This window comes from Lygodium microphyllum, chromosome 25, assembly GCF_053477565.2.
Source record: "Lygodium microphyllum isolate KBCC chromosome 25, Lygodium_microphyllum_v1.1.10, whole genome shotgun sequence".
Taxonomy (NCBI): domain Eukaryota; kingdom Viridiplantae; phylum Streptophyta; class Polypodiopsida; order Schizaeales; family Lygodiaceae; genus Lygodium; species Lygodium microphyllum.
In genome coordinates, this window is record NC_141159.1 from 67,136,564 (window position 1) to 67,208,652 (window position 72,089).

Here is a 72,089-nt window from a genome sequence, read left to right on the forward strand (position 1 = left end):
AAGATGCCTATAGTTTCATGGATAGCTTCTCTGGATACAATCAAGTGCAAGTGCATCTGGATGATAGGCATAAGATCGCATTTGCTACTGAGTAGGGGACATGCTTAGGTGAGAGTTAGAGGTATTTTTTGGCGATTTATGTGTCCACTCTAATTGGAAGGAACACCTAGACAAGCTCCGAGTAGTCTTTGAAAGATGTAGACTTTATCCCCTTGAAGTGCCAGTTCTGGATAAAGCATGGATGCATACTAGGGAACATGGTATCAAAGAATGGCATTGCCACTAACTTCTTGAAAGTTAGAGTTATCGTCATCGACCTTCCACCACCAACTGACTACAAGGGAGTTCAGCGCTTCCTCAACCATACAGGGTACTATCAACGATATGTTAAACTATGCATTAATTGCTAGGCCTCTATACAAATTGCTGGTGAGATTTGAATGGATTGAGGAATGCCAATGCATATACGAAGAGTTGAAGAAGGCTCTAACCACATTACCAATCCTATGAGCCCCAAATTGAACCATAACCTTCCATATTCACATTGACGCCTCAAAGTTTGCCATGGGAGTTGTATTGTGCCAGCCAAGCGGACACAATTTAGATTATCCAATGAGCTTTGCTAGCAGACAACTCACAAATACTAAGATGAACTACTCCATAGAAAGGGAAGGGCTAGCCATGGTGTTTGCTGTAAGGAAATTTTGGCATTACCTTTTGGTCACACCTTTTATCTTCTTTGTTGACCATCAAGCCTTGCTTTATCTTATTAATAAACTCTACGTTACAAGACACATTGCTCGATGGTTGCTTCTGCTTCTCGAGTTCAACTTCTCTATGATTGTACGCAAAGGGAAGCAACACTACATGGTTGACCATATGTCTCGCATACCCACAAGAGAAGCCATTGGGCGGGGCATCACAGACGACTTGCATGATGCGCACCTGTTTAACTTGTCTAGTGAAAGGGATTTGTTTAGTGCTGACTTGACGCCATATTGGGTAGACAATATAGTCCAAGTGCTTGAGCACGGACTACCTGAAAGACCTATTAAGAAGACCTGACTTGGAAAACTCATCCTTAAAATACAACCCTATCAGTTGATAGCAGGACAACTCTATAGGTTAGGGCACAACAGCTTACTGTGTAGATGCATATGTGAACATGAGATGCATGCACTTGCACAAGCACATGACAAAATTGTAGGAGGGCACTTTAGTGGAGACACGATGGCCCGTAAGAAGGTGTTGCAGTCTCAATTGTGGTGGCCTACTCTTTTTCGAGATGCATCACGATTTGTAAAGCATGCAACAAGTGCCAACTAATCAAGGTACCCGTTTGCAAGGACAAAATGGAGCTAAGTCCAATCATTGCAAGACAACCATTTGAAAAGTAGAAATTTGACTTGATTGGGTTGATTAGTCTTGCAACGGCATAGTACTTGCAAGCCAAGTACATCATCGTTGCTACAGATTATCTCACAAAGTGGGTAGAAGCGTGAGCCGTAAGGAAAAATGATGCTAGAACCACTGCTAAGTTCCTTTGGGAGCAGGTGATCTCACAATTCGGCTGCCCCATTGAACTAGTTAGTGATCAAGGCATGCACTCATTAATGAAGTGATAGCTCACCTCCTGTCGACTTTTTTTTATCATCCATCGAAAATCCTCACCCTACTACCCTCAAGCGAATGGCCAGGAGGTTGAGTCTACTAATAAGATCTTAGTGAACATACTAACCAAAGTAGTCTTTGCCTCGCGCAGTGTGACTGAGACAACAAATTGATGGCAACCTTATGGCCCTATCGAACAGCCTATAAAACAGCAACAGTAGGATAGACTCCCTTCAAGTTAACCTACAGGATTGAAGACATTCTACCTATAGAGTTTCTTGTCCCGAGCTTGAGAATATCTATCCAAGAGAGATGGGACGGAAATGAGGCATGGATAGAGTGCCTAATCGAGCTAGAACACTTATTAGAGACTCGACTTCTAGCCAACTATGCGTTGATTATTGCGAAAAGGCATGCCGCAAGAGTTGGTTTGACAAGCACGTCAAGTAGCGAGAATTTAAACAGGGTTAGTGTTGTTGTACTCAATAAAAGGCCATAAATAGAAGATGAAGTTTAGGGGATTAGGGCCTTTTCAAGTCTACACTATTAGCTGAGAACCGGCAATGTAGAGCTCGAGACCTTAGATGGAGAGGGCATAGGCTTCTTCAATGGTAGCCGCATAAAGAAGTACTACCCTCCCACACATCCACTGCACAAATCTCCCATGCTAGAGTCCCCTGTGAAAGTCCGAGTTGCCACAATAGCGAAAATTGAGGAGCAAGATGAAGAGGCAGTACATATGCTTACCTGTGCGTAATGGTCACTACCCAACAAACACATACCTTCAATGCATTGATTCAATGAGGGAACTGATTTTAATATCTTAACTCACGATCACTGGATTCAAATCAGCTGCCCATAACTACAACCTACCAATGTCAAACTTAGCCCATTTGGGGGACCAATTGTATGCCCTTTTAGGAAATGCAAAGCTGCAGCCTCTATCGAGTCTGAAAGCATACCCCTAATCTTTTATGTATTGTCGAATACTGAAGATGCTGGTAAGGAATCATTGTTAGGATGCTCATTTAAAAAGCAGGCACATTGTAGTATTGATTTTTTTATGAGTCTCAGTGTATTCACCTTGCTATAAATAATGTACGAATAGTTAGGGCTTTTAGCAAGGGTAGCGCGGCTCCATCAAGGCTTGTGAGGCCATCGATAGAGAAACCCACCACCAAGTCTAAGGAGGGAGGTTGAGACTTGTCACAACCCACCACGCCACACCGTCAGCACATCGCTAAGATCAAAGTTCAGGGCCTCAAACCACAATTCAAGTGGGTGCTTAAACATCAAGGATTGCTTTGCCTAGGAGCCTACAACCACGACCTTGCAAACCTAGAAACTCATGCTCGAAACCTAGGAGGCAAAGAAGAAAATATAGACACCGCCAAACGATCAAGCCGAGATGGGTCTCCAAAACCTTATTGCAAGCGCAAGGCTATCATGAGAGCAATGCCTAGATATGGGTGCCTAAGACCAAAAGGACCAGCTGCTCTATTCAAACACCACCCTCGAGCCCTACTATGCAAAGCCACACGACCTCAAAAAGCTCAAGCTGTGTAGCCCCTAAAGCCCAACACCATTGACCTTGTAGAATCTCAATGAGTCTATTGACTGAAACCATAGCTTGCTGACTCCAAACCAACCCAACCCAGCATTGCTAGTGCTACTCAAGCCTCACAAACATCTGGCAGTGCAAAGTTAGAATCCCAAACCAAGCTTGGTGCACGAGAGGCCAAACTGCACACTTCATTCACACTGTGGACGTCAACCCGCCGTTGAGCTATCGTGTTCTTAGTCAAATCCCAGCCCCCAACAGGCCTTAAACCCTTTTATGAAAGACGATCATTAGCTACCATAGATTTAGTTGAAAATACATAGGATGACTTGGTTCATTGCCTTCGGTATTTGGATGCCACATTTACCACACTTGCTAAAAGCTATGGTCGATTAGGCCTAGGTCTTTTAGACAAGCCTTTAGCAATAGAGGTACGCATGTTGCCTTGCTCATGGAAAGAATCAGAATTTGTATTCATTAAGGCCCCCTAGGAAGCCGAGGAACTCATTACCACTGAGATTTCCCATGACCAAGCATGCAAGCAATGCCTCATTACGCTTACGCCAAGGGCACAATCCTCGCCATCAACCAAGAAATTGCACAGCTGAAGTAGCTGGCTATGAAAATGACTCCTTCTTTGCGACAATGGTATGCTCTTAGACTTCAATGGGAGCAAGAGGGCTACCAAATCATGTCCAACACTAAGAAGAGACGTGCAATCAAGATCTCAGAATATGACCAAACTTATGTAACCCCAACCTCTTATAAGGTATTGACCACCATTCACAGCCAGCCCCTCAAAGAGTATATCATGACTCACTCCTACCTAGATCGCCTTTTGACAGAGGAGAAGTTACACATTGCTAGCCGAATAGGCTCCAATGGTTTCCTAATGGATGTCCTCACCTACCTCACCCACGTAAGCGTACGACTTGTCAACATGGACCATTATGCTCAAATGGAGTACAACCCAAAATTCTACTCTTGGCTCATGCAAATGTGAAACACCATCAGCACGCACCGAATAGCCTCCACCCTTCAACCTCTAATCCTAGGAAGGATTCTTCTTATCTCTAAGGGGAGGGCGTAGAATGGGAAACATAATGGAACATAAAAGGTGGGAACATAAAAACAAACCCTAAAACCTCAATCAATGTTCAAAAATGGAATTTAATATGTAAAAATCAACTCATGATTGAGTAAAAGTGTCAAAAAATTTTGTGGAATGCATGGACTGCTTAAAGGAAAAATCTCTTTCTATATTTAAGCATTTCAATTTCCATAAGCATTTTTTCCATCTCCTATGTGTCTTTTCGCAAAAATTATTTGAAGAATACTGATTGTGAGCTATGGCTTCATGACAAGCATCTACAATAGTAGGACATGAGAAAACTAGCAAGCTGCCATTCTTGAAGGAAGAGCAGGCAAAGTATGGCCTCTTAGTGGAGGCAAGGGCCTACAACCAATTCAAATTCAAGCACATCTTGAATTTGGAAGACATAGTCATGGAGGAGTTAGCCCCCATCAGGCAAATTGTGAAGCACTACAAGCTATAGAAGTATGTGGAGAAGGTGGGCCAAGTCGTGGACTATAAAAAGTGTGTTGAATTCCTCTAGACTTTCAACAAGAACTGTAGCACCATCATGGTGTGTCAAGAAAATGAAACATGCTAGGTAGAAATTGAGGTAGAGCTGCAAGTTGGTGTAGAGAGAATTGGGCCTACCCAACAAAGTTGAAAGACGGCAAAAAAAGGGCATGTATAACATGTTGGGAATGGAAAAAGTGATGGTGCACACCAACGATGGCATCAACTTAGCTAACATCCCCGATCCCAAAGTCCAACTATAGGCCAAAATGGTGCACGCCTTGTTCTCCAACTAAAGGTACAATGCATTGATGAGTAGAATCAATGTGCCAATGCTAGAAAGCATCGCTGCCAAGTCCTTTGATGAGGTGAACTTGAATTGCTTCATGCAAAAGATGATAGAAACATCAGCAAAAGCATTGGCCACAGGTGGAAGGCCTGTGGGGGGAGAATCCCCGGCCTCCAAATCTAGGAAGAAGTCATCATTGAAGGCCTCAACCATTGGGTTTGGAGGGGCCTTGACGGTCATCGTCAGAGAGGCTTTGGGGGAAGTGCAAGAAGACAAGGGAGTTGGCGAGACACCAAACATGTCCCCTCCTCGCCAAGAAAAGGAGTAATCTAGTGAGAGGACGGAGAGTGACAAGCAAGAGAGCAGGAAGAAGGAGAGAACAAACCTACAAAGAGCTCGAAGAGAGTAAAAAAATGCCAAGGACAGAAGGAAGAGAAAAGAAAAGGGGGAGATAAAAACAATGAAAGAGGAATCCAAGAAAGCTGAAGAGGAGAGGAGGAGGAAAGCATAGCAAGAAGCTAAGGAGTTAAGGAGGAAAGAAGAAGAAGACATAGCCCTGGCCATCCACCTCTCAATGGAGCAGCCCTCAAGGGAAGAAGAGCTGGCTACCATGAACTCTCATGAAGAAAAACGCCTAAGCACAAGCTCCCAAGCACCCAAAAGCATGCCACCCCTAGTAGTAGAGGGCAAGGGTCTAATTAACCCTATCCCACTTGTCCTATTGCCCACCACCCCAGCCTTTGCACCCACCCAAGGCTCTTCTACCACAATGGATGCCAGTAACCTTGTGGTCTGGGTGCAATTTTTGGTCAATAAAGAAATAGTTCAAGGTGGAAGTGGAGGGATCCTAGTGACAAGAGCAAAAATACTAGCAATTGCTGCAGATACGGAATCCAAACAGGACCCCAAAAGGTAAAAGATATAAACATCCACAACAACTACTCCTACAGAGCTGCCGTCATCTACAAACTACGATGACTACATTAAGGAACTTCTATCACAGCTGGAGAGAGCAAAAGAAGAAAAGAAAATAGCTATTGCTAAGCTTGAGGCTAAAAAGGATACTATGGCAACCTTTCAACCTTTGAACTAGAGAAAACTTGCCAAGTGGCCGTGTGTCAAAGAGAAATAAATGAGCTAAAGGAGGAGCTCAAGGCCAAGGGAGGAGAAGAAGAAAGGTGGCAAGCAAAGCTCACTGCTAAGACACAAAACCCCGTGAGTCTACAACGCCACTATGATGAGCTACTAGTGTTGTATGAAGACCTACAAAAGGAGAACGAAAAGATTCAGGACGCTAGTAGTAGCACAAGAAGAGAGAAACTGAAGGCACCAAAAGCACATACAAGATTTGGAAAAGAGGCTAGCCTCGAAGCTAGAATAACAGAAATGCTTGGAAACAGAAATTGAGGAACAGGAGAGGAGGCCAAGGGCATTAGCCCAAAGGCATAATGAGAGCTTGGAGGAAATGAAGAGAAGAGCAGATGAATGGGTGGACAGGAGCGAAGGAAGGGTTAGAGACTTGGCGCATCGGCTAGCCCTTGCAGAAGGAAACAAGGTGTTAGCAACAACTAGGTAGAGGCAATACAAATAGGTTTGGAAGCCCAACAACGCACCTTCCTCAACACTCTCTTAGACGCCACACAATTTGAAGAGGAGGAGGCCGTTGAATAAAAAATAGAAACCACCCATAGGGCCTTGAGACACAAACTGCACATCCAAGCACAGGTAGCAGGGCCCGAGGAAGCATGTCCATAAGAGCACAAAAGAGAGGAGATGTAAAGGCCAGCTAAAGAGATTGGGCTAAGCTTGGAAATGGGACAACAAGAGGAGGAGCTAGTCCCACAACCTAAAGAGCAATGGTAGGTGGACACCCCCTACTACCAAAAAAGCTAAGCTCAAAAAGAAGAGGAAGCAAATGCTTGAGTAAGCTTGAAGAAGGTTGAATGCTCAACCGGCAATAATGCTAGTAGCGCCCATCCCGTCGAGAGAAGACTACTTCCCAGTAAACTATAATGTTGAGCTCATATTCTAGGAGTAGAGAGAAAATGACCTTGAGCCATTCGACTTTGATTTCTAATTCCCCACTGCATTGAACATGGTATTATCAACTAAGGTGGTGGAAGAGTTAATTGACGTTGGAAAGAGGTTGGGAGATAGGTGGATCTCTGAGAGAGAGAGAAATTCTACTCAATGGGGAACAAAGGCTCCAAACTACAGGGAGAACAAAGTCTATGAAGTGCCTAAAACAATGAAGGGCTATGAGTGCTAATCAAAGTGGAGGAGGCACATCTGGGAAGGTAACGCTGACACTTGGATGTCATTTTGCAACACCCTATCGAAAGAAATAATCCCACTTTCATGCCATATCCAATAAGGGTAGGAGTGGATTAGAATCCCAACATCCACGATCGATATGACTTCCCTAGAGTATACGATGTCAATGCCACCAAGCCTGAGAAAGCCCTCACTTTCACGCTGTAAGATCTATATGACTCCATAGCCCACTTCCTCAATGAATTCACTTCATGCCTAGACCCAGCCTTCCTGACTACATATAATTATCTTAGATTACTTAGAGTACTATTAAAGCAAGAGCCTACATCACAAGAGTACTACCTACCGCTACTCTTTTATGATCCAAATGGCATAGATAGTTACGTTATGACTAGGTTAATGATGCAGGCTACCCTCCTCCCCTCTTTTCGCTTAACTCTCTTAGAATATATGAATGATAGCCGCTTTACTTGCCGTAATCATCCATTTCTTTCCACTACTCCTCTCCAGGTGCGAATGAACCTCAAAGGATACATGCAAATGCTTAACAAATCTCTTGAGCCCCAACTCCTCCCTCTCATGACTCTAATCATGAAGACTAGATTCAAAAAAAAAAACAGAAAGAGAAAGAAAGAAAGAAAAGAAAAGACAAAGAAAAGAGAAAGAATAAGAGATCATTAGAAGAAAATCACAAGGGAAAACAATCGAATCATCTCACTACATATAGGCCATAGTCATTGCACCTAGGGGTCCTCAAGTTAGGAGTGTCCAGTGACTTCGGTCAGTCAACTCCATCCCTAACCCCCTAGCCCATTTTGATTCCCCACATCATTCTTAGGGAACATCAAGGGCAAGACATACCTAAGGAGGTCACCCTCACCTATGGTTAGACATGTCTCCCTAAGCCACACTCACCACACCCCCTTAGGCAAAAAGAATTGGGTCCTCAAGTGTGGGACAATACCCAAGTCTATCGACCTAATTCCCAGTTCCACTAGCATGAGCATAATGCACCACACGGCAAGGTAGACACACCCTTAGGGAGTGCACTTTCTTTTCTTTATAGATAACTACAAACAATGTAAGCCACCAACTTCGGAGGCCCCATCATCCTCAACTCACACAACCGACTTTCGAATCACCGAATCCTCATCAACTTAGACCCGCAAGTGCCATGGGACTAGCACTTGTATAGGAGGGGGGTAATCTTATAGACATGTCACGGACATGGATCATGTCGCAAAAAAGAAGTAGAGGAAGACTAAGGAAGCCAAGTCAAAAAGTGAATGGAGAAGCTCATTCTACCCAGGTGAGAAAAGTGGAGGAGAAGGCAAGCTTAGAAACAACATGGGAGAGCACCGAAGATTCTAGCAAAGTGCTCTAGAAGAACAAAGGAGATCATTGAATATTCTAGCAAGGTGCTCAGAAAGAATGTGGGAAAGCACCAAACATTCTAGCAAGGTGCTTCGAAGGCTCTAGCAAGAAAAGTGTAGGGCACAATGTAATTCATTTTATAAGAGCATTGACCTCCCTCTTGTACAAGTTCTAAAGTCTAAATAGACATAGGTGAAGGGATAAGGCAACTAGAAGGGAATAAGGAAAGAGGACCTTGGCAAGATGTCCGGTCATGTGAAAAAGGGGATGGGCGCCCAAGGGATGTAGGGCTTGTATATAAACTCAAAAAGTGAATGAGGAGATTATTCTTTGGTGTGTGGCAAAAGTGGTTTCTTCTTCTTCTCTTCTTTTCTCCTTCTTGCTTGCTTGTGCGTGCTTGAGAGAGGGAGTGTGAGAGTGTGAGGGAGTGAGTGTGTGAGGGCAAGGGATCTTGGATAAGAAGCTCTCCATAATCTCCTATCTTTTTCTTATTATTATTATTCTTCTCCTCTCTTGTCTCACGCATGGCTATGGAGGATGGAGCTTGGAGGTAGAGGCTTGAGGTTGCTTGAGCTCACATTGCGAATCGTGAAGCTACCGATTTGCTTGTGGGAGGAGGCTATTCATTTGGGCATCAAGGTAAGCTCTCTACACCCTCGTAGGATCGAAGGTGCGTCGGATAGGTGAGAGATAGCCATTTGTGCTCACTTGAAATGCTTGAAGCAATAATCAGTCCGTGGGTATTGGCAGATGAGCGTAAGCTCCCACTACATTTGAAATCAAATCAAAAGCCATTGTAATGCTTAAAAATTTACTAAATGCAATGTATGTCATTGAGCCAAAGTCAAACAAATCCCAAATTGTATATATCCAAGATTACTAAAGTCATGAAATTTCTATCAAGCCAAAGCAATTTATCTTTGTATATCCGTGGTGCTAGAGTTTAGTGCTAAGGACATAACAATGTGAGGTTCAAAAGTGACAAATGCTATAACAACAGAGAGGGTTGTATCGCATAAACAAATAGGGAAGAGTGGCATAGTTGTAAAGCTATAAAACAATGTACTTGCTTCACTATCATATAAATCAAGTCCCCTTCATGCTATCATGGTCTCATTCTTATTCTTGTTCTTTCCCCCATAGCTAAATGCTCTCCTCTTACTCAACCATATTGTGTAACATATATTTATATAGAGTCATAATGCATCCACCTCATTATATAATATCTTCTAACCAAACTTGAAGTCAATGGAGAAAGTATACCAAGTGCAATGTAGAAGATGGGCACCTTTGGACTTTAAGAAAAGTGATGACTGGTCACTTTGCTATAGCTATCCATTTGGATATGATGAGGGTCCAAAGTATTTGTCACATTAAGTAGGAAATGGACATGAGTAGATGTAAGAGGAGCTCTTTAGATTTTATAAAAAACAATAGATACGAGATCATTTGACTTAAGGCTTATGTCTATACTATCTTAAATGTCTCTCTACAAGAAAGTCAAAGGAGGGTGCTATGCAAGTGGAGGATGTCAATGGGTAGGGGAAAAATACAAACAAAGAAAAATAGAAAGAGAAAGAGGCAAACTAGGTGGATCATGAGAGGATAAGGGAGGAGTAGAAAATGTTTAATCAACTTATGGAGATTGAGAAGAAATTCTCTTAGAGCCTTGTGCAAATTGCAAGACAAGTGGTAGTGAATGTTGGGATGGAGGATAAGCCACAGTATATGACCACATCCCCAAAAGATACCATAGTTTTGCATATAAAGAATAAGGATATCAATGGCACAAGGATCTTGGTCCTCTTGAGGTAGCTAATTCTCATATCCATTGCATTGTCATAATCTGAATGATCTTTATGTTATTTTGCTATTTTCTCTAGTTGTAGACTAGGGAGTATAAAAGCCCCTTTTAATTTGTTTAGAAGTGGCATTTGTGCATCATAGGATCCAATAACCAAAACTCCGGCATATAATTTCTCTTATGTTTTTTATACTTTTTAGGTCTTCTTTGAGTTGATTTTGCATAATCCCTTATGAAGGTATGTAATAAATACACTTCCAGTTGGAAAATAAAGTAGATTGTTTGTTTTGGATCCCTCATCTCAACCAAAGTAAATGCAAGCACTATGGACTTTGTTTTTCAAGAAATAAATTTGGAGGAGGTTTCTTATGTCATACTTCCTTACCCATCAGTTTTTTCAAACCTTAGCCCAAAAAGAAAGGCTCATCAAAGTAGAGTTGAAGAATACTAGAGAGGTAATATAATAGGATCCAACACATCTCTAGATAGAATAAATAAAGGAAAGACAGAAATATTAGAGAATATAATCCAAGATCTAGAATTAGCAACCAAGTGGTACATGCAAACACTTATGACGACACACTAGGATCACATTAGATAAATCTAGAAGGGCTACACATCATAGGGTTTGCTCTTATAATAGACCTTAAAAATCACATGCAATGGCAAGATTTGCTTCAAAGATTGATGCATATAGGCAAATAACTTGTAGGCCTAATTTTCTCTTGAAGATGGATAGCTTAGAGACCTTGTACAACCCAAGAACTTGAAGATCCTTTAAATTATGGAGAACTTGAAGGCACAAGGTGCAAATGAAGAATGAAAATATCAAATTTAACTACAAATGAAGAATGAAATATCAAGCTTAGCTTTTCTTTTATGCTTTTGATATCTATATGTGTGAGTATTATCCTGTTGCCACATGACACATCTACATTGGACATAGAGATTAAGGTGACATGTGGCATATGAGGACAAGTTGAACATAGTAGACACACCATAACTTCTTGTTGTTGAACGTGATATGTATACCATGAAAGTCAAGACATCATTAGGATATGTGGCATTAATGGTGACTTCATCCTTGGTTAACCATTAGGTATTATGTCATTCACCTCTCATCAAATACTTTAAACCTTGTACTCATTGAACAAATAAGTGTGTCCTCTCCCTTGTCTTTCGATGTATGTTTTATATCTTAGATTGTTTCATTTCTTTGATTTTCTTGCCTTGGATTAGTGTTTGGTGAATATGGCCCTTGCGGGGTCCTCTTTATATAAATAAATAAATAAGTGTGTGTGTGTGTAGAGAGAGAGAGAGAGAGAGAGAGAGAGAGAGAGAGAGAGAGAGAGAGAGAGAGAGAGAGAGAGAGAGAGAGAGAGAGAGAGAGAGAGAGAGAGAGAGAGATCACTTATATAAGAAATAGTATGAAGACAAGAGCTAAATCATGACAAAAAGATTTTGATTCAAGATTCTATTAAATGGTGCAATAGAATATTATTTTATTCCCATGCATCTTTGATCTTACTTGATTTTCATTCAAGTTTTGAATCTTTGATTTTGAATCAAGATTTTACTAAATGGTATAATATAAGATTATTTTCTTCCCATACATCTTTGCTCTTGTTTTCACTATAAGTTTGGTTTCATATGTGTTTGGGAACTTGGAGTCAATTTAATCACAATGTAAAGAGAGAGAGGATAGCCAAATGTACATTTTCTCTTTTATTTAGTAATTACTTTGGTTTCAAATGTGTTTGGATGCATGGATCCACTTTTAATGGACCTATAAGGAGAGGAAGGATGCATATGAATCCTTGGCTTATTGAAACTCTCTTAGGGGAAACTTGCATAGTTTATGCTCCAAGATAAATAATAATAATAATAATAATAATAACTTTATACAAGTAATTGATTTATGTGTTAAAAATTACATCAATGCTAACTTACACATCTCAAAATATCCTCAACATGGAGAAGACTAGTAAAAAAGCACCCAAATCCAATGCGCATACAAACATTCTAATCAAACTAGAACACTTGTATGAGCGTTGAAGGGTTTGGGCCAATATGAGCTCCAAATTTTCTTAGTACATCTCAAAGGATCCAAATATTAATGAGCAAATAATTGTTGATATAGCAGCCTTGAGAACCTTAACATTGGCCAAGAGAGTATTATAAGCACAAAAGCATTGAGTATAAGGATATTGTATAAGAAATTGGTATCAGTAGAGAGGAATCCCCAACTGAAAAGCTAAATTGGTTCCTTTATAAAATGAATAAACTCATTTAAACAATGCAAGAAAATATCCAATGCACTAGCATAAGGCTAGTGCTTTTGTTAAATATATCTTACTACTAAGATGAGTTCAAAGCTTTAAGCAAAGATTTAAAGACTAAGAAAGTGGTTGTAGAATCTACAACCTTTATTTACTATACATTTGAGGGAAGGGTCTACAATCAAAGGAGGATTGTAATGGAAAGTACATCAACTTCTTAGAGATTTCAAAGCCATTGTATTGTCCATCCCATGAGTAAAAGTATGACTTGTATGAGTTTTATTCTAGGTTTGTGTGCTTCTTAGCCTTAAAAAAAGAGCCAACTACTCTAACAAGACTTCATTAACTAAGAGCCACTTGCAATAAAATTGAAGATGTTGAATAGGTAGACATGGATATTAAGGAGATATTGCCCATTTAGGAGGATGGAATGATATTAAGGGAGCTTGACATTGAAAAGTTAAAATAGACTAATCTACTAGAAGATAAGAAGAACAAAGTCATCTCAAAGGCTTTTGGGTCACTTGCTAAGGCAAGTCTTTCTTCTTTTCCGATTCTTAGGAAGGAATTCCTTTTGCTAAATGATATGAAAAAATGCATGGGGCTTAGAAAGGACTACTACATGAGTATTATTGCAAAGTCTTACGAAGAGGATTGTATGAATGACTTTAAAGAATTTTATTTCTTGGACACACCAATATCACAAACTTTTGGGATACCCCTAGTACACTTTGGTCTTGCCTCCATAAAGCCAAATCACAACCCCTTTTAGCTAAACATGATTTAATAGATATTCAAAGAAGACTTGAATTTTCTGGATGGAAAAGAAAGTGGATAGAAGTGTTAATATAAATGAGCTAGAACCAAGGCTGGCAAATAATGTGAAACCAAAAAATGTAAGATTCATCTTGATCTTGACATTAAGAAGTATTAACTACTAGTACCAAAGCATAAGCCAAGAAATAAAAAACATGCAAGTAAGCCACATATGGCTTTTTACCATGCCAAGCCTCGTATGGAGTGATAGACTGCAAAGCCTTATTAGGACACCTGCCAAGTCATAGGCTACATATAAAACAACTTATAGCCAAAAACTATGGCAATGCTTGATGCTAATAATGCACCATGCCATCTCCATGAGAGATATATTTTTCCTCTCAACTACAATATTTTGTTATGATATATGTGACACTATACATTGGTATTTTATCTCATATTTAGCTAGATATGAATTAAATTTCTTAGATATATATTCTCTCCCTCAATTAAAACAGAGACTACCTACTTTAGATATTGATAAATTTTCAGCCATGCTAACAAATTGCTTGAAGCACAAAAACACTTCACACAAACTATATACTTATCTATGCTTGGAGTAGTCATCAATGAAAGTCACGAAGTACAAATAGTTGCTAAAAGATATTATTTTCATTGGACTGCAAACATCAATGCGTACAAGTTGTAGCTTGTGAACAAGTCTCAATGAGCCATCTTTTGAAAATGAAGCACGTTGCATTTTACACAATATACAACCTTCAGAAATACACTTTCCAAGTGTCTCGAGAGTAGGCAATGAAGACACAATATCAAATTTCTAGAAGTATAGTAAACTAGAAAAATTTAAATAATCAAAATATGCATGCTAAAGTTCTACATGATACTGTTTATAAATTTACAACTACGCATGCTGTATCTTTCACATATTTTCCATAGTTATTGGGCTCATGTAATCCATGATATAATAAACTAGATACAATAATCTTATTACCCTACAAGAGAGATCATGAAATGTATATCTGTTTACCAATACACTTCCAATCAAGCCAATCTTGGCAAGTACAAAAACTAATAACAAATTAATTTTTATCTTTGATACATACAAACATTCATAAGTATGAAAGTACTATCATTAACAACACTCAATATAATCTTGATAACTCCTTTAATAGGATGAGAGGAGTTATTGGCACATATCACATTATTATCTTTAGGGACAGACTCAAGAGAAGTAAATAGACTACATAGAGAAGTAATATACTTTGTGGCACCACTATCAAAGTATTATATATTTGAATCCACAACAGACATGTAAGAATCATGTAAAGAAGGGTCATAACTACGTTGTACACTAAAGATCCATTTTGTATCCTACACAACATTTGTTGTTTGGATTACCTTTCGCTATCAAATGAAGAGTAGATGCAAACCTTTGATAATAATAAGGAAAACCAATAAGAATAATCTACACAAGTGAAGTATTTAGCAAAATCTTATCTGATTATCAAACAACTATCCATGGAGTCACCTTCATCCATATGTTCACTCTATAATTACTTACACACTAAATAGGTATATATGCAAGGTCGAGGAAAGAAAACCTCTTAAAGAGGAAAAAGGTGCCTTAGCAGTCTTAAGTGTATTCACACACATTACTATCAAAATATTTGTAACAGGAAAAAAACCTCCTAAAGAGAGAAAAAAGTGCCCTGATGGTCTTGAGTGTACTCACACAAATCACTTTCAAAAAATGGTAATATATAAACATAGTTTAACTTCCCTATACATATTATGATACCAATTGATATCACAAAGCCCATATATAGTCCAAACTAAGCAAATGAGCCCCTTTTATGAGTATGTTTTGATATTACTAATGTATACATGATTTATATGTATAAGAGATTAACTATAAAGTACAAGCAAACAAATGCCATACGTAATGCAAATAGTTTTTACGATTTTATGAGTTGTAAGGATTTCAACTAATTTTTACCAATTCTATTCTTATTAATTTCCTCCATTAATCTACTCTATTTCAACAAATCAATTCCACCCAATTCGATCTCTCTGCTCTAATCAGATAGATTTTGTGAAGCCATCCTTTCCATAAGGGAGTAGAGAACCACTCAATCTCTTAAAGCAATCTTAAACTTTCATATTACTCTATCTAATGAAGATGTAGCGAGAGCTATGAATGTTTAATAAAAGCAATTAGTCTTAACAAAGAAACCAGAATGCTACGGGCAACAAGGTTCCACAATAAATGTAATGCTACAAGTGAATAAGAGGAAGAAAAAGAGAAAAGAAAGAAGACATTGATTAATTTTATATTATATATATATATATATACATATATATATATATATATATATATATATATATATATATATATCTCTCTCTCTCTCTCTCTTTTCCACGTATGTGTGCGCGTGCGCGCATGCACCCACATGTTGAAAGAAGAAGATAAGAAAACTAGAAGCTCTCAATAGTTTGTATATACAAGAATATGCTCTCCATTCATTATGAAACTTTAAGTACATACGATTCCATAGGAGGGTGCTCATAACCTTTTCTCTAAAGCCCTTATTACAATGCCTATAGGTCTTCATAGATTTCCCATCAAACTTTTTATTGTGGGAAAAAGGCAACATGGGTTTTAAGTATTTACTTGCAAGTTTTACTAAAACATAATGTCTTTTTAGTATGCAACAAATTTTTGCTCATGAATTAACACACTTGCATAGAAGTGAGCCCAATGCTTGTTGGGGGTTAAAGGTTGCTTGTGCCAAGCTACCTACATTTACTTTGTATATAATGCGTACACACTTCTATACTACAAGTGACAACCACCCATTATTGTCACTTTATTCTTTATTTTTTCTATGACAATAGAATAAGGAAGGCAAGTCACACATTGTGAGTGTTGGAGTTCCCACATATCATCTTGCTTGAACCTTCATAGCTCTTGCTTCTATTTGTGCTCCCACGCTTGCTCCAGCTTTCAACTAGTACTAGAGGGGGCATTCAAGGAGCTTCATCGACATTCACTTGAGCCCGAGATGAGAGCTTCATTCTCAATTTTCATGGCAGCCACTCATTGAGGTATACATAAGCCCCATTGCTTCCCGAATCAATCACATACTTTCCATTCTTGATCTAGGACCTTTCCCTAGATGGTTTGAGCTCCAGCAAGTGATTATTGAGCTTAGCAGTAGCAATAGTATCCCCAAGATATTCAATGTGATTTGTACCATAATTGACAGCAATCTTCCAACTCCTACTTGAGGTTAAGGATCATTGGCCACTTACTTGGCATCCTTTCTAGCATTGAAGGCTTTCACTCGAGCATTGCTTTGAAGAGTTTGAGCCATTGACCTATTGTTTAGGATAGACCTGCTAAATGCTATTTGGGCAACAAGTATTTGATTGTTTAATACTCTAATGATGCTTATGGGGCAAGTTTATGATGCCTGATTGATGCTTTAATGCTTGGGAAAGGCATTTGGATCCATTAAAGCTCAAATAGCTCCGCCATTGAAGGATTCTTTGCTATTATACCCTATGGATAGTAAGCTTATAGGTTGAAGGCTTATGTATTGAATCCCTACAAGTGCTTTGGGGATGCTACATGGATGTGTTGATGCTTGGCATTGATTATTATACCTATATATGTTTATATTGAGCTCTAAGCTTTGGATTTGAGCTTCGTTAGGCACATACTTGTAGTGGCTACTTATTTTGGAGCTTTATCGATTATAGGCTTGGTCGCTTATGTATATGCTCTTGGAAGTACATTTGATGCTTGGGTTCTTGAATATTATGACATCCATCTCTTGAGCTTGCATTGCTCTTTGACATTTCTTATTTGCTTTCTTGGGAGCGCTTTGATATTTTTTGTATTGCAAAGCTTGGTTTATTCAAGACAATGGGAGTCTCGTACCTATGTATATATGCTCAATTGGTTTAAATATACACTATTCTTGTAGACATTGATGGTTGTGGATTGATTTAGATTTGATTTGATATCTCGATACTTTCTCTTATTAGATGGATTTGTTAGTTTTGGATATATACTTAGTTATGCAATTGAGCTTCATTGTTCTTATGCAATGAGTTAGTTACATATTGGTGGATCTCTATTGCTTTTGGATACCTCTTATACACAGTTGGCTTATGTACATGCTACTCTTTTACTTGGGATTGCATCTATGTATTTGACATCTTTGGGTCTTTAATAGCATTTGATACCTTGGTAGCTTTACGCTCTTTCTTGCACTGCTAGTTGCATTGTATATCTCAATTACTACCCGGATATCCTTGGCAATCAAAGCTTTGTATTTTGACATTTTGCCCACAATTATACACTCATTTACTATACTTTTACGGATATCCATGCTGAAATCCAATCTTAAGGAGTTTCTTTGAGAGGAAACACTTATATTGCATACTCTAATGCTTCTTATTTGTGAATAACAATGTATTTATTCAATCTTCTTCTTATTGTATGCTAATTGGCTCAATTTTGGGCTGATTTACTATTATTTAGTAGCCTATATTTTAGTTTCAAATTCTTCCAATGAGATTGTTATCTTTAACATATAGAAGTTGAATGGCAATAACTTCTAGTATTGAAAGACCACGATTTGACAAGTATTGGTGTAAAAAAAGTAAGTGATACCATTGAAAACCATGGGAATAAAGCCAAAAGATTGAAATACAAATGAGTGGGAAGAGCTTAATGAGCTATGCAAGTCCACCATTGACTTTGTCTAACCAAGTTTACTTCAATATTATTGCGACTAAAGGTGGTGCTTATGATTGATGAAAAAACATATGTGATCTTTATGACAAGTAAAGTTCTACTTTACAGTTGTATTGGCTAAAGAAGCCACATGTACCTAATTGCCTACATTTTACTTTGTATATCTTGCTTTTTCTTGCTTCCACTGGTGCTTTCTCTCACCTTTCAATGCTTTGATTTGCATTTGAATATCCTTCATTCATGCAAGATTTCCTAATTTATCTCTAGAAGTTACAAAATCCAAAAATTGGTTATGAATTCATATCTTTGACTGTATGTGTACATATGTACCTGTGTATTGAAAAAAGAAAATAAAAGAACTAGAAGCTCTCAATAGTTTGTATACACAAGAATGCACTCTCTATGTTTTGAAACTTTTAGATATGGTTGCGTGTAATCCTTTTCTTTACAAACCTAATTGCTACAATGCCAGTAAGTCTTCATAGCTTGCTTATGATATTTTAGTTTTAGTAAAAGAGTATCATAGATTCTATAATGTTTATTTGCAAGTTTGACTAAAACATACAAAATTTTTAGTTCATCCACAATATGACAAATTTTCACTCGCAAAGTAACATACCTTACGAGAAAGTGGGCCCAACAATATGATTCCAAATTTGTGCACTCGTCATACCTATGGGATTTTCCTAATTTATCTTTAGAACTTAAATAATTCTAGATTTGATTGTGAATTTGTATTTTTCTTAACACAAAAGCCTTAAAAAACTCTAAAATTAATCTACCTCTCACATTAAAGCACATAAAATAACTTTGAAAATAATCTACCTCTCACATGGATTTTAAAGGCTATTTATGGGTTTGCGATCTCATCCTACTATCTTCACCCATTGCTATATTTTATAGTCACTATTTTTAGAAAACTACTATTTTTAGTAGTTGCTCATTTGGCCTTTCCAATAGCTTTCTCTTTGCCTTTTAATCTTTATCTTTAAATTTTAAGTTCTAGCCCCTTACCATTGTTATATTTTGTAGCCACTATTTTTAGAAAACTACTATTTTTTGTAGTTTCTCATTTAACCTTCTCAATAGCTTTCTCTTTGCCTTTCGACCTTTACCTTCAAATTTTAAGTTCTAGCCCCTTATCAATGTCTCTCTACAAAAGTAGTCAACAAAGAGCTTTGACCTTTAGTTGAAAGTTGGAATTTAAGAGCAATTATCTCATCTTAGCCTTAACCATCAAATTGGAAGGATTTTAAAATGTACATGATTTAATTATCCCATAAGAAGCCTTATTGTAGGATAATCTAATGAATTAAAAAAGGATTAGAGTGTCCATGGTCACACATGTATATCATTAGGCATTGATATTGCACTTGGAACTCGCATAAATTGCATGGGTAAGTGATTCTTAAGCAAGAAAGGCATCTCCATCTAGCACCTTGGGGCTTGTCAAAACTAGACATTGTTGGGTTAGGTCCATAATAAGTAAAGCATATACACTTGAGGTAGTTTTTGTTTGTGTAAATCTAAAAACACAATCCAAAAGCGATAGGTGATTTCAAGCTCAAAGGAATAAATTCCACTATCTCAAACTCTTGCCTCCATCTTGTCTATGCTTCCTCTTGCTATTGTTCTATTGCTACATCTAAATTGTTTGCATTATCCAAACTTTATCATATTTTTTGCATGTAGTTTGTAATGTTAGATTTATACAATAATAGTTCATGAGCAATCAAGGATTGTCATCTTCCATCTACATCCACAACTTTGGACCTTACTCAAGTGTCAACCACTAAAGATCATGTTTGTAGCTCTCTCTCTCTCCCTCACACACACACACACACACACACAAAGAAAGACTTCTATTGAACAATGACCCAAGCTAGATGACATATAAAGAGGCCTAGATAGGCACAAGAAAATGAGCGTTGCACAAAGAGAGGACATGTTTGATTGCTTTGATAACACAAGGACTTCCATTTATGCAAGTGACTCGTTGGTGAGCACATTATAGGTGTCCTTAGGTTCTCTCTTTGAATCAACCCTTTTAAACAAATTTCTTTATCGATATTGATGTGTTGAAATGAGAAACTTTCCAAAGATTTGTTGGATGGCGGTATGTTTTGATACAATCTAGGCCTACTTTACAAGTTGTGTTTGATTGCTAGGGAGAGACTATCTTAATCATTATGCCAAATTCTTTTGTGTTTTGTGAATCAAGCAAGTGTTACTTGCATCATAGCTGCACGAATCGGTAGCATTAGTGCACTAGGTATGACAAACTTGTAGGCTTTAAACTAAAGGATAGATAACCTTGATGCAATATTACACAATTAGAAGCGGCTCATTGTCACATCATATGTGCACCTTGCATAAAGTGAATGGGGTCAGATCGCTTACTCCTTATTCCTTACTAGAAGTCAGTTGTTGGAGTCATAAAGTACTCAGGCTCATTAAAAAACCGAACAATGGCATCCGCCTTCTCAGCAGACAGATCTGTGTTCTCCAGAATTTCCTCCCTGCTGGCTTGGGAGATCTCCTCGATGGAGCCAATACCTTGCAGAAGCTGTGACGGCACGCAGATGGTGTTAGCCCAGCACCTAGTGATCAGCGAACTTGAGAGGCACATCAGCGTTTTCAAAACTACCGTATTTGCATCATGGGAGTTCAGCCCAGGTATGGACGACACCACTGCAACCAACGCCTCCGAGGAGCACACCAATTGCTCTCTCTTGATGCACACCGTTCACAAACAATGCAAGTTTAGTGTCGGTGAAAACTCCAAAGGCCAAAGGGGCAGTGAAATTGAATTCTGATGACATTTTTAAAAGACAACAGACCCTCAGATCACACCATTATCACACCTAGTTGTATTCACTCTCTCTCCCTCTCTCCTAGCAATATACTCTCTCCCTCTCTAATTTCAAATTCAAATTTCCAAGCTCTCAAAACCAAGCACCTATGGGGACCCACATGCAAGGTTTCATTTCCAAGTGCCCTAGTGTCACTCGATGGCACCACAATTTGCCCATATGGCTATGCTTACCGGGCCTGCCTTCTATCGGACAAGGGCCATGAGTTACCATGCTTAGCCATATGATATTGCATGTAGCACCAAGCCCTACATTTACCTTCCCACCACATCCCCCTCATGTGATACCTCACATTTCATTACATGCATCTGCATCTAGCAAAAATCCTTTTAGTGATAAGGCTCATTTCAGCTGCTACAACTCCTTGGTCAGATTTGATGCCTTCACAAGACCTTTGGGCCTTGTTTTGTTTAGAGGCTGAAACCCCAACTAGATCCCTGGTGGAAATACAAGGTTATGCAGTCTTTGAAAGCCATAATGCTACAGCCATAGTTGAGTTGATGCAGGGTCTCCTTCCTAAATTTCATCCTCAATTGCAACACTTTGACTTAGCATCAGACTGGTGGGCTTACTTGTACTTCCCTAACTGCTATGCGGTTAAGGATAGGAGCCATCCGATAAACCTTGACCATGAGCTCCCAGAGTTCAAAATTACTGATGGGGATGACCTTAAGGCTAAGCTAGTTGAGTATCAATGATTATTCGCCACTATTGGACCTCCAAAGACTAATGATGGCCAAGTCACATTGTTCTTGAGGAAGTTGCCACCTAAATACATTTAACTTTATGCAACAAGTGGTCTCACACTTCACTATCTACCTTGCCTACATTTTATGAGTTGAGTGTCAATTATTACATTACACATAGTTGTTCGATCAAGTACATAAGAAGCCCTCCTTGCCATCTTCAGATGGGGGCTCTTGTCTCAACTTTCCGAAAGGCAAAGCAAGGGAAAGGCAAGAACAAAGACACATCTACAAAGGCTAGTGAGGTACAAGGGAAGAGCCAGTCTCAATTGGAACCAAGATGGCAGAATGTACCTAAGAACAAATATTTCCAACATTGTCAAACGGTTGGCCATTTTGACAATGAGTATCATTCAAACACCTCCCACTAGTACTTAGACCTCCAACTCACCTGCTATTGGTAGGCCCCTTGTGAAGAAATACTCTAACGTAGAAACATAAATGAAAGTGTATAACAAAGCATAAAGTCAACAGAACACAATTAGGGTTAGGGTAACTCAGAGACAACGAACACAATGGAACTTTGAATAAATGATTGAAGACTAAATAAAACAAACCATGCAAAGAATGAAAACTTAACCCCAAACTCTTGTGTCTTGAGGACTGAGGCAAAGGTGACAAGTGAGAGAGTGTGTCATACTCTTGACAGCTCTCGTGGTAGGTAGTGAGGGGAGAGAAAAACTACAAATGCAGCCTCCAAGAGTAGGGTGACAAGCAGGAGAGCACCAGGGAGTGATAAACACAAGGATCAGTGTCAAACGCAGCCTGCTGGTACAAAATACAGCCTTTTGTTGAGGTCGCCTATATTTGAGGATGATGCTAGAGCAACAAACGTAGAGGATAATGCTGATAGGCTGAAATGCAAGGTGCTAGAAGGTGGGCGACAGTTGGCGATAGCTCCTAAGAGTATATACTGCAAAGACAAGGCTGGAAACAGACACCTGATGGATGTAGACAGCAATGCACAGCTTCAATTAAGATATTCTCCGTGAACGAGGGTGTGGGTAGCGAGGCTAGAGGGCCTAAACCCTGCAAAAACAAGATTGGGCTGAATGGAGGGTAGCCTACCTATTTATAGAGAGTTTCGGGACTTGGAAAATGAAAATGTCCTTGATGGGGGTCATATGATGGGTACCTCCACTATCCACAATCCAAGGAGTGGCTGAAGTACTTAGTTGTGACGAGTAGGCCTTTGCAATCACCTCGCCAAGAGGCAACTCACAGATGTGGATGAGAGTCGAGACTCACATCCTCAAATGTCTCTACGGAGACGATGCGGGCCTTTGTAGACCAATCAAACAAGCCCTCTGGTACTGAGAATGTTGTCAATTGTGATGGCTGACTAATGGCAATGGGGGTCTAGCCTTGCCACTCCCCCTACTGAGGTTGCCACCACCCTCCCTCCCCTAATGGTGGTTACCCACCAACTAAGGTGCAAGGGTCTAAGTCTTAGCTTTCGGTGCTAAGCTTTTTGCCTTTAATTGACACTCGTCATCAAAGTGGACCAGCTTTCTAACAATGTTAACAATATCAATTTTCATCGATACATTATGCCATCTAGGTTTTAGAGATGATTCAGAGTTTCCTTGGGTTTTACTAGATTGATTTTAATTCTGATTTTAAGTCTGTTTTTTATTTTGATTGGAATTTTGATTTTGTTTACCCTTTCCTTGCTGCCCCTTCTGAGAATAAGCAACAAGAGCCCCCTCTATACAGAGGTCAAACTATGAAACTAATTAAATAATTGAGCATAACACAGTAGCTCTGACACTCAAATTCATAGAATGTGGACATAGTGGATAGCGAGATCCCTTGCTACACAAAATGGAAGTATTTCCTCAGCAACTTGTTTAAAAACAATGTGATTTGATCGTCCCACAACTTAGGAGCCCCTGTCGTAGAGAACTTGGCAAGAAGGCATCGATACTCAGTCAACTTGACTTTCAAGTCATCCCGATTAGTGATTTTAGAGTTTTGAAGCTCATGATCCAAATTGATGCAATAGGCCCTATCCCGAGCTACATAGCGGTTACTAAAGTGTGCCCAACGCTCGAATGCTAAGTCAAAATGCTAAAGCTGTGAATGAAATTCAAGTAATAGACCTTGCATCAGCTCGATAATAGCAAAGGTATTTCTAGCCTTCCATGAGAGGACAACCTTGTATAGAATAAGTGCCGGATCAGGTTGGGGTTCCAATCCCTGCACAAGATCCCATAGGTTTGTGAGTCAAGGGCATGTCTCATTAGGTTTGACCAAGTGTAGTGAAGTTCGACTTATCAAAATGAGTCTTGTCATTAAAGGCATGTTTGGCTGATGAGGAGAAAGAACCATGAGATGTTGGATAAGTGAAATAAGATGGATAAGAAGGAAGTGATGGAGGGGAATAAGTAGGAGGGGAAGGTAGATAGGCAGAAATAGCTTGAAAATGTCCAATGGGTATCGATTGATGGAAAGACACTCGAATATGAAAGTTTTCATAAAGTGCCAATGGAGGTGGAGGCACAAGGACATAGAAGCCTTGTCCAACAATCAGTTGGGGCACAACAAAATGACTAGAAGACCCACTAGGTGATACCATGGAGACAAATTGCGGTATCAAAACTGATCCATACTCAGTGATGACTGGGTGGCAACCCAGGTTGTGAAACATCCGAAAGTGTGTGTACAAAAGGATGAACCTCCATCATGGAGACACTAGTCGGTTGAGGAAAATACAAGGTTCCAAAGGGCATGCCTAAGGGTGAAGGACCGCCCGATGTGATGTGTGAAGACATGAAAGGTGCACTTAATGGAGGCTGAAAGGAAAATGTAGTGGAACTAGTGGATGGGATGGGTGGAAGATTGAATGGATTTGTCATGTGTATAATTGTGGGAAATGTGTTAGATTTCTTTCGTCCATTAAATGCAAATGATGAAAAAGATGAATCACCAAAATCAAATTGACCATGAGATAAAAAAGTTGAAGGAAATGATAAAGGAGCACTCACCATAGATTATTGCGACTTTTGCTTACCTTTTCTTGAGTGCAACTAGAAAATATATCCTCTTCGGGGTTAATAAACCAATACTTGGTTTGAAGAGTTCCTTTATCATGAGCATCACCAATATATTGTGAAAAAGAGAAAGTAAACTCAAAAGATTGAGAAGTAGTAACATGCGTATCTAACAAAGAAGTAAATGAAGGTGGAGAAGTGTATCGATGAGATGAAAGAGGTAAAGATGGAGATGATGGTGGTAGAGAGAAAAATGGTTTGTATTCCATGCCAATTTCCATGTCAAGATGGCCAATCCATTGTAGAGCTTTTGTCCTTCTTGCAAAATCATTAGACTAAAAGGGAAAACTCAAACTTACCTTCAATCTCCTATTGAGCTTAATACATGAGGATGAGATCGTATTTAACTCGTGAGATCTCTTTTGGTCTGTGGACTCCATGGTAGCTCTGGCCATGTTAGTAGGAGAAGTAAGCTATGAAGCCCACTCCATCTCATGTCTCGATGTGCTAGACTCGAGAGCATCATGATGATGTGGTGAAGGTGTTCGAAGACATCTTGCCCTCGTGTTGTTTTTGCTTCTTGTGAAGGGCTTTCAAATCAAAGACTGAGGTTTCGTGGAAGAGAACCTTGCTTTGATACCATGTGAAGAAATATCCTAATGTAGAAACATAAACGAAAGTGTACGACAAAGCATAAACTCAATAGAACACGGTTAGGGTTAGACAATGAACACTGTGGAAATTTGAATAAATGACTGAATATTGAATATACAATGCTCAAGTAGCAAACAAATTGTGCAAGGAATGAAAATTGTACCCCAAACTCTCGTGTCTTGAGGACCGAGGTAGAGGTGATGAGCGGGAGAGCGTATTGTACTCTTGATGGATCCCGAAATGTAGCAAGGTTACCTCCAAGTATTGGATACTAGCAAACACAATAGAAGATGTTGGATCTAGTGGGGCAGACAAGCAGTGAGAGAGAAAAACTGCAAACGCAGCCTCCAAAAGCAAGGCAACTAGCAGAAGAGCATTAGGGAATGATAGATGCAAGGATCAATGTCAAATGCAGCCTACTGGTATGAAACACAACATTTTGGTGAGGTTGCTTGCAGCTGGGGATGACGTTGGAGTAGCAAATGCGAAGGATGATGCTGCCAGGCTGAAATGCAAGGTGCTAGAAGGTGGGAGATAGCTACTGACAGCTCCTGGGGGTGTACACCCTGAAGACAAGGCTGGAAATAGATGCCTAATGGATGTAGACAACAATGAACAACTTCATCTGAGAGGTCATCCATGAATGGGGTTTGTGAATAGTGAAGCTACAGGGTCTAAAACCTGCAAAAACGAGATTGGGCTGAATGGAGTGCAGCCTATCTATTTATAGAAAGTTTCACAACCTCGTACAACACACCGTCTTAAAACTCTCTTGAACCGCACACCATTTTAGGGCTTTTATTAATTAAGCATTTTTGGGGCTGTTTAAGAGGCTAATTCATCATGTAATGCTTATTTTAGCTCAACATCCCCTTAGTGGAGGTAGAGTGGTGGTCAATCTTCAACACTAGGCTAGTGGAGGCCTCAAGGTTGGTACCACCTTGGACATCCATCACAATTTAGTCCCTTCTTGACATTGGAGGAGATGTTAGACTGATCTGCCGAACCGTCAATGGACTTTAGTCCTTAGGCCCACATCAACTTTGGAGGGACATCAAAGGTTAAAAGCTTGGCCCACATTCATGAGTTGTCTCCTGACAAGGATACCAAGAAGGCCCACCCGACATGTCCTTGTGGCCTTCATTTCATTTTGGAGCTCGTCCTCCTCGCCCATGAACACATTAACTGCGATCGAGTGTCACAAGTATCTGATGCTAAAATCTTCCTATAGAGCTCTGCAAAGATCATCTCCTCCTCGTCATATCCACCACCTAATGTACACTTGGAAGAGTGTCGCCTATCAACTTGAATGTATCAACAATCAGCTATACAATGAACATAAGATTATAAATACTAGATTGTAAAGTATAAAGTTCAAAACAACAAATTTTTAATTTTATAGTTAAGTGTTTACTTGCTTTGGACTACCCATGCTCACCATAGCCCTCATCATGCATCAATTAGAGTGGCAATAGACTAGCTGCTCTAACTGTCATGTGCTAAGCCGATTGTGAATCTTCCTGTGAATGAAAGAATAGGCACTCTAGTTTCTCTCACATGTACTTGAAGAGCAATCCTAAGCAAGGACGCTCATGGCCAAAGGTTGAAGAGTCTCTAGTACATATCCAAAAATTTTCCACCAAAAGAGAGGCTTCACAAGTGACTCTCTCCTCCAATAAGTAGAAGAAGCAAATGCCACATGCCTTCACTAATCTTCATAGCTTCCTAGCTCCTCCAACACTGTGGTCATCCACAAGGACCACACGAGTCAAATATGCAAGCTGGTTAGAACAAAGCTCTCTATTGTCCATGACTATCGGTAACTTGTAGGCCAGAAGTACCAATGTTAAAAACCATAGATGGGCTTATATATCCATGCCCATCTCCTCTTTGCTATTTGTAGAATATGTGGATGTTGTGTCTCTGTGATTACCATGCAAGTCTGCACCTCCACCAATGCTACTCTAAAGAAGGGAATGAAAAGGTCCATGGTGGACCCCTCGCAATCACTCATATGCAACATTCTATAAAAGGAAGTCACAACAATAACAATGACATGGAATTTCTACCAAAACTGCTCATTGAGACACAAGTGCTGTATGGATTTGGCCTCCTCTATCTCATGCTCATCCCACTCGTTCCATAGAGTGGACATCACTATTTGGTGTAGGGCAAACCACACCAAATAAAGGTGCTCGAGCAATAACCACATGTAAGCAAACTAAGTTGAAGAAGGCTTCTTCAACTCGAGTGTACTATACTGTGGACCATCTTCTTCACCCACTTGAGCTACCGGATGTTCTCCATAAGCAAGCCAAAACAATGACTTGTGCATGGAGTCCATATAATCCTAGGAAACTTGGCCTCAAGCAAACGACCCATACATCGACAATTGGATGCATTGTCAATAACAACTTGCACCACATTTGAGGGAACAACCTACAATCATAATAATAATACTTAGAGAGAGAGAGAGAGAGAGAGAGAGAGAGAGAGAGAGAGAGAGAGAGAAAGAGAGAGAAAGAGGCTTGGGGGAAAGAGAGATATAGAGGCTTCACAAATCATGATCATTAAATTATAATTTATAATATAAAACTCAAAATTATCAAAGAAACAAATTTAAAAAGACAATGTATACCTCAATGATAGCTTGCCGAATGTGGTGATAGATGAATGTGCTCGTCGTTTTCGTTTCCCTCTTGTCAGTATCTACATCCCGCAAAATATAAGTGGTAAGTGGACATGAGACAAGTATGTTGATGATGCCCTTATTGCCCTATCCCTTACGATCACTCTATCCATCAGCAAGAATGGAGCAACCATATTTTGTCCATGCGGTTCGAATAGGATCAAGGGCTCTATCAATTCTCTCCTTTTCATCAATCTTTTTCATCCTCGTGTCATTGTATGTAATACCGGTTCATCCTTCACTTGGGCTCACATTGACAATGGCTTTTACTATCTTCTTCCATTACTCTTGCTTTAGGACATTGAATGCAAGATTGCACTTGATCATTGTGCATGCAATTTAAATGTCCACAAATCGTTGCTTTTCTCTAAGAAAGGCAACAAATCTATAAACATGACCGGAAGCTTGAGAGAGAGAGGATTGCCTCTCCAGTGCCACATGAGCCTCCACTCTTTGCATTTGCTGGAGCTGGATGTGGATGTGGAGCCGGCACCATCCAATGTGGAGGCCTCACCCACATCCGTTGAAGATATGCCCATATTCAATGCTTCCTCATGAGTAGGCATAGGTGTTGGTGTCTATACACCACTTCCTTCTCCTCTAGTGGATCCCCCTCTCATCTTGGCAAGAATCTCATCCGCGATGTTTTGAGGGATTTTCTTGCTTGGAGCAACTTGCCCTCGCATCTTGGAAAGATATTGGAGAGGCCGGGTTGCACCACTTGTATAGCGTTTCCTACAATTACTTGCACATCCAATGGTGCAAGTTGGACTTCTTTGTGTCCCTCTCCACATGGATGGCATGCAAATTGAAGGCCTTGGAGGGCCGAAGCTTCAAGCTTGAAAGTTGAAAGTTTGGTACTTAGATGGGGAAGAGGAGAGTGAGAGAGAGGCTTGGGAGAGAAAGAGGGATAGGGAGAAGCTTGAGCTTCAGAGGAAGAGTGAGAGTGAGAGGCTTAAAAGTTGGAGAAAGAGTGGGTGGGATAGGCTTGAAAGTTAGAGAGAGAAGGGGTCGGATAGGCTTGATAGATAGATAGCTTTCTTGAAGAGAGAGGCTCGACAATGCTTGTTGATTTGGTGTGGAAGGATGGAGGGAAGGAGCACCATTTATAGGCTAGAGAAGAGTGTGGAAGAAGAGAGGAATCTAAGGTGGAAAAAGAGAAGAGTATGGAAGAAGAGAGGCCCAAGAGCATCCAAGGCCCAAGTCAAATAATCAAAAGTGGACTGGCTAGAGCATGAAATCCAAAGGGGTTGGGGTGTGGAATGTGGCCTTCGAGGCATAAAAAGGCTCCAAAGTGCTATGTAGATACCAATAGGCCAAAAATACGTAGTCGGAGACATTGTCCAAACACGAGAACACACCCAGAATCAGCGGCTAAAACATGTTAATTTTAACATATGAACTCATACAGTACCATATGGTATGAATCATATTGTACGGACCTATCTGTACTACGTATGAGGGGTATAGAACAGCTTGGGGAAGAGCTTGGGGAAGAGATCCACCAAGTTGTCTTCTATCTTATAATACTCCAAAGAGACTGTGCCATCCAATCTCTTTTGAATGAAATGATACTAAATCTCTATGTGCTGCACAAAGGCTATGCAACTCTAGTTATTGTATAGGAGAGGGTCATAAGGACATGTATTTTTGAAACCTCACTTAACATGTGGATTAATTTTTAATCACATGATTAAGTAAATGTTGCACATGTGAGGTGCAACTGGGGTTAGAGTAAATTTATGAGCCTAGGACCTAAGAAAATTACGGAATGCCAAAGGCAAAAGTTGCTATAAGTTATGTTGCACAGATACTTGGTGGTATCTGGTGTCAATTGTTAGCCTAGGTCATTTATTTGGCCATAAGTGTCAGTTGGTGACACTAGAGATGTGGTGTTTAATGATACCTAACACCGATCTAATGGTCAAAGATGGCACAAAGAGACTCAAGAGTGGAAGATGCCTAGGAAATTTAATTATTGGCTAGTCAAATTATTTTTCTGGGCACTGAAAATAATTATTAGATTAATTTTTAGTAATTAAAGACTGAAAATTAATATTTAATGATGGATAATGTTGAAAAAACCATTTGAAAAGGCTGCCACTAGGCAAACTTGCCCATACAGGCTAGTAAAAGGCTAAAGAAGAGGAAAAACGAGATCATTCTTGCTGTAGCAAATGTGAGAGAGCTGTGAACAGCCATGGCCAGCCTATTTTCAGCCATTGCAGCCAACCATGAGTAAGTTTTGAGGAGGCGATTGAAGATTCGGACCCTCCACAACTGGGTGATTGCATCTAGGTACAAGGTGACAGCTGATTTGGATGTCTCAGCTGTAGGCGACAGCATTTAATGCTGTTGTGATAGGGTAGCAGCTGCATTTGACAAATTTTCAATCATTCTTCGCGACAAAACTCTAAATTTTCTCTCTCTACAGCTTTCTCTCTCATCTTCCAACCATTTCACAACCTTGCTCCGAAGATCTCAGCATTTGGACCCTTGGAGATTGAGAAATTGCAAATTTATTTGCTGAAAACCCTAATTTACATAAGAAATTAGGGTTTAGTAGTAGCCTCAGGAAACATGCCTGAAATTGAAAGCTCCAAGACTTGGATTTTTCAGGGCTAAAGGTGAATTTCAGCTAAATTCAGGTGGAGGACTAGCTAGCCGTTGAATTTGGGGCATTTCCATTGTCTATGCTGCAAACTCTAATTTACAACAAAAATTAGGGTTTAGCAACAGCCTCGGGAAGCATGCCCGAAATTAGAAGCTCCAAGACTTGGATTTTTCAGGGCTGAAGGTGAATTTCAGCTAAATTCACGTGGAGGACTAGCCAACCATTGAATTTGGGGCATTTCCATCATCTATGAAGTGGGTGAAGGCTAATTAAGTGCCCAAATCAAGGGGCAAAACAGATTGAAGACTTGTTGGTCACTTTGGATAGTAAGGGGAGTTTGGATTGCGAAGGGGATCAAGAGAATCCCATTGTAAATCAACTTCTTGTTCAATAAAGCTAAATAAATACCGAGAGGGGCACCAATTTTGGGGCCAATCAGGTGTGCATTGTCCAAGATCAGTAGGTAAATTTGTATTTTCAGATTTGCATTTATTGTTTGTTGCTATAATTAAGTTGTAATCAGGGATTTACCACCCATCCACAGAAGAAAGGTTGGTTACATGTGGCATGGCTCTAAGGATATCCAAGCTCTCCTAATAGTCTCTAAAGTCGCATGCCCTCACATGTGGTAGTCAATGCCGCTTTGTATTCAGCCTCCGTAGAAGAAAGGGCTATTGTTTGTTGCTTCTTGCTACCCCAAGAGATAGCACCGACACCAAGTAAGAAGCAATGACAAGTAGTTGATCTCCGCAAATCAACATCAAAGAATCCTCATAGCAACCTGCCAATGAGTTTTTTTAGGGTCATTTCATAAACCCTGCAACCAAACCTACCAAAAAGCAAAGATCAATATGAGTGTTAAGTAACCACGTTAGCAATCCAACAAGCTGCTGAAAGCTAGAAGCATCAACAATCGAAGAAGGCTGAAATCTTCCAACTAGGATCAATAGGAGTAGACATGGGACAACATGCCATTGCCTCAAAGGCAGCCAAGAGCTCCTACACATAACATTGTTGAGAGAGAGATCACCCTCTCAGTCTGCCATATCACATGGCCTATAAAGAAATGTAGAAGACCCATGTCAGTTATCTCAAGCTTATGATTGGAATACTTAGTCTATTGCACCATCTATGTGTGGTCCCCTGTAAGAATGAGATTGTTCACATATAGCATAAGCACTGAGTGTAGACCCACTAAGGTGTGCATGTACAAATTCAAATCAAAATCCAACCTCCGATTATCGATACCACAACTTCTCTCAAAGAAAGGTGTCTTTTTCCTTATTCCATGCCTCAAGAGCTTGCTTAAGGCCATACAAAGGCTTCTTCAACTTGTACACTTGTCCATCTGGCCTAGAAAACCCTAAGGCTCCTCCACAATGCACATAGATTTCCTCCTTTAAGTCCTTGTTCAAACATAAACTTTAGATCCGACCAATAGATCAACCATGTCCTATAGCTAGCAATGGCAAGGGCCATGCAAATCGTGGCTATACATATAGTAGAAGCAAAAGTGTCATCAAGATCAACTCCAGGTTTCTGAGCAAACCCTTTGGGCATCAAGTGGGCCTTGTGTTCATCCAAAGTGTCATCCTTATAATACTTGGTGTGAAAGACCCACTTCACTCCAATCAGCTTGCATTGAACGAGTCAAGGCACCAACTCCCATGTGCCATTCCTCTCTATACCTTCCAATTCATGTTCCATGGCTCTAGGCCAATGATTATGCTACAATGCCTCTCCAACAGATGTAGGTTCCTTGTCCCCCACGGCACAAGTCTAAACCCATACTTGGTGTGTAAGAACTCTCTTGTATGTACTTGAATATGAACACCATAATCCATCTTGCCATTTCCACTCCTCTAAGATATCCTTGATGCTTGCATCACTGAGGGTTGCCATCAAGGAGGAGGCCGATATCCCTCCACTCCTCGGTCTCAAACTCTGATCTTTGGATCAACCTCCAACAAGGAATCTAATAGCAAGGCAATCCTCTACTCGAAAGCCTTTGACTTCGACAGCTCCACCTGAACTGGTTGTGGTGATCACGTGCTGTCTAGATCTCCAGACACAAGGTGCTCCTTCCCTCTGTAGCTTGAAGCTCTACAAACCACCGTCTTTGCTAGTGTAGACTATGAGAGTGCATGCGCAACAGAAGAGAAACATGAACACGGAGAGAAGAGAGAGACAACAAGAAAGAAGGGAATGAAGTGATAATCTGCACTGAATCTGAACAGAAGACTGAATATAATGGTTGACTGATCAATCCCTACACACAGCCCAAGGCATTAGTGAAAGCACCAGATCAAGCTGATGACAATGGTTGCATGAGGAATGCCAGAGATGGAGTGTGCTGAACCTCTAGAAAAGAAAGATGATCTGCCAAGTGTGGGGAGGCTGGCTATAAATAGCCTGAGCAGCCCAAAACTGGCTGACCAGATCTGGTGGACAAAATGATGTAGTCAGCCAACATAAAACAGGCTGACTAGCTACATACAAACCAAGAAATGCTGGCAAAAATATCAGGACACGCCAGCCCCACTTTGGCAAGCAACCACTGCAAAAGAAATGCATGTGGCTCGTACCAATATGAACACACTCTAGACACTAAAAAAGAAATGCACACACCTAGACTAGGTTGAAACAATCAGAGCTCCTTTGTCTCTATCAAACTTTGATGGAGCTCACAACCGCGGACTAAAATACAAGCTAACATAGACATCCTAGGACTTGAGATCATAAATGCAATATCCCACTGATTCAGAATTATAATAGCTCACGAGCACCTATCGACGACTGGACTTTGGATCCATCATATCACTTTCCTTTTTGGAAATGTGGATGTATGCATCACGCCAAAAGACCCTAAATTAAGATACATCAGGAGTAAAAATATGTCTCAAAAGGTGTCCTATTGGGAATCGCTGACATGGGTGATCTGTTAAGGATATGGATAGTTGTGGCAACAACCTCTACCCATAGAACCTACAGCACCTTGCAATGCTTTAGCACAATCCTCACTATCTTGACCATGGCCCTTTTCTTTCACTCCGAGACTCCATTCAAACATGGTATTGGTATTGTCAAATCCCTGATGGGCCCTTGCTCCACAAAAGCAAGCCATTTCTTTGGAGGTGAAGTCCTTGCATTTATTAGCTCTAACTACTTTCATCTTCCTCCCAAATTGGTTTTTCCCAAAGATATAGAAAATCTCAAAAGTTTGAGAAGACATGTGACTTCACTTGCAAAAAGTAGACCTAAGTCATCTTGTTGTAATCATCTACAATAAGCATGATTTATTTACTCCCCCTTAAGGGATTCCTAACGTATTGGTCTGCACAAATTGACAAAGACAAGCTCCAAGGGACCCTTGGCCCATTGAGAAGCCTTGTTAGGAATAGCATCATGCTATTCTTTGCCTTTTATGCAGGATACACAAGGGGTATGGCTCAACCCAACCTCTAGCAAGCCACGAATCATCTGTTTCACAAGCTACCTCTCGAAGGAACTTGTGTTTGAGGTGACTAAACCAAGCACGTCAAAAATTGAGAAGAAAGAAGATAGGATGAGAGGGCTGTTTCGTTCTTGAGCTTGTGTACACCTTGCTCCTCCTTGACATGGCATACCACCTTCCTTGTTTGGCCATCTAGAATCCAAAAGGAATCAGCATCAACCTCCACAATGAGCCCTAGTCTATGCACATATCTTGCTTATAGAAAGCAAATGGAAGCCAAGACCAGTGATGTATTAGGACCTTCGATGTAAGGACATGGCCTCATCTATTAGGGTGATGAATCTCTCCTATGCTATGAAGTGAAATTGAAGAGTTGTCACCAATATAGACTTGACCTTGTATCGAATGCAAAATGGTGAATTCCATATTTGGAGGGAGTCATGTGGTGGAAAGTGCCAGTATCCACGATCTATTCACGAGCATATGGGACCTTCAACCCTGCATCCAATGTTGAAGGTGTCTCCAACACCTCTAGGTGGAGGAATACCGATGACATAGGAGCACCGATTGCTCCAAAAGGCTCAGATCCCTTTTGGACTTCTCTTCTTATCTTCCTTCTTGTCCTTTTTTGGGCAATCCTTCTTCCAATGACCTGTCTTGCCACTAAAAGGGCTTTTTGATGAAATAAATCTTTTTGGGGCTGTTTTTGTGGAGCTAAATTTGGACTTAACACAATATCATTTTGTGTTAATGCAGTCCACAATTTTTCTGTCTCAAGTTTCAACACCTCCTCCCACATCCAAAAAGGTGCCCCAGTGGAGTGAGGGACAAGATCCAACTCTTTGTACCTGAAAGGTTCCACCCCAACAAGACCAAGGCATTGGACCATGGGTGTCACAATGGACAGCCCAAGAACCTACCAGGATCCCCTAGCACTAGATAGACACACATTGCCAATATGTAGAGGCAAGTGCATGGCTCAGGATACATTGCATTCAGATCAATACGCTCGCCCCTTTCCAGTATAGAACATGGGGTCCCATCCTTTGATCTCAGCTGTAGTAAGCTGAATAGAGGTAATCAGGGCATTTGAGAAAGAGGATAGGCTAGAAAGGTCTACCATCTAATGGCAGTGACAGTGAGGCATGGATGCTAAAAAGTAAAATTCAGCGAGTGAAAATAAGGATCTTAGACTCCCACAGTAGCCACAATTATAAGCAAGGTGCACAAGCACATGAGGTTACCTAGCACATTAAAATTTCAATCAAATTAGCATCAACCATTTTTTATTAAAAATCTCCACCATCTATAACCCAAGTTCCTGCACCACCTAAGAAATACTTATTTGATCTTATACCACCAAACATCCATGTCTGGAGCAACACTACCACGTACATGTCCAGGAACATTACCACTAATGCCAAACATAGTATACCCATTAACATAGCCATAAATTGCCTAACTTCACCTGGTAAAGTTATATTGCTACCACCAAACATCTTCAGATTCAAAAACTTTTAAATGACCAAATCCATGAGATATATAGACATGGTTTATACCTCTAAGTTGATCTGACTGATTGTTCCTTGGCGTTTGCAATCTGAGATTAAATCAGGTTAGAGGGGCGTGCCAAGATATTAAAGGGATGCAATGCTTTCAAACTGCAAAAGCTGAATCCTACTAGTAAGCCTAATGCAATTAAATACATAACATAGAATGCTTTTGGTAACTTGTACGTGTGATCAGGTTGGTGGATGGCATAAAGATGCTTTTAGCTAGTGAGCCTTGAGTAATAGCATGAGAAGTATGCCAAACGTCAATTTAAGTTGATGCCATTGTTTGTGTGATTGAGGGTTCACTATCTTGTTGGGCCTGCTAGGAACTACATGAAGAGATAGAACAAGTCCTACAACATCCTTGAGCCATCCATTTGTTCAGATGTATAAATTCGGGCATCTAGATGGACATTGGAAAATGCTCCTCTTCTGGAATTATGAACGGGTGCCAAAGCACATCCTTTCAATGAGAAAGAAGCAGCATCCCATTTTCCAGTAGCTTCAAGTGAGCATGAAACAACATGGAGCTAATAAATATAGGTGCTTGCAACTCCTTTCCACTTTCAGGCTTTGGCAAATTGGTTGGTGCAAGCATAGATTACAGAAAGAATCATGATGATGGTGTGATTGCCGTTTCTTTTAATTTAAGGATGTTAGCAACTTCACATTAAAGAGTCGCATAGGGTTCGAACCTCTGGAGTTAACAACAGTGACACTAATTTAAGATAACTTGAGTTTTCAGATCCATCAGATTTACATGTAAGTTTACAAGACACCAACCTGCATGTACATATGCCAGATTCAACATCCTCTCCAGAGCCATGGGACCATCACTAACAGGAACAAACGGTGGCTTTGCAATGGAAACAAAAGTAGATCTGGAACACCAGTAAATTGACAGTTACGAGCTATATGTCCCAAAACACCAGGAAATTGACACTTATATGCTGTGTTTCATAATAACTGCTTTTATTGTGTCTAGAATATACAAAGCCTACAATTTTATTGGTATGCTTAAATTAATACGTCTGTAGAAACTCGTAAAAACAAGCCGTCTATTTAAGATCATACATCCGTGCAAAATTACTTGAATCAGGTAAGTGGAGGTCGAAGAGACCAGCCAGACCGTTCCATGGGAAGGTTTAACCACTAAAACAATAGAAACTGTAATGTTAAAACGTCCAAGTAGATATCTGATCAGGAGAAAACCTGAAGTAGGAGTCGAGAAAACACTGATTGGCTTCACTGGAAGTGACCGTGAAGATTACGTAGCAGTTTCTGAAAATCTTTTTTACCTTCCCAACCCTGAAATGTTTGTTGTTAAAGCTTTGTTCGAAAGACCGATTATCAAGTTCCGTCCTTATTTTTTCCTGTTTACCTGTCAAGAGCGAGCATTATGGAGTCGCTATCCCAGCCGACCATCACAATGAAAGCAACAGACACTCCCATGCTATTGAAAATGAAGTCCTGAAGCAAATGCGGGAGTGAGAAACAATCTGCGCAGCTCAACAAACCGGCAATCTGCGTTTCCAGTAGTGTACTACATTGTTTGCAATGAAAAGCGACGATGAAGAAAAAACGAACTCTAGCAAGGAGAATTGCAATGACTCTTAAAGTGCTGCGTCCTTATCTTTCACAATTGAAGATCAAAGAACAGCCTGTGCCTGTAATTGACAGAAGTCTTCAAAATCGAAGATTGAGTAGTCAGTCTTACGGGAGCGATGGAGAGGAACTTAAGCCTGTAACCAGAAGAACGAAGCATGGATTCCAGCAGTGTAGTGAGAGATGGATTGTCAGTTTTCCAGTTGGTGTTGCCTAAACATACGCCAGCCATCGTAGCAAGCCTGAGGCAATGAGCATTTCAAACATCATCACAATCGTCTTAAGCAAGTTAGTCATCAAGCCAGAAACTCTCAACATCACTTCACACGATGACGCGCTCGAGCAAGGAAAGCTTGGTCGCGCGTTCTTCTGAGAGCAAGAGATCACTTCATACGATGTGCACTTAAGCACGGAAAGTCAATCACATGCAAGTTCCCTTGCAGCAGTATTTTGCAGTATAGAGTTAACCATGGTGTGTGTAGCTCTGCGTTCTTACAAAGTTTTCGGCCTACTTTCTTATGAGTTTTCCAATTAAAGAACGACAAGGTCACGTAGTGACAAGATCCTAAGGTACATGACAAACACGTAGTTACAAGACCCTAAGGTCCATTACAAACACGTAGGTAAAGCACACATGCTTGTCAACAACTATAAGTGAAAACACACGAAGCACATATGGTTGTCAAAGATTAACCTCTCACACCATTAATCCACGAAGCACATATGGTTGTCAAAGATTAACCTCTCACACCATTAATCTCAGGATTGGCACAAAGTCGATAAACCGATATCCCTATTTGAGGGGTTCTTCATGCACTTCAAGCAAGTTAAGTGCCATGTAAGCATGGTATTGGTTGTGCAAGCAAACCTTCATCACTCTCTCTCCTTGTATCATTGCAAAGAGGTTTAGCCCCACCACAAGTCAACATGGGCATGGCAACCTTAGTGCAACCTAAAAGAATCCTTGTTATTATAGACAGATCTCTTAGGAATATAATTATTTGGGAGTGCCTTATTCAATGGAACAACTTTCCCAAAGAGGATGTAAATTAAGTTGATGAGTTTTTACATCCTAAGATCACCTTGATTTTCTCTTGAGATTACATCTTGATTCCTCCAAGGGGGAAGGGAGAGGGTGTAAAGTACATCATTCCACTAATAATATTCATACTACTTTATATAGGCTTAACCTTTGAAGCGATCCTTGAAGTTAAAAGTTTGTCATAGGAGCCAAATACCTATGGAAAACCCAACTATCAATCCCTAGATCTAATCAAAATATAGCAAACATCATAGGTAATAACTTTAATATCTATAGTAATGATGATACTAGGTTGAAAGTTGGATGGCCTTAGTCTATCAACACTAAGATAATGCATTAGAAAAACCTTAATTTTAAGGCCTTAAGGGCAAAAACCTCTATGTGTCAACCTCAATAACAAGGTATATGCCTTTTTAGAAAGATGGCAACCAGAACTTAGTTGCAATGAATAGTCAAGCTCATTATAAAAAGAAAAGAATGCTAATCAAACATTAGTTTAAATAATAGGGTCTTAATAGTAAGACCTATGGTCTTCATGATTAACCCACAAGCCTTAATATAAGGCATAATGCCTTAAAGGAGAAGAATATGGTGAAAAAATCATAGCCTATAAGGCTTAAAAGTAATCCTTACACTATAAGGTTTAAAGCCTTGTATTAAATGACATTATCAATGGCTATAATAGGATGTTTAACTACCATTGTCATGATCACAATAATAGGCCTTGTCAGCCTTATTGCATGGCCATAGATGGCCTTCACCTATTAGCCACAAAGGAAGCTCCATGTGGTCATCCACCTCATGCCAACACATAGATTGCCATCAAGGTCAATGTCAGCATCAACGTCATACTCCTTGATCACCTCTCATACTCGTGTGGCAATGAAAGCAAGCCGCCTACTTGCATGGGAAAATATAATTAACAAAATTAAGGCTATCTTAAATAACCTTGGGTTTTAGAGGAAAATCCTCCTTTAACATATCCCCTTCTCAAAGGCCTCACCTCCTTGGGCCTCACAAGGACAAGGCAAACAAAGAAGGATCTCTTCCTCCAAAAATACTTCTCTCTTTCCTTAGTGGCAACAAAGATGTTCCTTATTCTTGCATTGGAAATCATAGAAAGCACTGGTCTATTTTTACATTTTCATTAGAAAATCCCTTCTTTCTTTTGTGAGCTCCAATATAGGGATAAGTATGTTCCAGCTTATCTCAAAATTAGTTAATTCCTTGCCAAGGCTCCCTCTACAACAACCATGTCTACCAAGTGTGTTTGATGGATATTTGGTGTGTGAGATCATCCATAAGGGAAATGTTTGCTCCTATGGCAAGATTGGAATTGGCAGGTCTTTGGCTGGTGGACTAATAATCCTAGTCACCTAGGCTATGATGGATTAGAAGACTTTATGAGCTTGATGTGTGCATTGGAAGGCCCATTCTAAATAAGGGTGAGGTGGAACCTATGGAGGGTGATACATGTCTTAGAGAGAGCATATTCGATTGTGACAACTTGACTTGAATAAAATACTATTATTTTCAACTATTTGACATTGTTTTCATGTATGTGCCTAAGATTGCATGAAAGAATCTTGTGTAAAATAAATAATCAATGAAGTTGTTGTATATATCAACATGGTGTGGTAGGACTTAATTAGAAAACTAAAGCATGCCTTTTGGTTGGGGTGTGTGTGTGTGTGTGTGTGTGTGTGTGTGTGTGAAAAGCGGGAGAACTCTATTCTTAACAAGTGTATTCTATGGAAGGTGGACTTGACTAGTTTGGATGACTTTCTAATACAATGATAGGATAGAGCCAAACATGTTGACCACCCATGAAACGTCTTAGAATTCTAATTAGCATCATTTTAGGGGATCGGTGTGTGATTATGGTGTGGTATAGTGGTCAACGCTTAGCTTTAGCTTCCCCTCATTTCACACTCTCTTTAGAACAAGTGCAATGTAAATTCGTTCTCATCTATGATTGGTTATGAAGTGAGATTTCTTAGACATGCACTAGAATGTTGCTAGGAGACCCAAAGTTTTTAGAACCTCATGATAATACTATTTGGGTTATGGCCTTAGATACCATTGGAGGTAGACTCAAATTCCACCCAACTAGCTAAGTTCATAATACGGGATTTGAATGATGCAACTCATGGAGAGAAACTGGGTGACTACTAAATGTTTCCTTCTCTAGCCTAGATAGGGTAGGTGCATCACACACACACACACACACACACACACACACACACACACACACACACACACACACACACACACACACACACACACACACACACACACACACACACACACACACACACACACACACACACACACACACACACACACACACACACACACACACACACACACACACACACACACACACACACACACACACACACACACACACACACACACACACACACACACACACACACACACACACACACACACACACACACACACACAGGGGGAATAGGGGGAGGGGGAGGGCCTTGGCAGTAGTAGGTCACACTGTATCACACCCCCCACCCCTACATATAGCCCCAATTTCGGCTCCTAAACTGTTCAAATAAAGAAAGACATTATGAACTTTAGATTGCATCATACTGCAATCTCTATATAGACTAGACCTAGAAGATCAATAGTCACTATATGTTAAGGCAAGTCACTATAGACTAGACCTAAAAGATCAAGAATGAAAGACTTTTTAGAAGAAGCTAGCAAATGAGACTAGTGAAAGAAATGGAAATGTTTTCTTAGTAGAGGCATCAACGTTTGATGCAAAACTTCCCCTCCCCCCTCCCCAAAACAAAAACCTTTCAAATTCACAAAAGAATATTTAGAGCTTTAAAGCTTGCAAACTATTGGCACATAGTTCGTAGGATCGAGTCATATAATAGATTGAGAGCTATTTGGTTCCTATAGCAAACCTTAAATCATACACCTTTATGGCCAATACTGATAAATATGAGTGAGAAGGTAGAATAAAAACCCATTAAATATATGTATATTATGGTTTCTTATAATGTGTAAACCAAGAACTCAAGTGATAGTTTAGAAATGTTTGTGAACAAAACGTGGAAATTTTCCATGACTATGAGATCAACAATTTTGAGAGAAGAATGCCTTATGAAATTCCAATGTGCTTGTCAAACAATACTGCTTGTCCTACTTGGACCTAACCTAAACAAAGGGGTCCCTTCCAAATATTAAATAAGTTAGGAAGGTGCCTATGAGCATTGTTTTTTGCCTTTATTCTCCTCTTTTTACAAATTTTCGTAAGCCTATCAATCATAAAGCTTTTGTGATTATGAACTTTCAAGTTCAATAAAAAATTTGTATTAAGCTTGTAGATAACTAACTATGATGTCCCTCGATCGGTTCGCTCGTTTGCCCTTGACGCTTGGCACCTAACAGAACTACTACCCTATCCCCTTTTTTGAATTTCATAAATCGTTTAGGGAGGTCCTATGGTTTTCGTTGTTCTTCTGTTCGTGTATCCCTGGGTTGTTTTGCATTTTCCTGCCTTAATCGTCTGCACCTCAGGTGGATGGGTAGGTCCCCCTTGGTGCGTCTGGCCGTGGGCGGCCTAGGGATTTTTGGATCACTATCCAAACTAACCTCTGACTCAGAGTCAAACTCCTTGTCCTCGCTAGAAGAGGTGGTCTCCCCTCGTGGGTGCAGTTTGGACGGCGACTCTATCCTAAGCATTGATGTCATTCCTGGTGGGGCTAGGCCTGCTTGCCCAAGGTCTATGGCTCCTACGTGTTCCACCCAAGCATGATCACATTCCATGCTCATGACTCCTCGCTCTATCCTGAAGATACTCTTTTTCTGCGGCTTGGAGTCTGCTCGTATTTGCTCTATTTCTTATCCCTCAGTGTCATATTCCATGGTATCTACCTCACCCTCACTTTCGTCACTGAAGGATTGGCAGTCTTCGTACTCGTCATTAGAGTCCTCTTCGTCAGACTACTCGTCGTCTCCTAGGGCTTGGTATATCTCTTGTCATTGGTCAGGAACTAGGGCCCAGTTATACATGAGGTTTAAGTCATGCACTCCGGTCCATTGCCACTTGGGTTCATCTAGGAGATCCTGGAGTGGTTTGAAGTTTGCAGCTGGGTTGCCAGCTAGCTTGTCCGTTAAGTATCCCAGTATCTCCTAGAGTTCCCTTTTGTTGGTTGGGACTTGGAAGTTAACATGCTTAGGTTTCCCACGAAGGGTTCTTGCCATCATGCAAACTGGTACGGAGGGTGTGTCATTAGACTTGCCGATTGTTTTGATGGCTTACTCATACACCTCATGATCTGAGAATGGTAGGTCGATTGTAGCAAGGACGTGCATCCAATCCCACTCGTCCTCTAGGCATGGGATATACTTGGTCAAGGACCCATAGGACTTCTTGACCTGGGTGTTACCCTTGAGCATAGCAGAGATGACATCTAAGTTGACTGGTGAGGTCTTTCAAGTGTCCATCTCTATTCTCATGGCATCCATTCTATTGCCAAGGAAGATCAAGCCGTTACCCCAATCTTCGATGACTCTAGCGTTGCGCATCCAGGGTCGGCCTAATAGGATATCGTAGTCCACTCCCTTCATGACTATAAAGTCCACAGAGAATTGGACACCTGCGATCTTCACTGGCCAATTCTTAAGCACCCCGAATGGCTTGACTCTCATACCATTTGCTAATGTGACATTAAACCTAGGACTTTCGACATGCGGGTTTCCCCAAGTCTGAAGCACCGCGTGGCTAAGCACACTAATCCCAGCTCCCGTGTCCACGATTCCCTTTCTCACTGTATCGCCTAGGGCTAGAACCGATAAGACTGCATGCATCTCGGAACCTTCCCAGAAGGCATTGACGTGTAAGGATTTAGGCATAGAGTGTAGCGTCAAACTCGGTATTTGCGTCTCTGCATCATGGTCATGAAGGTTTGTCGTGACCTGCTCTCGTGACCTTTCAACCCATTGCTTAAGATCTTGCCATAGGGTGGGATGTTGCCTAAGCAGATCTCCCAAGCCAAGTGTTACAGGGGTAGTTACCAACGTGGTCAGGAGATCGTTGGGTGCTTGTCTTTCTCCTAACTTGGATTGTCCTGGCCAATGGCCGTGGCTGATCTGCGGCCCTGTAGCATCAAGGCTTGGCCTTAGCGGCACTGCTTGTGGTGCAGTTGCTTCTCTCGACTTTGGTTGAGGAGGTGAGATTGGCGTGCTTATGCTGGAGAGATCATCGATCTCGTCTTCTATGATGGGCTCAGCGTCTTTTAAATGCTCTTGAGCCTCCTTCACCCATTCCTTCACTTTTTCTATGGCCTCTAACTGTCGCTTCGGATGCGGGTATTCCCCTACCTTAGCACTTCCCTTTTCGTCCGTCTTAGGGACTGAAGTCTCTGCCTCTGCATCAGAGACCTTCTTTCCAGCAGGTAGAGTTGTAGGACTCTCCGTTTTTAGTGCAATTTTAGCTTCCGACCTCTTCTTCTTCCGCCTGCGACTTTTCTTCCCTATCGAAGCTGTGTCAAGGTTGCTAGGTCCTGGCAGTGATATGCTGGCTTGCTTTGTTTGGGCACGGGTCATGACCCGCAATGGGATAGGTGTAGCCTCCCCATCAAGGTTCTCGATACCAAATAGCCCCAATGGGACAGATGGTACATTGACTGAGCTAGAAGACGGCTTTCGCTTTGGGCAATCGACGAAGAGATGAGTGATTCCGCACTCAGCACACCTTTGGTCAGCCTTGTCTTTGTTTTGCTGCTCCCTTTCAGGGCAGTGTGATGAGACATGACCTGGGTGACCACAAGTCCAACAGGTGATTGGATCCTGTGTTTGCCCTCCTAGGCCTCTACCTCGTCCTCTTCCTAACGCCATCACCGGCAGGGGCGATAATCCATGAGGACAACGTTGTCCTCATTGTCATGCGAGATGTAAGGGCATATGTAGGTTTCTTCCTCATTTGGTTCTTCCGCGTAGTGGACTGGAGCATCGCTCTGTGGATGGGTCACGTAAGGACCAGGTGGTCTGGGTATGCCGGTAGGGTTTATGTCCATCCTAGGAACAACTGGCTTAATGTCGTTAGGCGCAGGAAGGGCCAATGGGGCTCCCCTTCCGAAGAATGGCTATGGCCTGTTCGCTAGGTAAGGCTGGCTGTAGGGTTGCGAGTATGGAAGTCTTCTTGGTAATCTACAATGCGCGACGTCATGATCGAACCTATCGCAGTTAGCACAAGGTCTTGACCTAGGGTCTTGACACTCGGCTAGCAAGTGGTTTCCGCCACAGTACATGCATTGGACGTGTGGGCGCGTTGGTTGTATCGACATGTCTTGCAACTTGGCTAACTCCATCTTTACATCAGCCAAGTCTTGGTTCGTCTCGGTGGCCTTCCCCTTATCTTGGGATAATGGGACTGATCGCTTACTAGAGGCTGACGCTCTCTCTGAGCTTCGCGTGTGGGTCTCTTCTAGGTTCGAGCTCCTGGAGTTTCGCTCTTTCAGCTGATCATCGACTCTGATGGCTTCCTCAAACACTCTAGCTAGCGTGTCTCGTTGCAAGCTCTAATTGCCTGCCAAAGCCTTATATAACTCCTCGTCTCGAATTCCGCTGATGAATACAGTCGAAACTGCTCTTTCAGTCAGTCGCTCGCCCATAAGGATTCTCTTGAAGAGACTCCTCACATGGGTTACGTAGTCGTGAATGTCCTCCTTCTCCTTCTGCTTGACGTTCATCAAGTGTACTAGCAGATTATCGGAGTATCTAGGCTCGAAAAATCTCTTAATGAAGTGATCCTTGAGGCCATTGAAGTTGGCTCGTTCTGCGGCATCTAGGCTTGTATACCAAGTCTTTCCCTTGTCACCTAAGCAGAGCCTGAACGCTCGAGAGCATTGAGTCATGTCGTTGAGGCCGTTGGCTTCGCAAACTTGCTCGAACTGCTCTACAAAGCTGTATGGATCGTCGTGGGGTTGGTATTTGTCGAGTTGCTTGGCAATAATAGGGGTTTTAGACTAGCTCTTTGAGCCTTGGTTTGCTCCTAATCTTGCAAGTAGCGATGTCGCTAGTGCCGCGGCACTTTGCTCTGATGCCGTATTATCTAGCAGTCGCTTCATGAGAAGCTCGCACAATGTCAAGTCTCCTTCTAGGGCTCTCTCGTGATCTGTTCGGTTTCTACCTGCTAAGTTCAGCACTCGTTGTACCTCACATAACTCCGTGCTTTGCCTTTGGCTCCTAGCCTACTGGTCCCTATTGTATTTGACTATGCTTTGCAAAGTCTTGTGGGCTAGCTTTCTCTCTTCCTCTAGGTCTGTGATGATAGCGTCTGTCGTCTTGCCGCAGTGCTCGTACCGGGCGTGTACATCGTAGCTGCTGGCCAGCTGCTGCTGAATAGCCTCCGGGAAGATGTTCAAGTTGAGTTCCTCATTAGACCCATGGTATGAGCCTCCTTCTGCCATAGTCGTATTGCTATGCTCCACCAAGCTGTCGATCAGGTTGAGTAGATTTGTCAAATCCACGTTGTTGACGCCACCTGCTTGGTCCTACTTTGTGCGTTGATGGTTTGTCTACGTCTTGGGTCCTCTCCTACTGGTGGATTCCTTGAGTGGTTTATCTTAGTGAGTTCCTTCAGTTATTGAATACAATCCTCAATTTATGGTCACTCAGTGTGTGTGTCACTTCTCGTGCACTTGTGCTCAATCAGGCTTTCAATTTCCTTAAGTGCATTCAAGTGTGAAAATTCAAGGTGAGTGCAGTAAATAATCCCGAAGCGTCTTACGCACTCTTACTTTGTTTCGGGCCTGATAGGCTTGTTGGTCAATTTTCTGGCCGCCTTGACAGGGTTCACGGTTTTTCTAATATGTTGCCTCGTTTGTTTTTTGCCAATCAGGTTTTAACTACTCAGCACTTTGCGCCTAGGTCTCTGGGTCTCCCTGCTGCCTACTTCAAGCTTCTAAGCGGCTGCACCCTACGATTTCATCTATTCTGTGTGCCAGAATCAAGTTCTGAGCATCAGAAGGACTTTAGACAGTTTGCGTTGCTGAGCTCTAGCTGGGTTAGGTCAAATTTCTTAGAATTTGATAAAAATTTTCACTCGACCTTGCTGGTCCGAATTGCAAGGTCCGAGTGGGTCACTCAGATGGGCCGAGGTACATGGGCCGAGGGTCGAATTTGTGACTAGGATAGGGTAGACTCAGACGGGCCGAGGCGCAGACTTGGACAAAGTTGCTCGGATGGGTTGGCTCGGACGGGCTGAATGGTCAATTCGAACGAGATCACTCGGACGGGCCGAGGCACTTGGGCCGAGAGCCGAATATGACACGTGGCCCAGGGCCGAATCCTATGGCTCGGACAATTTGACTCGGATAGGCCGAGGGCCGAATTAGTCGATGGTCTGAATGGTCGACTCAGACGGGCTGAGTAGGTCTGGGCCGAGGGCTGATTAGGGTTTCGGGCCGAGTGGTCAAACGAAAGAGGGCCGAGGGCCGATTTTGGGACTCGGCCCAGAAGCGACCGCTCAGACGGGGCAAACACGGCGTGACGACGACAGCGATAGGTCAATTTTGCTCGATTCTTGCGATTTAATCAATCATAGCAAGCATAAACCTCCAAATCCTATCTAGGGGGATAGGGGAAGGGATTTATACACCTGAATAGAGCGGTAGGCTTGTCAATGGTGAGATCGAATCGAATCGTGCGATGGCTCTCTCTCTCTCTCTCTCTCAGTGAAATGGTCATAAATGAGCTCTCCTTGGCCTCTTGGCTCTTATACCCCTTCTCGGGTATGGTGTTGATGCCCCCAATCACTCACTTGCCAATCTTAGGCATCACAAGCGAGTTTTTTATCATTTTTTGCATGATTTTTGCCCTGTTTTGCAACAGTAAACCCTACCCTTCTCCGGTGTGATTTCCTAATCCTAACCTATGCTAAGTGCAACAAAAATCGAATGCAAAAAACTGAAATAGTTTCTCCATGTTTCCCAATCATCAAACAAACAAAATATCCCAAAATACTTACTTGTTTTGAAGATCAAAAACACCCAAACTTCCTACCTATCTCAAGCTCCGTTTCGGGGATGACTCCCTTACTTCGATACTCGATATGAGGCATGCAAGTGCTCAAGCTTGAATCCGTTGGTCCCGGCAAAACGGAATCAAAATGTAGCGGGAACTCATGCTCAACCGCCAAGACCCACGGACCGCTTATTGCTTCAAGCGTTTCAAGCGAGCTCTAATAGCTATCTCTCACCTAGCTGACGCGCCGTTGATCCTATGAGTGTAGTGAGATTACCTTGATGCCGATATGAGTTTCCTCCTCTCTCGCACACCTCGGTAGCTCCACGATCCAAGTGCAAGCTTCAAGCAAGCTCGATCCTCCCGCTCCAAGCTCCAAGCTCCAAGCTCCAAGCTCCATTGCCACGAGCAAGATAAGAGAAGAGAAGAGAAGAGAAGAAGAGAGGAGAAGATGGAGAGCTTCTCCACCCCACGATCCCTCACCCTCACACATTCACTCCCTCACACTCTCACACTCCCTGTTTACCGGGTTTACCACAGCACAGAGGAGCGGGAAAATGGAGCAGAGGAGCGGGAAAATGAAAAAAAGGAAATAGCAAAAAAGATGCAGGATAAAAGAAGGAAAAGGCGCCTTGATCGGTACCCAGACCCTAAAAATTTTAAATGTTCGGGCACGACCCCCAGAAAGTCTCAGTGTTGTCAAGATTGTGGGAGAGAAAGAAGGAGTCTCACTTGAAGCTTTCTTGCTTGCACAATGGGGGAATACACACAAGGGTGGAGACTGAAAACAGTTTTCCTCTTCTTAGTTGTGTAAGACAAAAGAACTCAAGTACAAAGAAATAGAAGAACCCTATATATGGGTCTCAAACCAAACTCAACTAACTAAGGTGGCATACTAACTGAGCCACGAACTAGAGTAGATAAGGATAGCTATCATGTAGCTATTATTCATGGGCGGTGTACCAACCGCGTCTGCACTGACAAGTCGGTGACATAAATACACAACGGTCACCCTGGCGTATCACGAGTGGAGCTCGATATCTCAACACTCCCCCTCGAGCTCAATCCCAATTCCTGCACACCAAGCAGGTCTCTGAACTTGCGCAGCTTCTCTGCGCCCAATGCCTTCGTGAATATGTCAGCCACCTGATCCTCTGTGCTGACATAAACTAGATCAATAAGACCTAGTAAAACCCTCTCTCGCACATAGTGATAATGCACCTCAATGTGCTTTGTTCTAGCATGATAGACTGGGTTATTTGCCAAGTGTATACTACTCATGTTGTCACAATAAATAACAACTGGCCCATCTGTAGACTGATGCATATCATAAAGTAGCTTATGCAACCAAGCTACCTCACATGCAGCCATTGCTGCACCCCTGTACTCAGCCTCTGTGCTCGATAAGGCAACTGTGGGCTGTTTCTTGCTGCTCCAAGTGACTGCAACACTTCCAAAAGAGAACACATATCCACTGGTAGATTGTCTATCAGAAATACTACCAGCCCAATCAGCATCAGTGTATCCATGCAACTGTATCTGAACCCCAGTCTCATAAAATAGTCCATACTGCAATGTGGACTTCACATACCTAAATATGCGTCTAGCCACATCCAAATGTGGCTTCCTTGGAGCCTGCATAAACTGACTTACCAATCCAACAACATAGCTCAAATCTGGCCTGGTAATAGTCATATAAATCAAACTTCCTACTATGCGTATGTACATAGTAGGGTCTTCTAGAAGCTCACCTGCATCTGTGCTCAGCTTCACATTTTGCTCCAAAGGAACTAAAATAGGCTTACAGCCTGTCATCCCATATTTGGACAGCATGTCCAATCCATACTGCCTCTGCAAGAGCTGTATCCCACTTGGTGATCTAATCACCTCAATGCCCAAGAAATAACGCAGCTCTCCCAAATCCTTCATCTCAAACTTCTGCTTCAATAGCATTTTCACATGAAGGATATCTTCATCATTGTCACTTGTCATAATCAAATCATCAACATAAATGACAAGTAGCATAATACCTTTCTATGTTTTTCTCACATAAAGTGAGAAATCTGCCTTGGAAATCTGAAAGCCAATAGTGACAAGATACTGTCCTATCTTGTCAGACCATGCTCTAGGTGCTTGCTTCAAGCCATACAAGGCTTTCTTCAACCTGCAAATAAACTCAGGATGAACAGCATGCACATAACCTGGTGGCTGCTCCATATAGACCTCTTCTTGCAAATCACCATGCAAGAAGGCATTCTTTACATCCATCTGATGTAAAGACCATCCCTTTGATGCAGCCATAGCAATGACTGCTCTTACAGTTGCCATCCTTGCAACCGGACTGAATGTTTCTTCATAGTCAATGCCATATGTTTGTGCATAACCCTTGACTACTAATCTTGCCTTGTATCTATTCACAGAACCATCTGCATTGTGCTTCACCTTATAAACCCACTTACAGCCAATTGCATTTTTACCTTTAGGCAAAGGTACCAATTCCCATGTAGCATTTGCTTCCAAGGCATCCATTTCTTCATCCATGGCTTTCTCCCATTTTTCTTTTCCCATGGCTTCCTCAAAAGAAGTGGGTTCTGGTTCCTGTATCACTTTAACCATATATGCATAGTGAATGGCTGTAAATCCATCATATTTCAGCCTATCCACAGGATACCTAGCTCTCGTAGACCTGCGCAAAGTAGGTTCACTCCCAGGTGCTCTCAAAACATCCCTGGTCTTCCTTACTCCAGGTGTAACAATAGAAGGAATACCCAACTCTTCATCAATGCTCTGTTTTGAGCCACTGGATTCACCATCCACATAAGAGTGACCTGCATTCACATCAAACATGGGATGATCAACCTTCTCTTTTTCTTTTCGTGATACCTGCATACCACTATCTGCATTACTTTGAGAAGATTCTCCTGATCTCAATCTACCTGTCCATGGCGAAGAATGTGAACCACTGCTAGAGGACGCTCCAGGTCCACTAATATTTTGTGACTGCTGCTGTGAATTCTGTGCAGCATTACCATTTTGTGCATCTACATCATCAATCACATTTACTGGTCTCATCAAAAACAACATCTCTGCTCACTGTAAACTTACGAGTAGAAGGGTTATAGCATCTATACCCTTTTTGCTGCAGAGAGTAACCAATAAAGATGCACTTCTCAGCTTTTGGATCCAACTTGGATCTCAACTCATCTGGCACATGTACATAGGCAATGCAACAAAAAATTTTCAAATGAGAAATATCTGGTTTCCTACCAGTATACCTCTCCTCTAGAGTCATTCCATGTATTGCTGCAGTGGGAGTCCTGTTCATTATGTAGACTGCTGTAGCAACTGCTTCAGCCCAATAAAAATCTGGCAAGTCTTTTTCATTGAGCATGGCACGAGATACCTCTCCAATATGCCTGTTTTTCCTTTCTGCAATTCCATTTTGTTGTGGGGTATGACTGCATGAATATTGCTGCTTTATGCCATGCTCCTGCAGGAACCTTGCAAACTCATTTGAGAGGTACTCTCCCCCTCCATCTGACCTTAGGCATTTTATTTGCAGGCCTGTTTCTTTTTCAACCATAGCTTTAAGAGTTTTGAAATGCCCAAAAACTTCACTTTTCTTTTTCATAAAATACACCCAAACTTTTCTGCTATAGTCATCAATAAAACTGACAAAATAATGACAGCCTCCAAGAGATGCAGCTTTAGTAGTCCACACATCAGAGTGGATTAATTCCAATGGCTTCTTACTCTCTTGAACATGTCTAGGAAATGGTTTCCTTGCCTGTTTTCCAAACTGACAGGCTTCACATACCTTATGCATTTCTGCAACCTTGAATTTGGGCAATCTTGCAACAATATTTTGGGCCTGCATTGATTTAAGTCGCTGTACATTAACATGACCAATGCGTTTATGCCAGATATCAATATCTGCAACTACACCTGTCCCATGTGCAAACATTGCTGCACTCAATTCAGGCATGTCTGCATCCAATGTAAACATTCTGCCCTTCTTCTTTCCTTTTGCTATCAAGCGACCTTTATTTTTCATATCCTCAACAAAGCATCCATGAGGATTAAATCTGACCTGCAAGCCCTGCTCATCCATTTGACCAACAGAAACCAGATTCTTGGTGATATTGGGAACATGAAATACATCGGACAGGTATTTCTTTTTCCCATCCTGCATAAACAAAGGAATTTTTCCAATCTGCACAATAGGATGTGCAGTATCATCACCAGTCTCCATAAATCCTGGTTTTTCCATTTTCCTTGCATCCTCCATCCATTCTGCATGACCTGTCATGTGGTTTGATGCACCTGAGTCAACATACCATACATCGTTGCTTTCTTCTGCACTTGTCACAGAATTGTTTATGTGCTACACCATAAACAGATGCTCATTTCTATCATCACCCTGTCTACTAGAAGATGCATAATTTCCTTGTTGCAGTTTTCCATTCATGATGTCATTCCGCTTTTTATAGCAGTCTTTAGCCATATGACCCATTTTACCACAATAGTAGCATTCAACATTATTGTTTGCATTTTGGCCTCTTTGCCATCCACCACGACCTCTTTGGCTCCCCCTGCCTCTAGAGTTACCACGTCCTCCTCCATAGGATTGGTTTTCTTGAGTTTGCTGCATATTCTGATTTCTACCACGGCCTCCAAATCGGCCTCCTCTACCTCTGCCTCTACCTCTTCCAGCATTTGAGTAGAAGACAGCTTCTTTTGAAGTTCCTCCTGAAGAAGATGCACCACCATTTCTTTGCTCCTCAGAAATTAGAAGAGCAATCAGTTCCTCAAAATCAGGAAATCTTTCACGAACTGAAATGGATGTCCGAAACTGTGCATAATCCTTTCCTAGACCATTCAAGGTCACAGAAACTAAATCATCATCTTCCACTGGCGGACCCAATGGAAGCAAGTGGATCTGCAATCTTCTTCACCTTCATGTGGTAGTCATTGATGCTCATATTTTCTCTTTGCACATTATGCAACTCTTGCTTGAGCTGCATTTTCCTGGCTTGCGTATTTGTGCTATACATTTTTGACAAAGTATCCCATGCCTCCTTTGGCGTACTTGCATCCTGAATATGCACAATTATAGAGTCTGAAATGCTGATAGACAGCCAGTACATAACTTTCCTGGCTCTCTCATGCCATGCTTTAAATGCCTGCATTTGCTGTTGATTGGGAACATCAGGAAGAACTGGTTCTTCTTCATTTCCTGCAACAAATTCCCAATATCCTTTTCCCATAAGGAAATTCATCATTCTAAACTTCCATGCTTGGAAGTTGTTCTTGTCAAGCTTTTCAGTGACAATCTGTGAAAGAGAATCAGATGCCATTACAGAACACTGCAAAAAATTCTGTCATTGCAAAAAACACAGCTTCACCCTCACAAGGAAAATCTGCAAAACTGGCGAAAGTGGTATTTGACTACACAGTCACTTCCTAGTGACGATTTTGCATCAACAGGCAACAGGGATGATTCTGTAACTCCCAATGTCTTTGTGCACAAGCATACGATGCAATTTCTACAGTAACTTTTTCACCAACCTGTAGAACAGTGGTTGCACAGCATAAAACTGGGCCTTTTCCTGAGTGCGTGCAGAAAACTTTCGCCTCTAAAACAGGCCCCGAAATGGCCTCAAATAAAAAAAACAAGGTCGCCAAGGGTTAAAGCCCTTTCCCGCAGCATATACTGCCCTCTTACTTCACCGCGAAGAGCGTCTCAACCTGAGACAATGCACTCCTGCACTTTCCGGCTATGCTACCTGCAGAGATCTGCTCCCAAAACAGAAAATGAAAGCAACACTACTCCTCTTACCAGAACACCGCGAGCTTGCCTTGCTTTCTTGAGCTCCTTACCACGAACAAGGCTCTGATACCATGTCAAGATTGTGGGAGAGAAAGAAGGAGTCTCACTTGAAGCTTTCTTGCTTGCACAATGGGGGAATACACACAAGGGTGGAGGCTAAAAACAGTTGTCCTCTTCTTAGTTGTGTAAGCCAAAAGAACTCAAGTACAAAGAAATAGAAGAACCCTATATATGGGTCTCAAACCAAACTCAACTAACTAAGGTGGCATACTAACTGAGCCACGAACTAGAGTAGATAAGGATAGCTATCATGTAGCTATTATTCATGGGCGGTGTACCAACCGTGTCTGCACTGACAAGTCGGTGACATAAATACACAACGGTCACCCTGGCGTATCACGAGTGGAGCTCGATATCTCAACAAGTGTTGCCCCGAGAAAGCAAAAGAGTAAAAAGCACACCATTAAATGTGGAAGCACTCCCGAATCCTTGTAAAAGAGTGCCAGGCTCACTCCTGTGCAAATTGTATGCATTAGTTGGGAATATGATAAATTAGAATGGTGGGAAATGAGAAATGGGCTTAGGCCAATGGTCGGCCATGTAGAAAAGGGGATGACCGCCCAAAGAAGAGAGGGCATGTATATAAAGTTCAAAAGTGAATGAGAAGCTCATTCTTGTGTGTAGCAAAAGCTTCTTCTTCTTCTTCTCTTGTTTCTTGCCTTCTTGCTTGTGCTTGAGAAAGGGAGTGAGGGAGTGTGAGAGGGTGAGGGAGTGAGTGTGTGAGAGTGAGGGATCGTGGAGAAGAAGCTCTCCATCTCCTCTCTCCATCTTCTTCTCTTCTCTTCTCTTCTCTTCCCTTGTCTCGCGCGTGGCTATGGAGGATGGAGCTCATAGGAGAGGGATTGAGGTTGCTTGAGCTTGCCACAAGGATCGTGGAGCTACTGGTGTGCAAGAGAGAGAAGGGTACTCGATCGAGCATCAAGGTAAGCTCACTACACTCGTAAGGTAGGCATGGTGCATCGGCTATGTGAGAGGTAGCCATGGCCGCTCGGCTTGAAACGCTTGATCAATAAGCGGTCCGTAGGTCTCGGGGTAGAGCTTGTAGCTCCCCTTCACTCCCTCTCTCAAGCATAAGCTCAAGCAAGCAAGAACAATAAGAAGAAGAAAAAGAGGGCAGCTACTTTTTGCCACACACAAGAATGAGCTTTCCATTCACTTTTCAACTTTATATACAAAACCCTAAATCCCATGGGCACCCATCCCTTTTTTACATGATCGGCCATTGTGGCAAGGTCCTTTTTCCATTTCCCTCTTCTAGCCTTATGCCTCTAGCTTACACCCGTCTAATATTTTACAATTGGCACAGGAGGGAGCCTGGAGCTCTTTTACAAGAATTTTCCAAGTTTTTTGAGGCGCCTTTAATTTAAAATTGCACTTTTTGCCTCGGCTTAGCTTTGGAGGTCACCTGCGTGTCTTTGCTCCTTTTTCATGTTTTTTCTGCTTTTTCCTTCCTTTTTCCACCATCTCGACTTGGGGTTAACAAGAGGTAATAAGGGGCCCAGGAGACCAGGGGAGCCCACATTTGACACCCTGCCTTCTGAGAAGACTGTGAGCCTGAGAGCCCGGGAGAGAGCGAGAGAGGGAGAGAGCTGCAGGAGATCGTGAAGTGCTGACCGATCGAGCGTCCCATCACTTCGAGGTATGCCAGACGTTTCCCTCTGTTGCTCGTATTTATTTGGAAAGCGCGGTACGATTTGATAGAGTAGGCATTGACCTAAAGGCGTCATGCGCAACTTGTGGGCCGTTGGTCGCGCCGTCGGACTAGTCCATCCGATTCCCAGAATCGGACCAGTTCGATTTCGAGATTCGGATAGTCCGACTCCCATAATCAAACCAGCCAAAAGAGAATCAGACCGTTGGTCCGATTCAACTCTTATAATCAGACTAATTGAAAATCGGACCGTTGGTTCGACCTGACTCTTATAATCAGACCAGCCCATCAAGTCAGGCCACGTGTCCTAGTCCCGGACTTGAGCCACTCGACCCATTGCAGTGGTCAGACCATCCCCGTCCGACTAAGGGAAGTCGGACCTGAGTAAGACTAGACCTGCCCATCCGATTCCCAGAATTGGACCAGAGCACTAGAGCTTGAATAGAAGGTGGTTCACCTAGGCCACAGTCATGGGTACCTTGATTATGTCTCTGATCCCCCAAGGAACCTAGTTTAATCTTGGAAGCGGGAGACCGGACAAGGTGACCGAAGATTCACCCTGAATAGCTAGACACCGGGCGGACATAATTTGGAATTGGGTGTGACGTTCGGTGACCAGCCAACCAACTAACCAACCCTGAGGCAGAATAGGGAATGTAGTAGGGTCTTTCTATAAGACTTTAGATTGGCCAGGACCTGTGCCTAAAGCCACATCAGGCTACAAACGTAGGTAGTAGGGTGGAGTCTGCACTAGGCATTTAATGCATCCTCACCTCACCTTTTGATTTCATCACCTAGGGTGCACTACAAGGAAAGGAAAAGCCTGCTTCCACACTGAGTACTAGAAAGCACGAAGCACAAATTGTGGATAAGACTAATGACGGTTTCCACTAACAAGGAGCTTAACAGGAAACATAATAATATCAAGTAACTCACTACTAGGAGAGGATCCCAAGGCATAGCTGGCTACCAGGGAACCCCATATGTAGGGCCCTAAGAGGACACGAAGATCCAGAGGACAACAACATAGAGAATCGGACGCTGCCAGAGTTACTCAAGTTGACTGACGACCTGGTGAAACTGGAAGTGGAAGCAATGTCAAGATCCCAAGGTGGACAAGGAGAGGACCAATTGGACTTGGGAGAATTCCCAGTCATGGTGCAGGAGTTAGTCAACGAGTATGACTTGCTGGTCAGGACGGTAGTTCAGGGTAGGCCAGTAGAGGAAGTGGTAGCGACCCTAGAAGAGGAAAGAAAGGTGATCAGAAGGGTGCTAGAGAGCATGATCGCCTACAACCACGAGCAAAAGACTAGGAAACTCCAACAAGACATGGATATGTACGAGGCTCGGCGCATGCTAGCCCTGGCTGGAGCAGCAAAAGTAGGACCAAATGCGGAGAGAGAGCGGGCAGTGGAGGCTGACTTATCATTAAGTGAACTTGTAGACATGCGGCTCATGGACAACACGTTTGCTAAGCAGGGCGCGACAGCCTTAGCCACAACCTTACTCTCAGGATTAGGGGTCACACAAGGGGCAAAGGGGCAATCTAGGATCCCTACAGTGGTGAAACAACTGGACAAGTATGAACCTAGCAACGACCCATATAGCTTTGTGGAGCAGTTTGAATAAGTTTGTGAAGCAAACGGCCTCACAGACCCTGCACAACGCTCCCAAGCTTTTGGGCTGTGCTTCGGTGATAAGGGGAGGGTGTGGTACACTAGTCTGGATGCAGCCAAGTGCGAGAACTTTGCCCATCTTAAAGACCACTTTATCAAGAGGTTCTTTGAGGCAGGATACTCCGACAATCTCATCATCCGCTTGATGAATGTCAATCAGAGGGAAAAGGAGGACGTGAGAGACTACGTCACACATGTACGTAGCCTCTTTAAGAGGATCCTGGCCAATGAGCGACCTAACGAGAAGGCTGTGTCTACAGTGTTCATAAATGGAATTCGTAGCGAGGAACTCTACAAGGCCTTGGCTAGTAACTCCACCCTACACAAAGATGTGTTGGCTAGGGTTTTTGATGAAGCAATAAGGGTGGACGACCAGCTTAGGGAGCGAAGCATGAGGAACACTAGTCGGGATGGTATAGGCCAAAGGGCTTCAGAGCAGTCAACGACGTCGGGTGAGAGAGAGAGCTCTAGCACACAGGATAAGGGAAAGGGAGTTGACCAAGGCTAGGACCTAGCTGAGGTGAGGATGGAGCTTGCACATTTCCAAGAACAAATAAGGAAGCCTATGCGAGCTCAAGTGCAGTGTATACACTGTGGTGGAAACTACCTTCCAGTCGAGTGTCAAGATCCTAGATCTAGGCCGTGTTCGAATTGTAGTATGTTCGGACATGACGCGTTGCACTGCAGATTGCCTAGGAGGTTTCCATATGCATAGCAATACAACCCTTCTTACCTAGGCAACATGCCATCTAACTTCCTTGGCAGGGGAGTCCATCACCAAACAACACGAGACCAGCCATCCCTAGGCCAGAGATGAACCCAACAGGCATACCCAGACCACCAGGACCCTACGTAACCCAACCACCGAGTGATGCTCCTGTTCACTATGTGGAGGAACCTAGTGAAGAAGAGAGCTATGTAAACCCATACATCTCCTATAACGAGGAAGGCAATCCAGTCCTGATGGATTATCGACCGGTGCTGGTAATGGCATTAGGCAGAGAAAGAGGCAAAGGCCTTGGAGGACCAAGCCAGGACCCAATCTCATGTTGGACCTGCGGTCATCCAGGCCATATCTCATCATGCTGCCCAGAAACGGAATAGGCAAACTAGGACAAGGCTGACCTTCGATGCGCCGAATGTGGGATCACACACCTGTTTTCTGATTGCCCTAGGTGGAAACCATCAGTCTGTCTGTCCAACGTGCCCTCTGTGCCCTTGGGGCTATTTGGGGTGGAGACCTTTGGTGGGGAGGACACACCCATCCCACTGCATGTCATGACGTGAGCGCAAATAAGACCAACAGGCATCTCACTGCCTGTGCCAAGTAACCTGGACGCAGCCTCGCTGGGAAAGAAAAGCCAGAGGAGAAGGAGAAAGAGAACAGACGCAAGGATCACTCTTAAGACTGAGGAAGCTACAACCTTAGTGGTGGGAAAGGGGGTCACAGATGTCGAGGCAGATACCTCAACACCTAAGATGGTGGAACTAGGTAGTGCCAAGGTGGGGGAATACCCTCATCCTAGATGGCAACTCGAGACTATCGCCAAGGTAAAGGAATGGGTCAAGGATGCCCAAGAACACCTTAAAGATGTAGAACCCATATTGGAGGATCCGATGGAGGACCTTTCTAGTGTAAACACACCCGATTCGCCATCGCGACCTCAATCGGGGAATGCACTAACACCACGAGAGATGCCACAAAGGCAAGACCAGGGAGAAGCTTGTCGACAAGCTAGCCACGACATGTGGCTGAAGAATGATGACCAAGGAGGAAGCCAACTACCCAACAACCTCCTCACCACCTTAGTAACCACCCCAGTGATCGTGAGTTTGGGAGACCTGCTTTGGCAGCACCCTCCATTGTGGCAAGAATTGAGGCACTGGGTGGAGGGGAAGGGGAGCACACTGCCACACTGACTTGCACGAGCAGGATGGAGTCACACAAATTCCAAGCCTAACGTTGCACTCAGCTCCAAGGTCACTATACATCAACGCTTTCTGGGAAGGCACAGAGATGCATGCAGTCCTACCTATTTTAGCCTTGGGGGACGCAACACGGAAAGGAATTGTGGACACTGGCACCGGGGTCAGTGTCTTGAGCCACGCAGTTCTACAAGCCAGGGGAAACCCACCTGTGGAAGCAACTAGGTTTAATGTTACATTGGCCAACAGAATGAAGGTTAGACCATTCTGGGTCTTAAAAAACGGGCCAGTGAAGGTCGCAGAAGTACAGTTTTCTGTAAATTTCATTGTCATGAAGGGGGTGAACTACGACATACTGCTAGGCCGGCCATGGATGAGGAATGCACGAGTGGTTGAAGACTGGGGAAACAACCTCATATTCTTGGGGAATAGGACAGAAGCGGTAAGGGTTGAGATGGACACATGGAAGACTACCCCAATCAACCTCGATGCTATCTCGACCATGCTAAAAGGTGATGCCCAGGCACGCAAGCCCTATGGGACACTGATCAAGTACATCCCTTGCCCTGAGGACGAGAGGGATTGGATGCATGTCTTGGCAACCGTTGACCTACCATTCTCAGATGAGGAAGAGTTGTATAAGCAAGCTGCTAAGTCACCAAGCATGCTAGCAGAGGAGCCCAATGTGCCACTCTGCATGATGGCGGGAAGCTCATGGGATCCAGGGAGGCTAGTCTCGTTCCACACCCCCACTAACAAGCTCGAGATTCAGGGAATCATAGAGTACCTGACCATTAAACTGAAAGGCAACAAGGCGGCTACTCTAAAACCCCTAAGCGATCTCTTGGCTTGGCATGAATGGGAATGGACCAAAGTTCACGATCTTAACCTATTATACAATTGGGCTTTAATCACCGACGAAGAGGAGATCGGAGAGGAAAACCTAGGGGATGACGAGAGCAGTCGAAGGGACAGGATTCCGGTGATGAGGAGTATGAGCACTGTTGCTCTGAGACAGACGAGAGCGAAGAAGAGTTTAACACGATAGATTATGACACTGAAGGGAGAGCAATCGAGTAGATTGAGGCAGACTCTAGGCCGAAAAGGGAAAGGGCAGGCATGAATGGAAAAGGAGTCATGTGGATGGAATGCAATAGGACCTGGCTGGAGCATGTGGGAGCCATGGATTATGAGCCGGCAAGGGTGGCACAATCTCGCTGGTAGTCCCAATACTGAAGACGGATTCACCTACTGAACTACGACCCTCGGGCGAAACCCCTTCCTCAAGCAAGGGATGTGAGTTTAACTTGGAGTCTGAAGTCAGTATAGAGAGTGATTCTGAAATACCCCAACCCTCTAAAGCAAACTAGAGACTCAGAAGGAGAGAGGCAAAAGAAACCATAAGACCTCCCCAAACGCTTCACGAAGTTTGAGATGGGTGATAGAGTGGTGGTTTTGCTAGGATCAAAGAGACAAGGGCAAGCCAGTGAACCAATTGAGGGACCTGCCAGGGTCAAGGAAGTTGACCTGGTAGGGGAAGGCAAGAAACCTCGACCTGTGTTCATTGCTGACAACCTGACCAAGGAGGAGGAGGCTAGACTGATTGCTCTCCTGCGAGAGTATGTCGATGTGTTCACCTGGTCCTTGGAGGAACTGAGAGGAGTCGATCCTAGGGTTGTGACCCATAACATTCCAATGGTCCCAAAAGCGATGCCAATGAAGAAACAACCTTACCCTATGAATCCCAAACACGCTCATGCGGTGAAGGAAGAGATTGATAAGCTCATGAATGTGGGATTTATATATGAGATCAAACACACAGATTGGGTATCGCCCATAGTGATCGTTATGAAAAAGAATGGTAAGATTCGAGTCTGCATGAATTACAAGAAGATGAATGTCGCTACGAAGAGGGATAACTATCCCTTGCCATATATCAAGCACATGCTGGAGAGAGCAGTAGGCAAAGAAGCTTACAGCTTTCTGGATGGTTTCTCTAGCTATAATCAAGTGCAAGTGCATCCTGACGACAAGCACAAGACTGCCTTCGCCACGGAGTGGGGTGTCTTTGCCTACATCGTTATGCCCTTTGGGCTAATGAATGCTCCTTCAACCTTCCAATGATTAATGTGCATGATCTTCAAGGATATGCTGCGACATGAGCTGGAGGTGTTCATAGACAACTTATGCATACACTCCAGTTGGACTGGACACTAGAGAGGCTGGGAGCCGTCTTAGAATGATGTCGGTTATACAAACTCTCGCTGAACGCCTTGAAATGCCAGTTCTCAGTGAAGCACGAATGGATATTAGGGCATGTAGTGTCACGGAATGGCATTGCCATTGACTTTTCAAAAGTCAGGGCCATTGCTGGCTTCCCACCGCCCACCAACTACAAGGGCGTCTAGTGTTTCTTAGGCCACATAGGATACTACCGACTCTTTGTATTGAACTATGCGTTGATTGCTAGACCATTGTACAAGCTACTGATTGTATTCGAGTGGACTGAAGAATGCCAATGCGCGTATGAACAATTAAAGAAGGCTCTCACCATTGCACCAATCTTGCGAGCCCCAGACTAGAGTGTAGCATTCCATGTACACATAGATGCCTCCAAGTTTGCTATCGGAGCCGTTCCATGCCAGCTTGGTGAACATGGTCTTGATTACCCTGTGAGCTTTGCCAGTAGGCAGCTCACTGAAACAGAAATGAACTACTCCACTATAGAAAGGGAAGGACTAGCCATGGTGTTTGCCGTAAAGAAATTTAGGCATTACCTGTTGGCCACACCCTTCATCTTTTTCGTGGACCATCAAGCCTTGCTATATCTTGTGAACACGCCATGCGCCACAGGTCGCATAGCAAGGTGGTTACTTCTCCTGCTAGAGTTTGATTTCTCAGTGATTGTGCATAAAGAAAAGTAGCACTACAAGGCAGATCACATGTCCCGCATACCCACATGGGAAGCTGCTGGCCAAGGCATCCCTAGCGATTTACTAGATGCGCACCTCTTTGGCCTGTCTAGAGAAGGGGACTTGTTTAGAGTTGATTTGATGCCTTACTGGGCAGATGATGTTGTCCAAGTGTTAGAAAATGGCCTGCCAGAGAGACCTATTGAGAAAGCCAAGCTAAGGAGACTTGTCTTAAAAATCCAGCCATACCAACTAATTGCTGGACAACTCTATAGGTTGGGGCAGGACGGGCTATTACATAGATGTGTGTGCGAGCACGAGATGCACCATGTATTGAGAGAGGCACATGGCAGGATAGCTAGCGGGCACTTTAGTGGGGACATGACTGCCCGTAAGGTATTACTATCCCAACTCTGGTGGCCCACCCTATTCCGCGACACCACTAAGTTCATCAAACACTGCGACGAGTGCCAAAGGACTAAGGTGCCCATGCGCAAAGATAAGATGGAGTTAACCCCCATAATAGCGCAACATCCCTTCGAAAAATGGGGCATTGACTTCATTGGACCTATCAGTCCAGCAGCTCAATACTCCCAGGCACGTTACATCATTGTGGCAACGGACTACCTAACGAAGTGGGCGGAGGCATGAGCCACTAGAAGAAACGGTGCTAGCACCACTGTGAAGTTCCTGTGGGAATAGGTCTTTTCACAGTTTGGTTGTCCAATCGAACTAGTAAGTGATCAAGGCGCACACTTCGTTAATGAAGTAATATCCCACCTGCTCTCAACCTTCCTAATCATTCATAGAAGGTCCTCTCCCTACTACCCTCAGGCAAATGGCCAAGCGGAGTCCACAAATAAAATCGTGGTCAACATGCTTACTAAGGTAGTATCCACATCACAAAGAGACTGGGATAATAAACTGATGGTTGCCTTGTGGGCTTATCGGATGGCTTATAAGACGATTGTCGAGCAAACGCCCTTTAGGTTGACCTATGGGACGGAGGCCATTCTACCTCTAGAATTCTTTGTCCCTAGCTTAAGAATAGCATCGCAGGAGCGTTGGGAGGGAAGAGAGGCTTGGACTAACTGCTAAGAGGAGCTAGAGCGTCTCACAGAAACTCGACTTTTAGCCACCCACGCTGTAATCTGTGAAAAGGCACGATGAAAGCTGTGGTATGACAAGCACATCAACCAGTGCAACTTTGATCAAGGGGACCTCGTACTACTCTACTCGGTGAAAGGGCACAAACAGAAAATTAAATTTCGAGGGCTGGGACCTTTCCGGGTGCATGCAATTAGCAGAACGAGCAATGTCGAGTTGGAGATGCTCGAAGGGGAAGGAATAGGCTTCTTCAATGGCAGTCGCATGAAAAAGTACTATCCTCCTTTCCATCCGTTGCACGAACCACCGATACGCAAAGCCCCCGTCACCGTCTGCGTGGCCACAATTACCGAACTAACTGATCAAGATGAAGAAGTAGTAGCACCTGCCTACCTTCGAATCACGATCACTGCAGAACGGACATATTCTTTTGATGCCCTGATCGACGAAGGGTCCGACCGTAATGTCTTGACACAGGACCATTGGACACACATTGGTCAGCCTAAATTACAGCCCACAAACGCAAAACTTAGCCCATTTGGGGGCAACACTTACCCTCTCTTAGGGAAATGCCAAGGGGCTGCCTCCGTCGAGTCTGGAAGTATCCCACTCATCTTTTATGTGTTACCAAACACTAAAGGGGTCGGTGATAAATCACTACTAGGGTGCAGTTTCAAAAAACAGACAAACTGCAATGTGGACTACAACCTAGACCGCATTCACCTGACCATGGGCAATGTGCGCATAGTAACTACTTTCAGCAAGGGCCATCTTGCGCCTTCTACAATTGCAGAGCCACCAATAGAGACCCCCATGGCCAAGCCTAAGGAGAAGGGCATGGATATATTACCCCGTACCCCAACCGCCAGAAGCAAACCCATCCAAGCCATCCACATGGCTAGGAAGCCCACGCACATATGGGTGCCAAAACGGCGAGCGCCGCCTCCTGGTAGACCACAGAAGCATGCTCCTAAACACAAAAACTATTAGTCCCAGCCTAAGAGGCAGCCCAGACGCCATCAACATGGGCGCACCGCCACGCCACGATGGATATCGAAAGATCTCCTACGAGCACAAGGATACTATGAGGGCAACCCTTGGATATGGGTGCCTAGGGTCAAACACCCAAAAGGGTCAACTTTGAGCAACCCCACTTCAGCTGGACAGACCGGCACAGGCAAAGCACAAGTCGCAAAGAATGTCAAACCAGCAATGGTGATGATTAAGGCCACCCAACACCTTCAGTGTCCCAAACCGAATGATCCAGCACCATCCAGGTCAAAGGAGGTGCACACCCCCATACCCGCTCGAATGGATTGCAGCACGCTTCCTATGGCACGGGAGCCCGTCGCAACATTTCCAAATGATCCAGAGTGCACAGTCCCATCAACGACACCTGCAAGGGAGTCACTACTGTCCACAACCCAACTGCTCCATCGCCACCAGTAGGTCTTAAGCCTTCGTACAAAAGACGATCCTTCTTATCAGAGACCAAGGATCTTGCTGAGACCTCAGGGAATGACGTAGTGACATGCATCAAGGAGTTGGACAACACCTTCACTACATTTGCTAGAAGCTACGAGAGGCTTGACCTAGGACTTCTTGACGAACCCCTCACTTCCAATGTTCGCTCATTGCCATGCACTTGGGAAGACTACAAGTTCATGACCATCAAATTTCTCAAAGTTGCGGTTGAGCTAATCGCTAATGGAGAAATCTCGAAGGAACAAGCTGTTCTCAGACGACTAGTCACCTCATACCACAAACCCACTCGCTCTACTCCTGAACGTGAACTGGAGAAGCTCGTGCAACTTGCCAGCTCTGCTTCTCCATTCTTGCAACTGTGGTATGCCTTACGACTCCAATGGGAGAAAAAAGGCAGCCGGATCATGACTAATGCTGAGCAAAGGAGGGCAATCAAAACAATTGAACGCGACCCTACGTACGTGGCACCTCTTTCATTTAGAGTTTTGGCCATTACATGCAACCTACACTTAGATGATCAGGTATTGGCCCATCTGTACATTGACCAGTTCCTCACAGAGGAGGAGTTGCACATTGCTAGTCACCTCAACTCGGGGGACATCTTTCATGACGTCTTAACCTACATCACTCAAGCTTCCCTGTAGCCATGCAAACTTGATCACCATGCCCAGTTTGAATACAACCCTAACCTGTATACCTGGCTTATGGCCAAGTAGCTCACCCCACACAGCCCATGCGAGCCTTCCCTCCTCCCCGTACCACTTAGAAAAGAGGGGGGAAGAGCCAGTGACAACCAAGGGACTAACCAAGTGATGTAGCAAGAAGTGTAAAGGCTAACATTGCTCTACTAAATTCAAATAGGAAAGAAAGCAAGGAGGAAGTAGATGTTGATTGTTAATTATTTCTATAAAAGTTCCATCCCCTTAAATCTGCCCGTAAACTGGCACACACATTTTTTCTTGGGATATGCTAGGAATCAATCAAATCGTAACTCTAATGTTGACTTGGGTAATGACAGGCACCTAGCATGGTAGGACAGGGTAGACTTCCATTCACGAAAGTAGAGATGACGAAATATGGAATCAGCATCGAGACGCGGGGATTCAGTCAATTCACTTTCAAGCATACCATGAACCTGGATGAGGCCATCTCTCGGAGGAGCTGGCTGTAAGAGAGTTGGTGGACAAATGCAGCCTCTAGAAGTACATAGAGAAAGTCGGGCAGGCTGTAGACTACAGCATGTGCCCAGATTTCTTAATAAATTTTGATGAAGGATGAAGCTGTAGCACGGTCACGGTAAGGGTAGGTAATCAAGAAAGATGGGTACAAGTGCCCCTTAATGTAGCCACTGTCGAAAGAGCCATGGGACTCATGCCCAAAAAAGAAAGACTCCCAAAAAGGGATGTGTACGCCATGCTGGGAGTCAAAAAAGAAGATGTGCACATAGTCGATGGAATTAGTCTAGCCGACATTCCAGACCCGACGATAAGGATGCATGCTAAGATGATCCATTCTCTCTTCTCCAGCCACAGATACAACACACACATGAACATAATTAGTGTGCCATTGTTGGAAAGCATTGCGGCAAGAGTCCTAGAGGAGGTGAACTGGAACGGTTTCATCTAGAAGACTATAAAGAGTTTAGCCGCCCTTCTAGCTCCAGCCGCAACACTAGTCGGTGGGGAATCCCCAGCCTCCATTGCATGATCCACGAGGAAGAAACCTGCCATTAAGGCCTCTACGATTAGGTACGGAGGTATCCTTACAGCAATCATTGACGAGGCTATCAAGGGTGCTGGCGTGGAGGGAGAGTAGATTGAGCACGAAGGCTCCCCATGTCGAGAGGAGGAAGGCTCGAGCAAAAGGATGGCTAGCGATGAAGGAGAGCCTGAAGTACCACCCATGCAAAAGGCCGGGCCTCAGAAGCAAATGAAGGACGACAAGAGCCAAAAGACGGGGAAGACACTGAGCAAAGGGGAGCGGGCCGAGGTGAAGAGGGCTTGAAAAGAGTCATGTAGGTTGGAAGAACAACTGTAGAAGGAGGAGGAGGAAGAACTCACAAGAGTTAAAGAGGAGTCAAAAAAGGCGAAAGAGGAACGACAAAGAAGGGCGGAAGAGGAAGCCCACGAGCTGAGCATGAAGGAACTGGCTGAGTTGGCTGAGGCCACTCGTAGGCCTGTTAAGAAACTTAGGGCAAAGGAGAAATCAACCCCTATGGTTCTCACCATGAGGCCAAAGCGAGTGGCAGTGCGAGGGCAGCCTCGATGATCATAGGCAAGGGAAAGTTGCTGTTACACCCCCTGCCTCCCTCCTTCGTGCCGACGCCAACATACACCCCAAAAGCCCCATAACCCACGTCTTCTCTGCACATAGCCCAACTAATGAGCATGATGCAGATGCTCGTCAGTAAGGTGGCAGAGATTGTCCCAAAACCTGGAGCGAAAAGACCTGCCACTGCTGATGCTGAATCCAGGAAAGACCCTAAGCGGCAAAAACTCGAAGCATCAACCACCACAGCTCCTATCCCCCTGTTCACCGGGTGCAGACTACGACGCCTACGTGGCCGAGCTCCTAGCGTAGCTGGAGGCAGCAAAGGAGGAAAAGAAGGTGGCCCTGCTGGAGCTGGAAAAGGAAAGGGAAACCTCAATGGCCCTGAAGCTCGAAGTTTCAAAGCAAGAGGCTAACTGGCAAAGGGAGGTCAAGGCGTTACAAGATCAGCTGGAGGCAAAAAAGAAGGAGGCCCAGGACAACAAAAACCGCCTAAGATAGAGGCTGGAGGACGAAGAACAAAACCTGGTGGCCGAGCAATGGAGCTTAAAGCTGCTAGTGCAGCAATATGCTGACCTAGAGCAGAGAACGGCCAGACTGGAGGGGTATGGACTATTGGCAACTCAAGAAGGTGAGCCGAGCGAGGGGCAGGGGGATGCCATGGAAAATCTTTAGTATGAGCTTGAGGAACAAAATATTGTAGAGAGAGAGATAGAATTCCTAGCACGGGACCAGCCCACAACCCTCGCAATGGAAGCGCAAGAACAACAACAGGAGGTACAACAGCTGCAAGGTGCGTTGGAAGTTTCCAAAGAAGACAGAGGCCCTCATGGCCATGGCCTTCATCCAACGAAGACTGCACCTTGCAGAGATCCAGAGCCACGAGCAGCTAGCACAGGAAAGATCAGAACAAATCGATGAGGCAGAACACAAATTCAGTATTGCAACTCAAGCGAAGGAAATCGCCGAAGAACAGCTGGCTCAAAAGTCCAGGGAGTGGCACCAACTCTGCGCTTTAACGAACAAACAACAGGTGGTGACCACACTGGCAAGTGCGATGGAAGAAGAAAGAAGAAAGATGGATGAAAGGGCCAATGCTTGGGAAGCAAACAACTTTGAAAGAATCAGGCAATTGACAGAGCGCTTGGCGGTGGCAAAGTGCCAAAGAGTGCTTGCCGAATGCAGAGCTGAAGCAGCCGATGTATGCACCCACGCACAAAGGCAAGCCTTTCTCAGCACTGTGCTACATGTCACCCAAGCACAGGGCGATGATTTAGTGGAAAGGGTGAGAAGGAAACTGGAATTGACTACTCGGGCACTAAGGTACGGCCTTTAGGAATGGGTGCTCCCCACCAGCACGGGACTCACCAAGGAGCAGCAATTTCACTACCTGCGCAGTGCCGGCCTCTCCACTGTTGAGCTCAAGGAACTGGGGTTCGAAGAGTAGGAGCCGCCCGCACCACCACTGCAAATGACCCCAGCCGTGGCCGAACAAGATACCTAGGAGGGCCCAGTTTTCGGACCAAGAGGCCGACGAAGAACTACAAAAAGTGCCCAGTCCCCCTCTACCAGACCTCCCACCAGACGAGCCTGGAGATGTCCACATGCCGGAGCGCATCGTGGCAGCCACAAGAAGGAGGTAGGAGTTGGCAAAGGATGCACAACGCAGAGCCGATCACTACCCAGACAATTCTCTAACGAGCCAGTACCACTATGAAGGGACCCCAAACCCATCGATTGGCCACAGGAATTGCTCATCTGGCGTGACCGGGAGTTCCAAACAAGGCCTTTTGAGTTGTCGTTTTCCTACCATGCTCACTGGACCAGGCATTGCCGCTCAGTATCCTGTCCAAAATCAAGGATCTAGCCAATGACCTGGCAAACAGATGGGTGGAAGAAATGAGCCTAATTATAACCAGGTGGAGGCAGGATATATTCAAGGATATGCTTAGGAAGGAGTTGGAGGTTTTCATCAACGATATGTGTGTTTACTCTAATTGGAAGGAACACATAGACAAACTCCAAGCTATCTTTGAACGGTGTTGATTATATCGTCTCTCGTTGAACCTCTTAAAGAAGTGACAGTTTGGGTGAAGCATGGATGCATCCTAGGTCACGTGGTGTCAAAGAACGACATTTCCACCGACTTCTCAAAAGTCAATACTATTGTTGATCTTCCACCACCAATTGATTACAAAGGAGTTCAGTGCTTCCTAGGCCATATAGGGTATTATCGGCGGTTTGTGTTGAACTATGCATTGATTGCTAAACCTTTATACAAGTTCCTGATTATATTCGAGTGGATCGAGGAATGCCAAAGTGCATATGAGGAGTTGAAAGAGGCTTTAACCACTGCACCAATTCTATGAGCCTCAGACTAGACAATCACCTTTCATGTTCACATTGATGCTTCTAAGTTCGCTGTAGGAGTAGTGTTGTGCCAACGTGGTGAACACAACTTAGACTATCCTATGAGATTTGCTAGTAGACAACTCACAGATACAGAAATTAATTATTCGACAATGGAGAGAGAGAGTTTAGCCATGGTGTTTGCTCTATAAAGAAGTTTTGGCATTATCTTTTGGCCACGCCCTTTACCTTCTTTGTTGATGATCAAGCTTTGCTTTACCTTGTTAATAAATTGTGCACTACAGGACACATAGCTCAATGGTTACTTCTACTTTTAGAATTTGACTTCTCCATGGTTGTACATAAAGGAAAGAAGCTACTAGACAAGGCATTGCAGATGAACTACCTGATGCCCATCTATTCCGTCTATCCACAGCGAGACAAAGATTTGTTTAGAGCTGATTTGATGTCTTATTGGGTAGATGACATAGTCTAAGTGCTTTTGAGCATAGACTCCTTGAATGACCAATAGAAAAATCCCAACTTAGATGACTCATTCTCAAAGTCCAACCCTATCAGTTGATAGTAGGCCAACTCTATCAGCTAGGGCAAGATGGATTACTACACAGATGTGTGTGCAAGCATGAAATGCATGATGCACTTGCAGAGGCACACGATAGAATAGCAAGAGGGCATTTCAGCAGAGACACAACAGCCTGCAAGGTGTTGTAGTCTCAGCTATGGTGGCCTACTCTTTTCTGAGATGCAACATGATTTGTAAAGCACTGTGATGAGTGTTAAAGGATCAAGGTACCAATTCGCAAGGACAAAATGGAGTTGAGTCCAATCATTGCAAGGCAACCATATTTGAGAAATGGGAAATCAACTTCATTGGGCCAATCTATCCCATAACACCATACTCATAAGCAAAATACATAATTGTTGTCATAGACTACCTCATGAAGTGGACAGAAGCACAAACTACGAGAAAGAATGATGCTAGGACCACTCTCAAGTTCCTTTGGGAATAGGTAATCTCAAGTTTTGGCTGCCCCATTGAACTCGTTAGTGACCAAGGCACACACTTCATCAATGAAGTGATCACTCATCTCCTATCCACCTTTCTAATCATCCATTAGAAATCCTCACTGTACTATCCTCAGGCTAATGGCCAAGTTGAGTCTACGAACAAAATTCTAGTAAAAGTCTTGACTAAGGTAGTCTCTGCTTCATGCAGCAACTATGATAACAAACTCATGGCAACCTTATGGGCCTATTGCTTAGCTTATAAAATGTCTGTGGGGCAGACTTAACCTACAAGACTGGAACAATTCTACCTATAGAGTTCTTTGTTCCTAGCTTGAGAATCGCTCATCAAGAGAGATGGGATGGAAAGGAGGCATGGACAGAGCACCTCGTTGAGCTAGAACGCTTATCAAAAACTCAACTTCTAGCCACCTACACACTAATATGCAAAAAGGCAAGACGCAAAAGCTGGTTTTACAAGCACGTCAAGGAGGTCAATTTCAAACAAGGAGACTCGGTACTGCTATACTGAGTCAGGGACATAAACAAAAAATGAAGTTTAGAGGGCTAGGGCCTTTCCAAGTTTGCACCATCAGTCAAATTGGCAATGTAGAACTCGAAGCCCTAGAGGGCAAGGGCATAGGATTTTTCAATGGCAGCCACATAAAGAAGTACCACCCTCTCGCACACCCACTGCATGAGCCGCCAAGGTTGGAATCTCCTGTCAATGTATGAGTGGCCACTATCACATAGATTGATGATGAGGATGAGGAAGCAGTAGAACTAGCCTACCTAAGCATAACGGTCACTGCCAAGAAAACACACGCCTTCAATGCATTGATTGATGAGGGATCTGACTTTAATGTCTTAACTCACGATCATTGGACTCACATTGGCAGATTGCAGTTGCAGTCCACCAATGCCAAACTCAGCTCATATGGGGGCTAATCATATGCACTCTTGGAAAAGTGCAAGGCTGTAATCTCTATCGAGTGTGAAAGCATATACAAATGATCTTCTATGTTTTGCCAAACACCAAAGATGCATGTGAAGAATTGCTGCTAGGATGATGCACATTTAAAAAGCAAGCTCATTGCAATGTTGACTATGAGTCCCAACATATCTAGTTCGCCATAGGTAATGTATGTATAGTCATGGTGTACGGGAGCTACGAAGCTCTACCCCGAGACCTACGGACCGCTTATTGATCAAGCGTTTCAAGCCGAGTGGCCATGGCTACCTCTCACATAGCCGATGCGCAATGCCTACCTTGCGCGTGTAGTGAGCTTACCTTGATGCTCGATCGAGTTCCCTCCTCTCTCTTACACTCCGGTAGCTCCACGATCCTTGTGGCAAGTTCAAGCAACCTCAAGCCCTCTCCATCAAGCTCCATCCTCCATAGCCGCGCGAGATGAGAGAAGAGAAGAAGGGAAGGAAAGATGAAGAGAGAAGATGGGGAGCTTCTTCTCCACGATCCCTCACTCTCACACACTCACTCCCTCACTCCCTCACACTCCCTCAATCAAGCACAAGAAAGAAGGTAAGAAGCAAGAGAAGAGGAAGAAGAAGCTTTAGCCACACCCAAGAATGAGCTTCTCATTCACTTTTGAACTCTATATACATGCCTTACCTTTTGGGCGGTCATCCACACTTTTTTTACATGGCCGACCATTAGCCTAGGCCCTTTTTTCCTATTTCCCACCATTCCAACTCATCCCATTCCTATTAATGCATACAATTTGCACAGGAGTGAGCTCGACGCTCTTTTTACAAAGATTCGAGAGCGCCTTCATATCTAATGGCACACTTTTACTCTTTTCTTTTTTCGAGGTGACATAGTCGTTTAAATCATTCAAATTTCCAGGCTTTCATTTTTTTCGCACTTCTGCTCCATTTTCCATTCCTCTGTGCTATGGTAAACATTACCCCCTCCTAGCGGAGTGCCAGTCCCATGGCACTGGGGTGGGGAGCAGCAACAACGTTGGGAGCGGTGCTAAGTGGAATTGGTGGGCAGATGACCATGATCAAGAAGGTGCTTCTGGGAAAGAGACATGATGGGGTGTTGATTCCTGATGATTTGGAGAGGTTCCGGCTGGCTTTGATCTTCATGAAGGTGCTCGGCCTTTGTTACCCAGTTGGAATTTGGCATTAGCGATGACTATCACAACCGGGGCTCCGTAACCGTGGAAAAACACGGGGTTCCAAGGTCTATGCCAATGGTAGGCCCCGACTGAGTTAAAACAGCCTACAAGAGAAG

The 72,089-nt window shown here is 43.1% G+C and overlaps 1 protein-coding gene across 5 annotated transcripts; it reads right to left on the reverse strand.

Moving 5' to 3' along the window:
- Nucleotides 1-19,853: 19,853 nt before the first annotated feature.
- LOC148014325 (DNA ligase-like protein) lies at nt 19,854-37,974 on the reverse strand. 5 transcript variants are annotated; one of them, XM_087666661.1, is made up of 7 exons: nt 37,827-37,974; nt 37,613-37,742; nt 37,277-37,365; nt 37,108-37,203; nt 36,679-36,776; nt 35,902-35,942; nt 19,855-21,050 (listed from the first exon to the last, which is right to left on the reverse strand). In XM_087666661.1, exons 2-7 carry the CDS (start codon nt 37,730-37,732, stop codon nt 20,733-20,735), a joined length of 762 nt encoding a protein of 253 aa, XP_087522787.1. In that variant the 5' UTR covers nt 37,733-37,742; nt 37,827-37,974; the 3' UTR covers nt 19,855-20,732. The 5 variants fall into 5 exon arrangements, with proteins under 5 accessions (XP_087522789.1, XP_087522787.1, XP_087522786.1 ...); XM_087666662.1 differs by having other exon boundaries at nt 19,857-20,885; nt 20,967-21,050; nt 37,613-37,974; XM_087666663.1 differs by lacking the exon at nt 37,827-37,974 and having other exon boundaries at nt 19,854-21,050; nt 37,277-37,394.
- Between the last annotated feature and the right edge of the window lie 34,115 nt (nt 37,975-72,089).

What these genes read in the sequence shown, in the direction of transcription:
- LOC148014325 (XM_087666661.1), bottom strand. Translation starts at nt 37,732, where the DNA reads ATGGCTGGCGTATGTTTAGGCAACACCAACTGGAAAACTGACAATCCA. An exon ending in ATAATGCTCGCTCTTGACAG is followed by an intron (nt 37,204 to 37,276) that starts GTAAACAGGAAA and finishes CAAACATTTCAG; the next exon opens with GGTTGGGAAGGTAAAAAAGA. An exon ending in TCTGGCATATGTACATGCAG is followed by an intron (nt 35,943 to 36,678) that starts GTTGGTGTCTTG and finishes ATTTAATCTCAG; the next exon opens with ATTGCAAACGCCAAGGAACA.